Genomic DNA, 72089 nt, shown 5'->3' with positions numbered 1-72089 from the left:
GTCAGAGGCCTGGCCAAGGCATGCCCTTGTGCTTCTGCTATTTGGAAACAATTTACACTCCTTGAAACAAACACAAAAGGTGCTAAGCATTTGTCAACTCTCTTGAAGGAGCTGCTCATTGTTCCTCCGCTTGTTTTTTTTTTCATTAGGTTTTTCTAAGCTTTTTGTATGGCACTTGAAAAGGTTTTGTATGGCACTTATACTTTAGAAATGTTGGCATTCCCTTGAGGCAGAGAAAACAAAGGTACTTCGTAGCTACAATGCAAAGCAACATCGGAGCTGACAAAGATGCACTGTAATGCTGGATCTAGCAGATGCTTGGGAGCATGAAACCAGGCAAAAGGCCGAGGGGGGAGGGAAGATAAGAGTGATCACTATTTCCCTGGAGTCGAAATTATTATGCTATTTTTATACTCCTTTGATATTAAGCCTTGATGCCACATCAGGATCAGATCAATTGATAACTTGTCACAGACAAATGGATCTCTTCACAAATAGTTTTCCTTCGAAGGTGCCACAGCTGAATCTTTCTGTGTAACTCAAATGGGCATTTTATGTATGTATATATAATAAATACCTTGTGCATTTGTATTTTAATCAATGTAACCTTAAATGCGCGTATGATTTTTGGATGACAACTTTTCCTTGGATGTAGATGTTAATGCACCCATTAAATGCCTCTAAAAGAGAGATGAACAGTTTTGCAGTGTTTGGTTTTGTTCTTATGGGGGGAAAGGAGGAGCAAAACTGTGTTGCAGGAATTGAAATCCTTGCTCCGTCCACCTCTCTGGGTAGCTCTGAACAAGTCCCTTAAAAAATAGGGGCCATTTTTTTTCCTAATACATATGACTTGCCTAAGGTTAGTTATGAGACCGGATCATGTTTTTCAATCTGCAAGAACGTATTCACTGTATCCATTGCTTATTTTATATTAAAACATTTGGCTGCTCTACATGGCCATAACAGATGGTTTATAAAAGACAAAATGGGGACTCCTTATATATGAAGCATAAGCATAGAAAAATGGAATATGTAAATATTTAAACCCTAGCCCACTGTCTCCCCATCCTTGGCTGAGTAAGGTGGGTCTCAGTGTCTGCCCCAGGCCAGAAAGCAGAGTGTAGACACCACCATTTCTGTAGTGCCTTCTATCTCTCCGCTAATTTAAAGGCCTTCGCACCCTGGAAACCAAATATTGGAAAGACCACTGCTCCCTATCTAAACCCAGCTTAGGACTACCCCAACAATTTCATCTTGTGACCCCTTCTTTCCACCTGGGGTCTCAGTGGCCTTTTCCCTAGTGGCCCCATCCTTAGGGGATATGTTATCTGCAAAGCTGTTCTAGATCAATGAGCCCTTGGGATTTGATTTTATATGATCAAGCGACAAGAAGAAGAAGAAGAGTTGATTTTTATATGCCAACTTTCTCTACCACTTAAGGAAGAATCAAACCGGCTTACAATCACTTTCCCTTCCCCTCCCCACAACAGACCCTGTGAGGTAGGTGGGGCTGAGAAAGTGTGACCAGCCCAAGGTCACACAGCTGGCTTCATGTGGAGGAGTGGGGAATCAAACCCGGTTCTCCAGATCAGAATCCACCGTTCCAAACCACTGCTCTTAACCACTACACCATGCAAGGATGTAGGGTTATGCTTAAAATAATAAGCACGCTTTGAACAGATAAAGAAAGCAGGACAGAATTTCTTAAATCAGTAATGAGCAGAGCAGATGAGTGAGTTCCCAACCATGAGACAGATGCCAGCGCTGTTGGGAAATTGCTCCAATTCTGCTGAAGGCAGAACTTTACCCACACTGTACAACCACCCTCTTTTTGCAGGAATCGGCCTTCCACACGGAGGGAAGCAAATATGTTCTTAGTACTTACACCCATGGGCATGTTGAAAAGTGTTTTTACTGACATACTGTTACACCCTTACTTCTGTAGTCTTGGCAGTAGAACCAAGCCCTGACCTAACTGTTGGTACCAAAACAGCACAAGGTGCTGACCAAGTGATATGCTAAAACCTGTTTTTTTCCCAACTTGAGGTGTCAGAAAAAAGCTTCCAGTTTCAACAACTGAAGACCACAAATGCACAATGATATATTTGACCAGTAGCAAACTTTTTCTGCCTTGAATGTACCAAGTGATACCCCTCTCCATAAAATGCGTTATTCTAAAAGCCATAAAGGATTACCGTGTTTCCCCGAAAATAAGACACTGTCTTATATTTATTTTTCCTCAAGAAGACACGCTATGGCTTATTTTCAGGGGATGTCTTATTCCGAGGGAATCAGAACTGTCCTCCCTCTCGGCTCCCGTTCTCCCCTTACCACCCCCTTCCGGTCCCGCCCCCAGAGGCCCAGGCGCACTGGTTGCAGGGCCTTTGAAGTGGCCGCGGGAGACTGCATCTGCTCAGCTGGGCTCCTCCTGTCTTCCCCGCCCCCAGAGGCCTGGGCGCGCTGGTTGCAGAGCCTTTGAAGCGGCTGCGGGAGACCGCCTCTGCTGAGCTGGGCTCCTCCTGGTCTTTTCCACCCCAGCCCCGGGCGTGCTGGTTGCCGGGCCTTTGAAGCAGCAGCGGGAGACTGCATCTGCTCAGCTGGGCTCCTCCTGGTCTTCTCCACACCAGCCCCGGGGTGCCTTATTTTCGGGGTATGGCTTATATTAAGCAAATGCTTAGAAATGCTGCTACGGCTTATTTTATGGGTATGTCTTATTTTCGGGGAAACACGGTATGCATCGTAAGTATTTGAAAGATCGGTCAATTAACATATCATCATCATAACAAAGAACCATTGAATACCAATTCAGACCAATATTCTTTTGCCCAAGGATGCCACTAGTGTGACCAGTGAGCTCTCAAGATCCTTCCTGGCTATGCTAATCCTTTTTGCCATAGAGGGGCAGAGGAACTTAGAACATAAGAAAGGCCATGCTGGATCAGACCAAGGTCCAGCAAGTCCAGCAGTCTGTTCACACATGAATAGCCCTCTCCTCCATGAACATGTCCACTCCCCTCTTAAGGCCTTCCATGTTGGCAGCCATCACCACATCCTGGGGCAGGGAGACCCACAATTTAACTATGCTATACAAAGCATGATTTCTACCCTTGAGCTATGTCTTCTCTATTGATGTTGCGTGTTTCTCAATGACACTGTCCCCCTGACATCCCTGGTACAACTGAAAAGAATGATAGTTTTCATAGCACTTTGAACAATGAATGTTAAGCCCTGTGAAATAAGTCACTATTATTCCTGAAAGCAATCACATGAAGCTGCCTTATACTGAATCAGACCCTTGGTCCATCAAAGTCAGTATTAGGGCTGGCTCCAGCAGAACTTGCAAACTCTTTGTCTGAATCAGTTAATGATAAAAACCATACTACCTATGGTGTGATAACTCCTTCCAGAACTGTCGCCATCTCAGCCAGCATTAACTTCATCTTATCAGGCTTTTCATGTTCTTCCTCAGCCGCTTGCCCACAGCTTCCAGGCATTGTCCTGACATGGAAACAGCTGCTCTTGAACACATGAAACTGCCTTATACTGAATCAGACCCTTGGTCTATCAGAGTCAGTATTGTCTACTCAGACCAGCAGCAGCTCTCCAGGGTCTCAGGTAGAGGTCTTTCACATCACCTACATGCCTAGTCCCTTTAACTGGAGATGCTGGGGATTGAACCTGGGATCTTCTGCATGCCAAGCAGATGCTCTACCACTGAGCCACAGCCTATCCCCAAGACCACACAATGAGTCCATTGCAGAATTGGCACTTCAAGTTCCAGGTCTTATGGAGGTAGTTCCACTGAAGGAAGTGGTCTGTGAATTTCCCACTTTAGCTTCATCCTACGTTTCTCATTCAAGCTCTCTTGTTGCATTATTCACAACCCATTTTGAAATACCAATGATATCTACACTGCTGGGGGAAGGGGGGAGGAGAGCCAGAGATCGAGGGGGAATCCTAGGCAGCTCTGCTCAGAAATATGTCCCATTTAATGGTACTTAGGAAACTGTCCGTAAGACAGCAACACCGTGGAAGAATTTAGCCATGGACCTTTTCAGCACGCTCGACTTACTCCTGATTTTCTTGGCAGCTGATCCACAAGCATTGGAATCAGTTTGGGCAAGGTTCTTTCACACATCTGCCCCCACCCCCCGTGCATTTTCATAGTTGTGGAGCCAGTTTATTTTCTTCCGCATGTGCCTTCAGTGATGATGATTTTCAAGGGAGGGTACTGTCGTCATTGGTGGCATCACAGACCCCCCATTTTTTAATAAGACCCCTAAAAATCAATATATCAATGCAGTGTTGTAATGATAGTTTAAGCAGGTTCTCTCAATTTCCAGCTTTCATTTTTTTGAAAAAGGAAGTCTTGTGGAGATATGCCTATTCCCTTATATCTTGGCAAGGGAAAGGGCTAGAGATTTACTTCTTTTTTAATGAAATCTGGAATTCAGAGAACCTGCTTAAACTATCATTACAACACTACATCAATATATTGATATTTTAGGACCTTTAAAAAAAACCTGAAACCACTCATGTTCAGAGTGGAAGGGGAGGAAAGGGAGTAGTTTGATGATGAAGACAATCCAATCATTGAAAAGTAGGCTGGAGGTGGGCGGGAGTGGGTGGGACAAAGAAAAATGACAGAAACCTTACGGATGAGGAAAAAGCCAACTCAAAATTGGCTTCCAGAAAAAGATTGGGGTAGAAGTGGCTTCAAAAGAACCAGAAAAAAGGGAATAACCATAAAAAGTGAAGTGAAAACTAAAGACACAAAAATGCGTGTGGAAATCAGGGGTATAAACCAAAGCCATATTGGACCAGAAGGGTTTTTAAAAAATGCAGAAAAGCCCATGATGATAGCAGCTCTTTGCTCAACAATTTTGGAAAATCTATTTTTATACTCTTTTATGCCACCCTCAAGCAAATAGGCATTGCTGATTCATTATGAATGCCTTCTTAAAGTTTCCTGCCTAGCTTCCCTGCTGGTTGTTGTTTTTAAAGCAGGCTCAAGGATATGAAACAAAAATAGCCCAACCATCAGAAAAGAAACTAGGCTTTTTATTTCAATTACTACTAACAGTAGAATTCATGTACATGCATTGCAGTTGTTTTTTGTAAGGCCCAAGTGTTGATTCACTGGATGTGAATAGCCATATTGTAGAGAAAGTATACAATAATGAGTAAAAAAAAGAGAAAACAATCACTTTACCAGATTAATATTTCATCAGATTAAGCAAAAAATGAATATAAAGGACTGTTTAAACTGAAATGACAAAAATAAAAATAAATGGAAGAACAGGGACCAAAACCTCTCCATGTCATCTCTAGCAGTGATCACCTACACTTAGCTTTATGATAATTTTTCAGAATATCCATCTAAGTAGGAATCCAAATAGATTTAAAGAAAATCCAATGTGCCACACTAGGTTGTTAACATATTGGAAAGGTACAAAATAAGGAACTTGGTTAAATCCATTTTTAGGCTACAAATCTGGGGCCATATTCTTGTCCTCATAAATCAAGGAAATGAATATATACATATTCATTTTTCCCCAAGGTCACCATGTATCCTTCTTAAGATGGGTACTATAGTAAACATTCAACATGTGGCTATTGCTGATAACCACAAGGGAACAATAATGATTTCACATGCATCTGGTAAATATCTAAAATTACAAAGAAAGACCAGTGAAAGTAGACAATTGCTAAATTTCTATAACTTGTCAACACTTCAGTAAAGTAATACTGTAACTGGACGTGTTGAGAACATTCCTTGAAGACTAAAGAGAATTTCTGCAGTTCAGACATTCCTGACACTCCCCCTTCCCAATATCCTGCAAACGTCTACACCTATGCTGAGATCTAAAAATATGATCACCCAAGCCGGAGTCTTAATTGAGTGGGACAATCCATTCACTAAGGAGGGAACGCAATATACACAAGTCCCTTTATGTGAATGAAACTGCTCTTTTTGTTTAATAGAATCGGGCAGCGACAGGGGTTGTGTACCCACATTGGAGGCTCATGCCCACTGAAAGTCATGAGTGAAGCCAATGATGATTAAATGTAGAAGTGGATGTCTGCAACAGAGTTAACACAATCCCCTGAAGGGAAAAGGTCCAACTTTCACACGCTAAATAGGCACAACAAACTATCTCAAAAGTGAGCATGGTTTATTAGAAGAGATTACCTTCTTACAGCAAAAACACCAACAGGTATCTTTAGCTGAACATTACCATTAAAAAATTAATTTCATGTACTTATGTAGCTATACAATTATGTAGCTATACTATTAAACTACACTTGTTTTGTTAAAAGGTAAAGAGTTATCAATGCACTGAGAAGTACACACTGCAACATAACTGGTGTATGTTCCTGCTTTTTGTGGACACCATCTTACCATCAGACCCATCTGTCACTCATGGTCAAAGGGAACCTTGTTCAAACCCTTCACCTACTCTAAATCTCCATTATCAAGCAAAGTTTTATGTAAAGTTGCTTAATACAGATTCAACTACAGCCCGACCAGACAGTATAAAATTATCCTAAATCATCTTAAGCTTAAAACCCATTCCTGAAGAGGGAGGGGCGAAACTCCTTAGGAGCCAGCGTCATCCTGCACCGGAGCAGGTGCCACCTTATCACAGAATAAGGTGTTACCTATGCTGGCGCTGGGGCAAACATGCTGGTGGGGTGCCACCGCCCCCCACCACCAGTGCAGCAATGCCAGCCGGGCTTTCCGCGGCGGTGTGGGAGAGGCATTCCTGGGGGTGGAGCTGCCTCGCTGCTCGCGATGGGGCATTTATCCCCTTTTAACATCTTTAAAATGTTAATGTTTTTAAAAGGGTTTTTTTGTCTCTACGGCAGCTGGGAAGCCTCGGAGAAGGCAGTGCAGCTGTGCCACTCCTGGCCGCCGTGAATCTGCCCCCACTTCAGGATTGGGCTGCTCATCTTACATTATATCACTGCTTAACATTTTCTGTTAAGTGGGGGGGGGGGAAGCAACAAATTTATTTTAAATATAACCGCTAAAAATAAATATATGGCCAAAAGGGTTTCATATTATTTTTCCTATTCCCTTCCTACAACCTTTTCATCGCCCATCTTTAAAAGCAAGGATTAATTTTCCACATAAATACATTACATTTGAAATAAACATTTTCCTATACTATTTTTAAAGTCTTTCAAGATACAGACCACTCTGTTTTGAGTCATTCCAGGTAGTACATTCCAACACTACTAGGCAACGTCAACTAAGTACACACAAACTGTAGGCAGTACCTATTCATCCAGCATCAGTCAGGCAAAAGAATGTCAGACTAGTTTTTTTAAAAAAACAAACATAAAAGTAAAAGGAAAGAAAGGATTTTATTGAAAGAGCTAAAATAGGAAAAATAGAAAGGCAGGAAGACTAAAGAAACAAAGCTAACAGAATAAAGGCACAAATGACACAATTCTTTATCACCCCACAATTTTAATTTATATTTAAAATGTAGGATCACAGAATATAATGGGGGGTGAAGCTTTGATAAATTTGGGAAGGATTTTACCTTGTTTTTCCTGACACGCTGAAGCCACTATGGCAGAGTGTTTCCATGGGCAATGCAGAAATTTCAAGTGTCCCTGTAACAATGTCATAAACACCCACATTTTGAAAATTTACATTATGTGTTTTTCAAATCTTATGGGGGGGAACACTTTAGTATGCGAGTAGCCAAGACTCCAGGAGGTGAGCTTGAAGGTTTCATTCTCAGTAACGCTAATTAATCTCTTCAAGGGCACATCTGGCCAAAGGTAAGTAAAACAACATATCAAGCATTAAACACAACTATAAAAGCAAGCTCCAATTAGACCCTAAGGCAAACTTAAACAGAGGCCTAGAACTCTACATATGTCAACAATAAGAGCCATGATAAAGGCTGAAAAGCCATTATTAGCGTTCTGTGGGGAAAAAAGTCCTGAATTGGAAATATCCTAATTTAGGTTCTGGTTTTTTTTAAAAGGCACTACAAGAATTGGCATATATGGACTGATCCCATAGTGACAACATGAAAAGATTCTGAACCAAAGCAATGTATGTGCCAAAGAAAGTAATCCTCAGCCTCCCCGAAGCAGAAGTAAAAAAGCATAAAGGTTTTAAGTATGAAGTGTACTTTAGTCTTCCACCATACTTCAATTTTTTTTTACATCATTCTTCCCTTTTTCACATCTCAAACACCCACTCACCTCTTCAGTTCGATCACATCATCCAATCAGATGCAAGAGCTTCTCCCAATCCTGGATCCGAGTAACTACAATAATTAGCTTGGGGAAGAAGAGAGGATGATAAAAGCTATCATTGGGTCACGGAGGTACAACTGGCATATATGGTTGCTTTTTAGCATTGGGGGAGGGGAATCTGTTCTGAAACTGGGTATCGTAGAACACAGAATGGTAGAAAATACGACTTCACATGCAGAGAAGTCTCCACTGTGTTATTTTTTTTTTTTTTTTACTTTTGTCCAATTTGAGCATCTGAAAGGCCAATGCACAGTAGTACATGTAGTCATACTTTTGGAAATGCCTTATTTCTTCAGATAACTACCTGCTGGTATGAGCGGGGCATTGCCAATAAGAGGATGATATTGAAGAGATGCAATGGTGGGAGGAAATGCTTAATACTGTCACCATTTGCAAAAACCAGTATTAGCCCAGTTAACCTTTGATGCTTCTGGAATCATACCAGATTAAAAATAAAAACCTGGCCAAATGCCTTGAGCATTAAATAAATACCATGTTGCATAACTATATATACTCACACATAGTTATATCCATACATTGCAAATACTGAAATGAATTCGGAATAACTTATATTCCTTTTGCGAAGTGCTTCCAAGCAATTAAAACGCACACATATACACAAATAAAGTCCCATTTCAATGTTGGCTTGGGTCTACTTCTTCTACTGTTTCCATCTTTTGTGATCAATTAGACTAGACTGGAGCCCAGTTTTCAGCTTCTGAAATGATATGCACAGATAGCATATTTAGTTTCACAGTTGTGATGGCTGGAATCCAAACCAGTGTTTGCAGATGCTCCACTCATGCATGGCAGCTTTTAGGCTCCTCCCTTGTGGATATCGCCCATGAAAACCTCCTCCGAGATGAGAGTTTATGTAAAACAGATCTGACATCTCTGCAGTGTGACCTTGTTTCTTTTTCTGACACTGGCCAGCCATTGCTGAAACCTATTTTTAAAAGCAGTCTGAAGGGAATAATACCAGGGGAACGGCGGCAGATCCTGAATCTTTGCCTACGTTTTCGTAAGGAAGTAGTCAGCAAAACAAACAGTCAGGTGAATGAGCCCAGTGGCTGCACACTGCCGAATAACCACTTTCCTTTCTGTTTGCAAAACACATCATCTGTTCGCCTGAAAAGCTGTGAAAGAGCGTGGAAAGGCGCAGTCGCTAGGCTTAGCAAAACTATTCAGGAGCGGCTTAGGATATGACCTGGAGATGAGCCAGGTTAACTTTTTTTCAGGAAAAGGGTTGTTCTGAGGGCAGGATTCTACGGACTGAAAGAGGCAAGAAGGGAAAAGGCTCTTGGAGAACACAGAGTAACTGAGGGGTTTTTTTCCATCAAATTTTAATAGAATAGGTACATAAAGGGGCCTAAGAAGGCCATCACAAAAAGACCAGATGTGAACCCCCAAAGGGAGGCTGCTGTAGGCTTCACTTCAAAGCTTGGACATTTCGGAATCTCTAGTCCAGTAGACCCACAGGTTGCTGTTTGATATATATTTAAAGTGTTGTATATTAAACATACAAGGTAGCAGCTCGCTTCACACTGTAGCACAAGGTGCACGGTTGAACCCTCGCACAGTTTGTAGGCTAGAGCTACGCCTACTTAGGCTAACACACCATACACCGACTTAACATTAAACTAAAAACGAAATTATTCTATTCAAGATAAATGTCTTTGCATTCTCCTAGTGGCAGGAACCCATTTAGATCTTATAAGACACATGAATATAGTGATAAAATGGTCACGGATAATACTAATTCAAACATAAGTCACAAGCAAAACATGAACCAGCTATTTCCTGCAGGTGCAACGCACCCAGGGATCTCGCATGCAGAAGCCCAATTGCAATGAATGAGTCATGCTTCGGAGCAATTCCCATTGTTTCAAGAGGCCCACAAAGGAGCACATAGATAAACTGTACCCTGTTTCCATTAACAATGCATGACTTCCGTTAAAACACATCCAATGGGTAAGGGAACAATGAAGGTAAGGGGAAGGAAAAAAATTAACAGGGAAATAGGTGCTCTCTAAGCAGAGGTGGAAAAACAGAGCCACCCGAACCGATACAGGACAGCAGCTGGACCTAACCAAACTGAGCTCCCGTCTCACTTGTCAACAGTGAAAACTGTGTAGAAGAGCAATTCCTGAATTAGCTGAACATGGTTCAGATTATTGGATACATCTACAAGTACAATGCTTGGCAGGAGCATTTACTGTATACCAACACCCTACTTCTTGCAACACATAGTGTCACACAAGTAGTGAAAAATGTTTTCCTATTTAAAAGGTGCTTGGACATTCTTTTCAGGCAGCATTTTTCCATTATTTTCTTGATAAGATCTCACTCTATCATTTGAGGAGGAAAAGATAAGCCAATATTATTTTTTAAATCAACATACTGTACACATTATAAAGACCTGAGGGTTTTTTTGCCCACCTATGAGGATTTTGGGTTTAAATTCTACAGCTTTTAAATAAGGGATAAAATGCTGCCCAAAAGTCTAATTATCTTTGCACATTTGTGCGTGTGTTTTCAAAGATAGATCTATACATCAAAATAGTTCTCATAGTTAAAGATACAATTTGTATCAACAGTAAAAGGTACTTTCTGGTTCTATGGGATCGTCAAGCAGCATCTATGAACCCAGTTTTCATCAGCACCAACAATGTAAACACAGGAATCATCACACAGTGTTGATCTGCCGGGAAATCCTAGTGTTGTAAGTGGTTGATTATGACACCTAAGTAAAACTGTCACTGACTGAGAGATCTACTACTAATATACCTACACAAAAGTACATTTTAAAAGAGATAGTAGAACCCATGACTTAAAACCAGAAATATCCCTTACAAATACTAGAAGAGACCGTTCTGTCTGCTTCTAAAACTACAGTGCTTGTGGCAAGAATCAGGCCTACGTAATACAACAGGCCAGAAAACCTAACTGTTGAGAACTTCTAATGGTATTTTACAAAAAAAGAGAATGGATCGTTCTCAGCTATAATACTATTACTACAGTGCAGTTATTAAAATGTTGCATATCTTCAACACAACATGAAACCTTCCACAGGCCAGCCTTGTTAAATAGCAGGAAAAAAAATACACAGTATCTTATATACAAAAATTGCATTGAGAACAATTTGTTTCATTTAAAAAAAGGTACTCTTTATGAAAAACGCATTGTATCCAGTTTACCTGTGCATCAGTTGGAGGAGCAAGAGACATCTAAAACAAATCTCAATTTCACTGCCATTTCCGATGACTGGAAGTACACAATAGCGGGAAAAGGCTATAACCTACACAGCACAAGTTTGTAGGAGCTCAGCATCTTCAAAGCCTGCGCAAAAAAGGCTTTTGCCTTCTACATAATAATAAATTAGGGATGGCAGGCTCTCCTACTGATTGCATCTGCTTGCACCAAAATCAACAGTAATCACCAAATTATTTCAATTAAAAAAACACAAATGAAAAGTGCCATACTATAAAGTACTAATATATTGTTACCGATTTCAACATTAAAAGTGGTAACTCACACATATGGTTTAAAAAATAAAGTCAGTGCTATAGAAGACCTTTGTTTTCTATAAATAAAATAATTATAACACAAAAAACAAAATCACACAAATAAAATAAAAATAACTTAATTGCAATAAAAATAGTTCATAATAAGCTTAGCTTGAAAACTGTTTTCTGGGTGCATTAAAATCCTCTATTTTCCACAGGTTTTTTAAAGTTTTGCACTTGAAGGACAAAAACACCCATTAACTTAATACACACATAAACTTTTGAAAGTGCTGCATATAAAACCCCCCCACTGTACCAAAGATTCTTTATCAGAGACCACAAACATAATAATATATTAAACTGGAAAGATCTTCCAGTCATTACATTTCTTCTAAAAAAATCAAGTTAGCATTTAAAAAAAACCTGTCACTTCCAATGCATGGGGTTGTATATACAGATTCCATAGCTCAGTATTTCACTAGGGGTGTGCACCATTTTTTTTCTTGGTTTTTTTGGTTTTGGGTTTAATAGACTCAAAAAATTTCAGAAAATTCGGAAAAAGGGGAATTCCCATACCGATATGAGTTTTCCCTTAGCTTTTTTTGAATATCCAAAAATTTTCAGGTCCATTCAACCCTATGGGAAAATTCTGCAGGGCTCCTATCTTAGTCAACAGGAAAACTTTGTGGGGCCCTGGGGGGCATTTTTTAAGGTAGAGGCACCAAATTTGCAGCATGGTTGCTGGTGCCTCTCCTTACAGGAACCCCTGAGTTTGGTGAAGATTGGGTCGGGGGTCCAATTTATGGGCTCCCAAATTCTTTGCCATTGTTTCCAATGGAGTATGGATGGGACACCCTCTTTGGGGGCCCATACAATTGGACTCCCTGACCCAATCTTGGGGGTTCTTGTAAGGAGAGTCACCTGCGGCTATGCTGCAAATTTGGTGGCTCTCCCACAAAAAACCGCCCCCAGAGGCCTCCAAAGATAATAGACCTGAAGAGTCTGGAAAAAAACCAGCTTTTTTTCGGCTTTGCCTTTTTGGCTCCATTAAAATTGTGCCTCTTTTTTCTGGTTTGGCATACTCGAATGCACACCCCTATATTTCACATAAATGGATTACTAGACAACCTCCTTGCTGAGAAGGAGATCACATATGCTATTGTAGCAAACCTCCCTCAGCATTACAGCTGAGACTGAACTAATAGACACCTTAAAGATGCATCATCATAATCACATCATCAATAACCTAGCTGGGATTTTTCCACTAAAATGGCTGCAGCCAGTTGCTGAGCATCCGTCATGTGAGGATTCCTTTTCATAACAATTCTGACAAGGTCCGGAGGAAAGATGTTGCACAGGTTTACATAAACTTTCTCTCGGCTGTCCTGATACCTTGGAGGATCCTGTGGCATCCCACAGTAAGGTATCCGCCAAGGCAGATCATGCTGCTCAGGTAAACTCTGGAAGGCGAACTGCTCGTAACATGGCTGGGAAGGGTTACTGGGCAAAGAGTAAGTCTGACGATAGCCATAAGCATCAATCCCATAGCCTTGCCTGTCCAAACTACCCAGTCCATCTTGTCCAGAGTAAGGCTTTCTTTGTCTTAACGGAGAATTATCATACAAACGAGAGTCAGATATGCTGTCTATTCTTGTGGACCCAAGGGATCTTCCTAGATGTACGTTCTTAGAATGCTGGGAGCTCTGAGGTGCGGGATAGTCACTAGGACAACTTGAGCGAGCAGCAAGACCAGGATGCTGAAGGTGTACGGCCATGTACGGAAGTGGAGGTTTGTGATGATGCTTTGGTTCTTCATGACTGTAACTTTGCACTCTTGTTAACGTATCATGGTAACCTTGCAGGAACGGCTGAGAGTTAAGGTGACTATGGGGGTGTACATGTTGGCACTTTAAATTCTCTTCCAGCTGAGGGTCAGGAGAGCTCACATAGGACCGATCGTTGTAGCCGATATAAGAATCACTACTGCCGCAGCTCATGCTTCCTTCGCTACTACAATCAGAAGCTACGGAACTAATTCTGTAATCTGTGTCCAAAGAGAAACGCCTTTCAGGACTTCGTGGGCCAGAGATAGCCAGGTTTGAATATGCATTTAGCATTGAATAGTAGCCTACATCCACAGGAGACTCACATTTGGGATACTGCTCATAAGGCATTGGCGTTCCATGATTTTTGGTTGCCATCATCACTGGAGGGTACTGTCCCTGTGGTCTTTGATCCTGAGGTGGGAAATGAACTCCAGATGGAAGGCCGTTGCTTAAAGGTGCAGTACTTTGGGGTTTTGCAGCAGCAGAATTCGGAATACTAACTAAAGAAGGTACAGACCTGGTTTCCAACTTGTTTTTGGTGGGAAGCTTTTCCTCCAAGTCTTGATAGACTTGAGTTCTTATACTAGGATCTGATTGCCTCTTTGGAGCAGCTCGTTTGTGATCTGAAGTGCTATCAATCTTAGTGCTACAAGGAACACTGTTGCTTTTCACCAGCCCTCCTTCACTAGCAGCTTTGGTAGCTGTGTTCCTAGACATGGCACGAAGTTCATCAGCTACCGACCTCTGAGGCTGATTCCCTCTTTCCGGATGGTAGTATTTGCACTTGTGTCCATAAGTGCATTTCTTCCCTGAGAAAGGTGGTGTTCGGAGATTTTAAGCAAGGAGAAAAAAAGAAAGGAGAAGATTTCATTTCCACAGTAATGTTAAGCTCTATCAGGGAAGGGAATTATATAAAAAAGCGAGCATCACGCAGCTTTTGAAAAACAGTACATACAAGTTCATGGCAGCACCATGAGGCCATATGTTAGTTAGCTAACTATTATTTTGATTTTAACCTGCCCTAGAAATCACTATTTGCCCCAACCACTATGTGAGGTAGGGCCACTATTGTTCCCATGTTCAAGATGAGAAACAAGCTATAAATCACACTTTGGCCATTTATACTTGGTAATTAGCAGCACATTTCAGGCTGAAGTGCCCCGAATATTTTTTTTGAGTTTTTCACGCTGAACCGTCATTCAGGAAGTGACTGCGAAGCTGGCGCATACCTGCTTCGCATTTCTTAAGAGCCCCCTTAATGTGGCCTTTTGTGTTTGCTCCGCCCCCACCTCGAAGAATCCCCTCAAGGAAGCATGCAAAATCACAGCCGTACGTTAGCTATGCAAACAGAGGTTGCTAATGGAAGGAACAAAGGAGCAGGCGAGCGGGGGGGTAGTGGAATTTCTCCTTTTGTGTCGGGACCATGAATAGGCATTTTAAAGGTCACATTTTTAAAAAGAGCTTTGAGCGAGCATCAAGCTTTGAGCCTACATAAATAGCCTTTGTGATAAGAATAAGTCAGAAAATTCCTCAGACATGCATACTTCCACCCCCCCCCCCCGCCAATCCGATGCTGTGCCGAGATTAAGGATTTGTTGGTTTAGAACTAAGCGCAATGTGTCATGACATCTGAACTGGGCTCCGGGTTACGAACCAGTGTTTTAAAACATGGTTTGTTAGCAAGAAACAACTTGCAATTTGATAAAGCAAACAATCTGAGGTTTATCAAAGATTTCCCAGTTTGGAACTTCGGCTCTGTGCACAAGGGGGGAGGAAGGAGTGCATAAGCCCAAGTACTTCAGCTTGTTATCCATTGTGACAGCAGGATTTGGCTACAGTGTCTTGCATAAGGCTACCAACAGCAACTTTGCCTGAGCAAGAGATCTAATAGTAGACATTGTGTTCACTGGGCTACTCTGCGACTGTAATTTTTACAGGACAAACTAATAAGCAACCAATCCCCATATTGAAAAAATGTAGCTAGTGTATACATAAATAAAATTACCATATGGACATGGTTGCTTCTTATGCTCTGGTACAACAGGTTTCTTCCTTAGAAAATTATCCAGACTTGGGCCATGGCGGCCAAGAGGATCATCAGGAGGCATGAACCTATATAACATATAGTAAAAGAATTAAATAATTGAAAAAGACACGCTGCTTTCCTGCATTCTCCTTCCTAATATGTGAATCGCCAGCTTGCATCACCATTTCTTGAAAGATATGAACGTTTCCCTTCCCTAATCTTCCAGACAAATTCCATACATTATCCTCCCCTAGGCTAGTAAACTAAACATATTTCGTAGCAAATATTGATTTAAACCTGGGGATGTATGAGATACCAAGTTAAAATACTATGGGGAAATGTCTATGAATATCACTGCAATTGTAGCTTAGTTTGCACACCAACCTTTGCAAACCAGGGTTCCAATCTGGATGGTGGAGGATTGCACACAGATTCCTCAACTTCACCAATCACATTAAACAAAATGTGCTATGAACACTCCTTGTGGAAACCCCAGATACATGATAACCCCATTTGTGCAATCTTCCCCCTCCATTTTCAGGTGGAAGAATAGCATTAATTGGGCCTTCATGTAGAAAGTACACCCCATATATTGCTTCAGGTTCATGGTGGAAGAAACAGGTATGACCTCCTCCACCATGTAAAAACTCGCTGAATACACAAGTGTTTAAACCCATGGCTATCACGTGCCCTTCACCTTTCAGCAGGTCTATCCACAGGCATCTCCCCATTATTTTTCAATAAGAGCCTTGCTCCCAGTTATTGTTCAGTAAGAGATGAAAATCATTGTCACTTACTTGTCATTGACAAATGAGTACATCAGCAGCCGTTCATCAATGAACTTCTTCCATTCTGGCTTTTCGTTAGCGAGATCCCTGTAGTTATCGTTAGATACAATGATACCATCTGACTCAAAGGCTAATTTCACTATGAACCTGTCGTCATAGCACACCACCCTTCTCCCCTGAACACGGCGGGATGGGGTGAACACCAGAATTTTCTCCTTTTCTAATTTACGCAAGATTTCTTGGTCTAGAAGCATTAAGAGAGAGAGAAAAGTGCAAACTGCTAATGAGACTGTTAACCCATTATCCAGTCTACCGAGCTGTTATATGGTAGCAGGTCAAGACATTTAGCAGGACAGACTATGATGACTTGGCTTAATCACTGCAGTTATGATTCCGTTCAGAAGCAGATGGCTAATGTTCAGCAATAAATTAAAAACAGATACACTGCCCCAGACTCTGCAAACATGCTTACGATAAAACCAGGTATTATTGCAATTAATTCCACTAATTCATACTAAGTAAGTGTTCTTCCTAGAATGGACAAATCAGTATGGACAAAAATTTTCTTTTCCCTATTTATTAGAATACAGTTGATCATTAAGAATATAGTTATACTTTTACATCAACAGTTGAAGGAAACAGTGTTTTGCAAGGCTTCCCTCCTCTCACCAGACACAACCTTTCCAGGCAGCTGTAGCCAAGAACATACTACAGAGGTCCATCCAGAACACTGAGTTTGAAAGAGTAAGACGAAGGCTAGTACCAGATACGTTGTTTAAATCTTAGTTCTTTGTATGATCTGCATGTTCTTTCCTTGCCATTTGGATGCCTTAACAATATTTCTTCATAAATGTGGAATTTGGAAAATAAAATCCCACTAGAATATTAACTTCTTGCAAAATTAATCATTTCCAGTCTTAATTTTGATCACTGAAATAAGATGATCGAGGAGGAGGAGAAGAAAAAGATGTTCAAACTTTGGTAGTCACACTCAGCATGACACAGAGAGATCTAGGAATGGATCTCCCTGATTTGGATCAGGGCCACAGCACAGGGGAAGGGTTTTCTAACCCCCCCTTCCCAGTGACTTCAAACACTTTCCACCTAACTTCTATTTGTTCTGCTGGAGAAAATGTACAGGCACCCATATAAGAAAATGGAACAGGGGGGAGGGAGGTCAAAATCTCCCTTCTGCTTCGCAGCCTCCACCCAAATTGAGGCCTCTCATGACTGCTGTTGCTTATTCTTAATAAGACACCCAGGCACAGATCTTCCAACATCACATTTAGTTTGACCCTGACTTAGACAAAGCTTCTTGTACAGGGCCTTCAATATTTATGAGGCAACTTCTGAGAAATCTGCAATCATGTATAAATGTATTGACATTTCCCCCCTCAAATAATCAGTAATTCTTATTATAAATATTCATCAACACATATCTGTTCTGTGACTGTAAACTATTTTGGCATAATGTTCATTGCTGAAGGCACAGCAAGTACAGAATGAGTAGCTAAATGGCCATCTGCTTCACCTAGTGTCCATATTACAACTACATTCTATTGCAAAACCTTTGAGCAGTATCTTGGCTTATGTACACCCAGCATATTTTACTAATGGCAGTATACACGCTGATGTTATTTTTTTTAGATTCATGGTGATATAACACAAGAACATTTACTTAGATTGTCAGAAGACCTACTGGGAATATGGAAATGCAGGTAGTTTCTCCTCTTTAATATGACCATAACATGTTCTGATGTCTTCAAGACCTCACTTCAGATCATTCATCAGCAATGCAACTTACTTTCTATTCCAGTTTTCGCACTTTTGTTGCAAATGAACCAACTCTCAAAGTGGCCAAACGTTTTTCCCAGTGCATTACACGAATACCACATGTGCTTATTGAAGACAGCCACCTATGTTGGATGTGAACCAACGGCTGCTAGTCAGAAGTGGAACTAGCTAATATAGCAGTCTACAATGGGATTCCAACCTTTATAAATACTTCAGATGATGTCTTTGCCTCTCACAAATATACTGATGCTATCAGAGGCTTATGGAAACTGGAAAATATTATATCTGATTATGGAAGAACATTCTAAAAATACTTTAATTTTTTTGCAAGGTCAATATATTCCAATTAAACTGATTTCTTAAAATATGCCCTTTTCTATAATACACAAATAAATTCATATTTATCTTATTTTCTGTTAATCAGCAGGCTTTGTAGCCTCACTGCGGAAAAGAATCCTTTGCAATTTTGTTAACAAGACATGACTAAGTTTGAATATTTAATCAGAAACTGTGTGTGTATATATAAAGGTTACAAAGTAAGAACTGCTGTGTTTGATCAGACTGAAAAACCATTTAGTCTAGATTTTGAGTAGCCAGCCAGACACCTGAGGAAAGCTAACAGACCAATTAACAGAGGAAAAGATCTACCTTCCATAGATTTACCTGGTGTTGAGAAGAATAATATCCATGAAGATCAACTCCTACCCTTCGCTTTGGCAAAAAGCTTTGACCCTTAGTACGTGGTAGCCTAGCAGAAGCTACTCTGGAACAAACAATGTGGAGAGAACACCCTGAACACTGGCTGGGATCCAAAGGGCTTGCTGTGGAAGGTGCTTCAGCAAACCCAAGGGATTTCTCCCACCTCCCAATACCCACCAGTTTCCCCCTCTAAATGTAGCCAGTTGTTCCACATCCCATGCAGCTCCGGAGGTGCCCTGACCTTGAAAAATGTCTTTGTGGGGACAAAGGGAGGCACAAGGGGCTGCAGTGGGAAGAATGTGTCAAGATAGCATCATTGCCTCCAATCTGTGTACATTCTGGCTAATAAGACATTTGTATAGCCAGTCGGTACAAGAATTTCTAGGCACATCACACATTCTTGCAATGGAGTAGTTGAAGGCGGAACGGAGTATACCTGTAATAAGAGCATCTGGTCGTGACTGTTCTTTTCTCCATGCTGGCACAAACACCGTGACACCTTTGTGGCCTCTTTCCAAAAACCAGTCCACTGCCAGTTTTATCCCCCGACAAGAGAATACTTCTTTGTTTCCGTGGCTGAAACAGACATACCGAAAACACTTATCTGCTGAATTAGAACCATCATTTTCTCACATGAGCATGAATGAATTATACCAGCTATGCTAGGAGTTATACCAGCTACGCTAGGAGTAATATTACACTAGGTAACTCCAAAGAATCATCGAAAGCTATATATCAAAATAAGTGTGTAGCAACCTAAAGTGTCTAAGTTATCTTGTATGGTACATCCGCTGAACAAACCAGCAACTGGCTTTTTCATTTAAAGAAATCTCTGGAAAAATGTTTTTTTCCTTCTACAGGTTTTTGCATTTTGTAACAGTAAGTGGCTGAAGTATGTTTCTCGATTTATCAATCATCAGCGTAACTTTATATATACAAATGCTCAGGCTTTGACTCATTGATAACAACAGGAAGAAAGCTGAAATTCGGTAGACAGCTAATCCAAGACAGCCTGACTACTATAAATATTTGAAAATGGGACATGTTGACCACTCTCATTTGAAACTTCAGATGTGAAACCTACTTCATAATAGCAGCTAGCATTGCGACAGAAAAAAAACCAAGCATCATATATGACTTGATGCAGTAATGTGGGATATGGTGATGAAATGCAAGCTACATTTAGTATTATTTGATTTTATTTTATTTACATCCTGCCTTTCTCCCCAATGGGGACCCAAAGCAGCTTACCCTTTTCTCCTCCCATCTGTTTTATTCTCACAACAACTCTGTGAGGTAGGTTAGACTGAGAAGGTGTGACTGGCTCAAGGTCACTCAGCAAGCTTCCAGGGCAGGGTGGGGATTCGAACTTGGATTTCCCAGGCCCTAGTCTGACACTTTAACCCCTACACCACACTGGCTTTCAATTTAAGTTTAGTATAAACTTATATTGGCTGTTTTGCACTATTGGCATACATTTGCAATACTCAAATATCCCAGCAAAGGAATTCTTTTATTGAACAAAGTTGAAGGCGGAATTATTTAGTCCTTGGTATGTAGTTCCCAGTGAAACCAAGTACGTTTTTGCAAGATGTTTGAAAATTAAATGAAGATCTGTTGTCCTTTAACAGCACAAAGCCCACACGCGCTCTTTCCAGGCTGTATGTTGGTTGTGTGTCTATTTTATTTTCCAAGGGGTCAAGATGTGAGAAAATCTTTTCAATCGTAAAAATGTAACCCAAAATTTTTATAGTATTTACTTAGCCTTGAGAATCACACTATGGTTGCCCAGGTAATATTGCCTTTTACCAACTAGTTTTGCCAAAAAGACAGATGTGGCAGTATTGCAGAATAACAATAATGATGCAGGAAGGCCCTGATAAAACCTCCAAAAGGGCTTTTTCCAAGCAGGGGAGAATAAGCATGTTCAAGCAAGGGTTGTACATAGCAACATTTATCTTTGAAAAGTTTAAGCAACAAATAATGCAACAGAATACCTACACATACTTCTGACAGATGACTCATATGTTCCAAAGCCATTCCTTTGATATCCATGTAGTTATTACAATTTCAAAGTATTTTTAATAGAACTTAAAAAACGGCATGCTTACCAGGACATCTGTCCTTGAAAAGTAAATGTAAGGGACGTCCCTGTGTACAATCATGAAGCAGAGAACAAGAATGGGCAAATGTGACTGTACAGGGAGGTAACAATATATTTAGGAACTGCTAAGCATGGAACCTTGAGCAGTCTCTGTGTATACCATCAGTGTAGGTGTACCACAGTGGGAAAGCAGACTGCCAACCACAGAGAGGAACCTGGATCTGTGAAAGAGGGTGGGAAAAGCTAAAAAAAATTCCCATTCTTAAACAATTCTTGAGAACAGCCCAGTCATACTGATGAGAGTGGACTGTAACTTCCTGCTTATGACAAGTTTTCTTCCATTGGGTGAAAAATATGTGGATGGTTTAAGACACCCTTCTCAACCTGTGCAGTGCCTATCAATAAGTAGAAAGGTCTTCCAACAGGCTTGCTTGGTACCAAGATGAAAGGTGGGATAGAAATGTCTTGATAAATTAAATAAATAAGATGGTCCTGCTATTGGAAGATGGTGTAGCACAGCGGCTAAGAGAATGGGCCGTGATCTAGGAAACTGCCAGTTAAAATTTAACCTCCTACCACAAGCTCATAGTGGGGCCTTAGCCTAGCCAGTCTCTCCCACACTTGCCCCCTACCTAGGAATAACAACAGCTTACACAGGGGTGTCGAACTCAAATGTTATGAGGGCCAGATAGGACATAAAGTCACTTGGTTGGGCCAGGCCTGCCTTGCCAGCCCAGATTGAGAGGGGGGGGGGGGTTGGCTGCCTTGGCTGGCTCGCGGGCCGGATAAGAGCTCTCAAGGGGCCAGATCCGGTCCTCGGACCTTATGTTTGACATCCCTAGTTTACACAATATTGTAAGATTACAAAAGGATGGCTGAACTGAACTGCAAAATCACTACACAAATGTTCAATATTACAAGTAGGGGACCTGTGAGGACTCACCAGGTGGGGGGGGGGGGAATCTCATCCCCTTTCTGGTCCTTCTCCCCATGCTATCTCCTCCACTTTCTTCCTTTCCTCCTCCTCACAGTTCCTACAGCATTTCTCTTTCCCTTGCTTCCTTCCTTCCCTCTTGCCTACCATTCTCAGTTTTCTCCCCATCTGCCACTTTACCTCCAGCCCTTCATCCCCCTCTTGCAACTTGTTCCTGCTTCTTTCCCTACTGCCAGCCCCCTTTCTGACACTTTTGCTTCATGTAGCTCTTCGCCCTTTCCCTCCATTCTCCTTGTCTTTCCTGCCTGTCCACTCCACCTTTCTTTCTAGCTCACCTCCAATAACTAAGTGAAGCTGTAGCACCCATTTTGAATTAGCTAGGCAATCAGTTGACTAGGCAGCCCAAAATGGCTGTTGAGAGGAAATCTCACAAATTTTTGGTGTTTGTTTTCAACACCCCCCCATTTCCATATTACTCTGCAAATCCATGGGCTCCCCCAAACTTGCAGAAACATCTCCCCCATCTGTCCCTGGCCCAACTGTGTGGAGTTTTTGATCCATACTGTTGGGCCGAGTTCAGAATTAGATACAAATTACCCTCCTTTTACTGTTTATTAGCCTTTTCATATACTGCTGCCATTATAGCTTCATTCTGTTTGTAACCAAGTATGTACTTGTCTGTGCTTTGAAAAGACACGCAGGCACACAAATGGAGGCAGCTGCCCACCCTTTTCACCAAAGCAAAGACAGAAAAGTAGAAGGCAATATGTTTTGCTAGCTTGGACAAAAAAGCACATGTTGCTTCTTGTCCTCTTGATCAATCTGCGGTTCCACCAGTAGGCGAAGGGGCATTCGATCATGGTGCTTGCCTTTCTGGAATCTGAAGCTTGTTAGACAGAAAAGGGAAGAGAGGAACAACGAAGGAATGTTTGTTTGAAGCATGATGTCCCCTTCTAGCCCAGCTGCTTGCATGAGAGAGTGTAATGAGGGGGGCTGATCATAGCAGCCCCACCCACATGAACTACCTGCACTAGAGCTAGGGGATCAGGCACTGCCAAATTTTTGACAAGGTCTGCTGGTAAAACACCATACACACTGGGAGAAAACACTGTCCAAAAGAGACGGTGAAAAGTATTGGTGCTAATTGTGAAATAGAGTGCATCAGCAAAAATAAGGTCAGGGGAACAGGAGACAGGCCTACTTAGCACCGTTATGCGTGGGTGGACGGCAGAAGAAGAAGAAACTTTTTTAAAAATAGTTAAATAGGTTAAATAGATTAGGATAAATAGATTATGCGTGCAAGCAGCTAATAGCAAGGCTGCCTCGCAGAAAGAAGGAAAGGGATTTGGGGAGCTGATTAAAAAGGGAATGTATCGAACAAGGAACCATTTGCTTCTGTGGAGATCTTTGGATGGCAATGTTAGTTCATGGTACATGTGTGTTAAGTGTAAAGGAGAAGAAAGCACACACATGACAAAGGAAGGCAGAAAACCCTTGCAATGCAGCATTTTGCAGCTGGTAGCAATCGGGGAAACAAATTGGGAAAATCTTAAGCAGCTAACTGGATAGCATGGGAAAGGCAATTAATTGAAAAAGTTACTAATGTTGTATTGTTTTAAAACTATTGAAACCTGTTCATTATTAGATGACAATACTATTTAAGTTAGTGGGGTCTGAAAAGATGGAGAAAGCCTGGGGAAAAGGGTGGGATATCAATCCATAAACAAACAAACAAACAAATAAAAAGTAATACGGGATACAATAACCCATATGCGGTGCCATCTGTATGTAATACCCACACTAACCTGATTTTATTTCTTCTTTCAAGTTTAACAACACGCCAGTTTGAGAGATCAAGTGCCTATTTTTGACATAGTTTAGTGTTGTTTTTAAATCCTGGGGCTACTTTATTCAATTTTAGACCGACATCTTCTGTCTAGTTCTGGGTTCCCTTTGGTGCCATTTGATGGGCCAAGGTGATGAACTCTTGTTCTCAGACGTGAATCCTCAGGGATGCAAAGGCAGTAGATAGGCCCAAAGTCCTATAGGCATGGCAAGCACCATTTAAAAAAAGGAATGAAGCTATATACAATCCTTTGTCCACATCAAAATGGAAAATTAAATCAAAGCATTTCAAAAGCAATTGTGCTGTAAATTGAGAATAATATACCGTATTTTTCGCTCCGTAGCACGCACCTGACCATAACATGCCCCCCCCCCAGCTGGCCGTCGGGGCGGGGAAAGCCGGCTCACGCTGGACGGCTCTGTCGCCCCGCCCGGCTGGGCGCACTGGAACAGGGCGCACAGAGCCGGCTCGCGTCGTTCCAGCGCGCCCAGCCGGCTCTGTGCGCACATTCGCTCCATAACACGCACAGACATTTCCCCTCACTTTTGAGGAGGAAAAAAGTGTGTGTTATGGAGCGAAAAATACTATACCTTTGGAAACGGAAACTCTCCCCTACCCCCAGAAATGTCTGAGTTCATGCCATTTAAAATCAACTCAGAAAAGGGAACATAGCAAGTCTACTATTAATACTTCTAGTGATGAATTCTAAATCTTTTTAGGATTTGTTTTACGATTTGGGCAAAAGGAAGGTAACACTATTTCCTGATCCCTATGGAATTTAGAATTAATCTTTGGGCAAAAGGATGGGTCTGGTCTCAGAACCACCTTATCCTTATGAAAGGTGCACAAGCCCGGTCTGATGGAAAGGGCGCCCAATTCCGAAACCCTGCGAGCGGAAGGTACCGCCGTCAAAAACAGGGTTTTCATCCTCAGCAATTTGATTTCAGTCTGGTGTAATGGCTCAAATGGAGATTTAGTTAGGGCGGTCAGCATGGTGTGTAAACTCCACGTAGGGAACCTATGGGAGACTGGAGGAGAAGCTAGTGTAGCGCCCTTTAGGAAGGCCTGTATGTGAGGATGTTTGGTAACAGGATGACCAGAGACTCTGGGAACTATAGTGGCTATGGCCGCTAGCTGTCTTCGAAGGGTAGAAGGTTTTAAACCCTGTCTGCGACCTTCCTGGAGGAAGGAAAAGATGTCGATGACTCGAGGTTTCAGAGGGCAGATATGTTTACAACGACTCCATCTGACAAACGCCTTCTAGGAGGTGTTGTATATGCGAATGGTGGAAGGTCTTCTGGCCGCCAATATGGTTTCAGTAATTTTGGCCGGGTAGCCCATGTCTATGAACCTGTCCCTTTCAATGCTCAGGCGGTCAGCTTGTACCAACCTGGGCTGGGATGTAGGATTGGGCCCTGATGGAGGAGGTTGTGTCTGGCCGGGAGTCTCCAGGGATCTTGACAGGAAAGCTCTACTAGTGTTGAGAACCACGGGCGACATGGCCAGAATGCCGCTACCAAGATGACCGAGGCCTTCAGGAGTCGAATCCGTCGCAGCACTCGTGGTATTAGTGGTAGCGGAGGGAATGCGTAAAGCAGGTTGTCGGGCCAAGGAGCTACCAAGGCGTCTATCTGTTCCGCTCCACGCTGTTGGTACCGCTTCGGTGAGATCTACTGAACAGAGATAGTCTCCCGGTCTCAGTGCTTCTGAAATCAGCTTCAGCGTCTCCATTCTGAACCGTTTGTATTGTACAGATTTGTTTAGGAACTTTAGATCGAGGATGGCTCGCCAACTCCCATCTCTTTTTGGAACAGTAAAGAAAACTGAGTAAATTCCCGACTAGCGTTCCTGGAGAGGGACTTGTTCCACGGCCCGGATGTCCAGTAGATGTTATACCGCTGACAGGGTTCTCAGCTGTTTCTCTTTGTTCCTGAAGCGTGGAGAAGGGACCATGCGATCTGGAGGAATTCTGGTAAATTCTATTAGGTAACCTAGTGAGATAATTTGGAGTACCCAGGGATCTGGTTGGGAGGCCACCCACTGGTTTAGAAATAGGTTGAGCCTGCCCCCCACAGGCTGACTGTTTTTGTTGTCGGGGGGACAAGTCCACCCGATTGGATTGGAAATTTGTGAAGTGAGGGGACTTTGAAAATCGTCCTCCTCGGCAAAAGGACCCACGATTAGAGGTCCACTGGTTTCTTTTATTGTCCGGTCAGTACCGGGACAAGGAGCGGTAGGAACGAAAGGGAGTCTGGTTAGAGAAGCCCTTAGTATCCCGTTTCATCACCTTGGGTAAAGCTTTCTTTTTATCCTTGGTTTCCACCAATATGGATTCCAAGGTATCCCCGAAAAGTTTATTACCCTGATAGGGATAACCCATGAGAACTATCTTAGATCTGTGCTCCATCTGCCAAGGCCGGATTCACATCACTCTTCTAGCAGAGACGGTTGTGGCCCTGGCCCTGGCAGAAAAGGACATTGTGTCCAGGGTGGAGTCCGCTAAGAAGAACACAGCCTTAAGTATTCTGGAGACACCTTCTAAAGCGTTCCTATTGTCCTCTGGAATAAGTTGGGCCAGCTTCCTGGTCCACACGATGGCCGCTCTAAAAACCAGAGCTGACAAGATGGACATGCTGATGGCCATGGCAGAGGCTTCTTGTGACCTTTTGCAAGCCAAGTCCACTTTCCGGTCAATTGTGTCCTTTATCATGACCTAGCCTTCTTCGGTAGCTAAGTCTGCTGAATGTAAGTTGGTGGCCGGTGATTCCACCCCAGGTGCGCTAAGCAGGGTGGTGGTGTCATGTGGCAAATTATACAACTTTTTGGAGGTCTGAGGGAAGCTCTTTCATGCGAGGAGCTTTGCCCATTCAGCCTTAATCAGACCTGTAAAGTAATCCGGCACAGGAATAGTTCTAGAGGGCAAGACATGCATACGGAAGAATTCCCTCGAGCCCCTCAGCTTTTCTGAAGAGCCAGCGGTAGAACCCTCTGAAAGATCAAGGGCTGCTAGAGTCTTAGTTAGTAGGGATGGAAAATCATCTATATTAAAAATTCTATTTTGTTTATTTTCTACAACAATATCCTCCCCTTTGGAGGAAAACTTGCCCTCTTCTCTTCCCCCCCCCCATCGGCGGTGGAGAAGGGGGAGGTATCAGGCTCTTGTAACCATGGATTGTTTGGCTGGGCTTTCTTGGCTGCCTTGTTAAGGAATTTAGAGCCCTCTGGCCCCAGGTTCCTGGTTTCCGAACCTCGCCTGTCCCCTTTAAGAGCGAGCCCTGATATGAGGGAGTCGGGGATGCCGCCTGAATGGCTCTTAAACCTTCTGAAAAGGTGTCTTGCACCAAGTCAGAGAGCTCCGCCTTCAGAAATTCCATTCCCCCCCTCCCTGCCAAGGAAGGAGGAAAGAATATGTTACCCCCGGAAAGCTGGTGGCTGACTCCCGAGGAAATGGAGTGGCCCCTGAAGGAGTTGGAGCGGTCACTGCCGCTGTTTGCTCCGGGCCGAAAACAACCTCCTGGGTGCCTGTTGGGAACGGAGCGGACTCGGCCGCTGTGTGTCTCTGGATGCCTGGCAAGAACGAAGCGGCTGCGCTGTGTGTCCCTGGGCACCGACTGTCGCTGCCACCTCTGCGTGCTGCCCTGGCTCGCGCAGCCGCACGGTGGGTTTTAATGCCTTTGTGGTTCTGCTAGAGCAGGCGGCGGCAAGAAGGTGCTTCACCGCCTTGCCGTGCGCCGACCTGGCTCTCTTTCTCTTGCCGGAGGAACCGCTCCCTTTCTTAGATTTGCTCTTTAAGCAGGCTGCCTTGCTGCAGGAAGGGAGGTTTTGCTCTGAGGCAGCCGCTAACAGGGAGGGATCCAGATTGGCCAGGACGATGTATTGGTCGGGCCGATCCTCCGCCATTTTTTCTTGGCGGGAAAAAATCCTCTCAGGAGAGAAGATAGAAAAAGAAGACAGAGGACTAGAAAAACCGGACAAATAGAGTAGGTTGAGATAGAAACGATAAATTTAGGTTAGATCTCACAGAAAATGTGAGAAATTCAGTAGAAGAAAACCTTTCCTAATATCTCGATTTAGAGAGCTGTGAAAAACCGCTCTCCCGATTGCCAAGCAGGAAAGAACTGAGCAGCAGGGGGCGTTCCCTCAGGAGACAGGAAGTGAAAGTCTTTTGGATTCCTACCTCCTGAAGTAAGCGACGCACAGCAACACCCACTCGTCAGATGCCCTTCTCTCTCAGAGCGAGAAAGACCAGGAAAGGAGAAAACCTGTATCTAAATTGTTTGGGGGAAAAATAGAATTACAGCTCAAGAAGTTCTGCTCTGAAATTTAAATCGCAATTTAACGTGATTCAGCGATAGAGCACACAATTCGCATGTGGAAGGTTCTACATTTAATCTCTGGCACCTCCAGTTAAAGATTCTGGGTTAACTGGTGAGGGAAAAACTCTTTCCTCTAGAGAGAGATCCTGCAGAACCACTGTCAATTGACAATACTGAGCAAGATGGTACAATGGCCCAAACTGGTATAAGTTGATTGACTATGATCATAGGTTCTGATTACATAATTTCTTCTGTTTATTGGCCATAAGGTGCTCCTCTGGGAGGAACTAAAACAAACAGCGTAAGCCAACAGTCAGATTAATGCAAGTTCCAAGACACACACACACACACACACACCACACTGGCTTTTTCATCCGTTTGAAGCAGATTTGTTATTTTTGGAAGAATTATCAGATAGTCATATATTGGATAGTGGAAAGCAAATCCATTATCTGCACCCTGGAGAAGCCTAATCATTACTCCATCTGTCTTGGTAAAGAGTCATAATTAATTTTAAATGGATTTTATTCAGATGTGGAGCTTTCTGGCTTTCCAATTTATTCCACAACTTTTTTGTGTGTATTTTACTTTTTTTTTCTTTTAAGATGATAGTGCGTCGTAATTCTGATTTAAAATACTTAATATTAACATCGGTTAAATTTATTTAATGATTAACAAGACTTATAGAACCATAACAATTCTTCTGGAAAGTATGGAGCCAAAGAAACCTGGAAAGGAGAATACAGCACCTGACAGAAAGACCTTTTTTTCGAGGGGGGTAAAGGCCACAATTTGACTGTTTTCCCCATTAATGTTGATTGCACTATTCCACTGGCTTTGAGAACTGTCGGGTTCCTTTACTGAGATCACACTTAACTGAAAAAAGTGTACTGTTGTTTGAAGTCATGCCTGCTAGTTAAGTAAAAATGCTACTTTCAAATTTAACTTTAAAATAGGCTTGCTTTGGGACATATTATCACTAATTTAGGCTATGTTTGTCCCCATGATTTGTGGCTGTGATATGTGGCAAAGGGCAAATTTATAGATAATACCCCTTAGTGGTCTTCTGACTGCATGGAATCAGACATACTGTATAGTGAGCTAAGAAAAATGTCACATGGATCCCAGAGTCCATACTTATGCCATCACTAGCTTCTTGGAAATGGGAACACATCATGGTGTGTAACTGGATGTACTTCTAAAGACAAGCTCAGCATGGTTCAGCTGATTCAGTATTCAGTTGGGATATGTAAAACCAGGGATGGTGAACGCCTGATCCCATTAAAGGTGGTGGGGTGGGGGAAGGGTTTGCAATTAACCCCAGTAGGATTTCAAGCTAATACCTTCATCCCTAAACGATCGTTATATGATCCCTATAGGATCTGCATTACTAAGTTCAAGTCAATGTGAACTAGAAGAGCTATGGGTCGAAAACCAGATATTATCAAGGAATAATCACAAAGACTATTCCTGTAGCCAAAAGAAATAAAAAGCCTCGATGGATGACTGAGGAAACTCTTAAAATTGCTAATGATAGGCAAGAAGCAAAAGTAAAAGGGGATAGAAATAGAACTAGAAGTTTAAATGCAGCATTTCAGTGATTTGCACGGAGAGACAAAACGAGAACTATCAGAATAACCAGTGTAAAGAAACAGAAGACAACAACAAAAAAGGGAGAATAAGAGACCCGCAAGGTCCACGAAATCACAGGGAAATTCAACATGGAAATACATTAATTGAACAGAACAGTGTAAACAAAAGATGGAATCAACTGAAGAACTACACAGAGGCGATGAAAGGATTCCTTCTAAGAATAAACTTTTGAAAAAGAAACTGCAGTTTTAGAAAGTGAAGTGAAAGCTGCACTGAAAGAAACTGGGAGAAACAAATCACCAGGAGTAGACTGGAGATCAGTCGAGCCATTCAAGCCACAGACACAGTCTATTAAAACCGTAACTAGAATACGCTAACAAATATTGGGGGGGGGGAACCAATGCCCCCCAGACTGGAAACACTCAATCTGCATTCCAATTCTGAAAAAAGGAGATGACAAAGATTGCATCAACTACTGGACTATCACATTAATTTCTCATGCAAGTAAATTGATGTTCAAGATCTTAAACAAAGTATGTTACTATATATGAAACGAGAAATACCAGATGTTCAAGCTGGATCCAGAAAAGGAAGCGGCAACAGAGATCATACTGCAAATTTACATTGGTTACTGGAACATACAAGATAATTATATGGAAGCCACTTGACAGAACTTCACTCACACACACAGACACACACACAGACACAATCATTACACAGATTACTACAAAAATTGGGTGATCAGTGCCAAGCATCAAATATATAGTTAAATAAAACTGCCTTATATGAAGATAAACATATTATTTCGTTTAAGGTATTTGAGCAGGTTAAATAAAATGAGAAACAGAGCAGATTAAAATACTAACTTTTTACTAGTTTAACTGGTTGATGGGAAATTAAAAAAAAAAACACTTTAAGCTTCATGCAGTTCTCCAGATCAAAAAGAGGAATGGTGCCCCTACCCACCAGGTCTTGATAAACAGCTTATGCATACGCAGGTTCCAGGTTTTGATGGGCCATCAGCAGAGAGTGCTCAGGGACTCCCTCCTATGCCCACCACCAGGAGCCCACTCACACCTCCCCTCCTGATCCCACCCACATACCCCCGCACCAGCCTGTGCATCCTTCCCCTGCCTTCTCATGACCCTTCCATAGCCACCTGCATGGCCTTTCTTCAAAAATACTGGAAGGAGTGTGCTGCTGGGAGTGCCGCTGCTGGGACCATCACTATCTGCACACTCTTCCCTGGCAGTGCTGGGCAGCCCAGGTAGCCAGGAGTACAGGAGGGTGAGCGCTTGCGAGCAAGCAGACGAGAGAAAGTTGTGCAGGCAGGTGGCAGAGTCGATGTGCGGACGGAGACCGGTGGCAGTGGGCCCTGTCAGAACCCCTGGATGTGCTGATGCTGGCCCTGTGCATATGGACAAATACATGAGCTGCAGCACACATTTGAAATGACCACCATGCACAGTTCAAAGCAGGCTTTAAAGGCCCCAAAGCCCTGCTCCAGAGGAACTTAGAAAAGGTAAAGGTCATGCAAGCACCAGGTCATTCCTGACCCATGGGGTGACGTCACATCCCAACATTTACTAGGCAGACTATGTTTACGGGGTGGTTTGCCATTGCCTTCCCTGCCCCAGCAAGCTGGGTAATCATTTTACCGACCTCGAAAGGATGGAAGGCTGAGTCAACCTTGAGCCAGCTACTTTACTTTCATATAAATGGCTCTTTCCACATGTAGATGGAGCATTCTTCAGCACCAAAGCTCTCACAGCTGGTGACCCAAGCTGCTGCTGCTGAGTTTCCAAAGCTGCTTATCTTGTTGGCTGCAGCTGTCAAACATGTTGAGAAAGCCCTGGCCTGTATCAGGTTCCCTTCCATATGCGTAAACAGCTCCTGCGGGTTTGCAGCCCCAACTTCATTGCATTTATACACTGCACTACAGTAAGTACTGCTAAATATAACTATGTTTTATGCTAACTATTGAAAAATGTACATTAACAAACCTTTAACAAAGGTATCAATTATTGTGGTTCAGTGGTTTCACACTCAAAAGGTCGTAGGTTCAATCCATGTTAAAGGAAAGGCCATTTTCTGTCCAGATGGACGAATGGCCTGATCTAATATAAGGCCGCTCCATACGTTAACGAGACACATTTTATGAGTGATGAACTGGGCTCTCATCCACAAAAGATCATACCATGTTAAATGTGTTAGTTCTTTAGATTACATTTTTGGTCTCAAGAGGCAGCATTGGAGAGAAAAGGAAGACACTCCTTACGAGGGAACGCTTTGCAAAATGGCATATTGGCTGCATATATCTCCAAAAGTGCCCTCTAGTTCAGTTTGGCATGTTTCAAAAATCTAATCCTTATGGCCTACTGGAAAATGAATATTGTCTTTACATGTCAAAGTATACTATTTTAATATTTTATCATTTCTTGGAGGAAAAAACTATTGAAACCTGTTCATTATTAGATGACAATACTATTTAAGTTAGTGGGATCTGAAAAGATGGAGAAAGCCTGGGAAAAGGGGCAGGATATCAATCAATCAATCAATAAATGTAATACAGGATACAATAACCTATATTCGGCGCAACCTGTATGTAATACCCGCACTAACCTGATTTTATTTCTTCTTTGAAGTTTAACAACACGCCAGTTTGACAACACGCAGTCACCCAAAAGGCACAACTGTTTAGTCTGCCAAAGTTGTCTTATCGGGAGAGGGGAGAGCAATTTTGAAAGATAGTGCCATTCATCTTGAATTTTTAAATAACCATTTAATTAGCCCATGAAAACTGTGATGCATTGTAAAGGATCTCTTAGCGGGAGCTATCTTGCAAGTTACATCCACTTTCTTCTAGTTGGGTCCTGTTTCCAACCCAACAAACATCAGAGCAGGCTTATAAATAGCCAGTTGCCTACTCATCTACAGAGAGCTAGAATTTCCTTTCACTCATCAGGCAGAGAAACTTTGGTAAATCATGGTGAAAAAAATGAAGACAGTACTTTTAAAAATTCTGTCAGTTTGCTTCAAATGACTAACACAGGTACACAATTGCACTAGTAAACCCTTCTGTGGGCTAGTAACTTTTGAGGGCTTATTGGCAAGGTTGCATTAAAGCATCATTGGAAATATAAATTATTGCTTTCAAAGCTTGAAAGCCCTATGAAAACAAGTGAACTTTTTTCGTGTAATATGCAATTAAGAGAATAATCCTTCAACCAGTCTATAAACTGCTTAGGCTAGCAACTAAGTCCAATGCTGGCACAACTCAGAGACAAGCTGGCAAAGCACCTGACCCACGCCATGCCAGTATAAACCCAGCAGAAGCCAGTACGGACCAGAAATATGCAACACTTGGGGTATGTAGTTTAGTCAGCGTTCTAAACACACACAGCCCCAAATCTCACCCCTGGTGGTGGTGCAAAATTGCTCCAACAAAAACTCTTGGCATAAGAATAAACATTTTCACTAACTCAATGAGAGTCCCCCTACCTGCCTCCACAGGCGTAGTACATCTTAGGACACTGACAGTGCAATCCTAATCCCAGCGTGGTGTAGAAGTTAACAGTGGTAGTTTGGAGCAGTGGACTCTGATCTGGAGGACAGGGTTTGATTCCCCACTCCTCCACATGAGCGGTGGACACTAACCTGGTCAATCGGGTTGGCTTCCTCACTCCTACACATAAAGCCTGCTGGGTGACCTTGGCTTAGTCACAGCTGTCTTACCTCTGCCCCACCTACCTTACAGGGTGTCTGTTGTGGGAAAGGGAAGGGAAGGTGATTGTAAATCGGTTTGATTCTTCCTTAGGTGGAAGTGAAAGTCAGCATATAAAAACCAACTCTTCTTCTTAAACAGTTACACTCTTTTACTTCAATTGAAGTAAATGGACTTACCGTGCATTCCTGAGCTGCGCTGGCAGCCAGGACAAAAGGCCTCTGGAGGCCGGTAAAGGGCCGCGCTGGCACAAGGGCCCACAGCGCCAGCGTCCGGGCAGCGTACGCCAGCGTTTGTGGCCCCAACACTGGCGTGAAGGCCCAGACGCCGTCCGCTGCTGTGGCAGCGCCGGACCAGGACGCCAACGGAGCCTTCCGCCAGTGCCTGGACACCGGCAAAGGCAGCGTTCCGGGAGGCGGCCTGAGGGCAGAGCCACCGTTAGGCAGCCTCCTAAGCCGTAACAGCTTGGGAATGCCCCCTTTTTTTGTTGAGATACGCCACCTTCAGGTTGTATGGATTTTTGGTGCTGGGCGGAGGTTTCGGAGGGGCTGAAACCTCCTTAGGAGGCAGCACAGCTGCATTGCCTCCTAAACCCAGCGCAGGCATACCCCTCAGGAATGCACGGTTAGAATGGTGTACCTTTGCTTAGGATTGCACTGTGATGGTACACGGCAGGAAGCTAATCGCTCCGGCCCTCACATTATGCACACAACACTGAGGTGACTTTCATGACTACAACTTTCTACAAAGGGAACTTTGTACAAAAAGAGAGCACTGAGCACAACCAGCCAAGCTTAGGGACAAATACGGTTACGGCAACATATTGCTAACAGTGTTCAGAATCCTACTAGGTACTCCCCTCAGCACACAAGAACCTCCACTCCTCTAACTGAAAATGCAAAGAAAATAAATTCTAGACAGGTAAGCAAGGGAGGAAGGATCTTGTGCCTCAAACTTTGACTGTTTCAAATGTCTCCCACAATGTAACTTAATGCCTTCTGGCTCAACAGTGCTTCCTCCCTCACAGTTGCTAGCTCTCTCTCTCTCTCTCTCACAGGTCCAGTGTAAGTATGCAGCTGGCAGAACATCAGCATGATGTCATACTGGTGTAGTCCCACATGGCAAGTAGGGGTAACAAGGGACACCACGTTTCAGGACCTCAGAACAGCAATACTCTGAGAAAGAGCTCAGAACTCGGAGCAGATATATTTGAGGACAACTGCTGCCCCCTCTAACTATTGCGAATGCTGGTCTAACACTCATGACCACTTTTGCCTTGCAAGATCAGACACCCCCCCCCACAACAAGTACAACAGAAATTACAGATGCAGTCCCAACACAGCTCCCTACAAGAGATGGATAAGTATCGGACCAAGAACTACATTTATCTGGCCCACCAGGTGACTCCTACTGTGTAGGAACTCCCTAGACTAGAGGAAGACTAAGAGGTACAAGAAACCAAAAGAGTACCTAGGTGGTGCCAGTCCCTCAAATTTAAGCAGAGTACTGGACCCCACATGCTGCCTTTTGCTGCTATCAGAAATATCATTCATTACTATTCTTGTGTTTCTTTCTGCTCAGCAGAGAAGAAGAGTTGGTCCTGGGCATTATCAGCAGATTTCATTTGTTCCCATTATTTGCCTTGTTATTGATTATTTGTTATAAACCACATCAAGTCTCTGTAAGAAAAGGGATGTCATGGGATGTCATGAAACTAGGGAAGTCAGCTTTTAGTTGTCTGCTGTAATTTCTAATCTTCTCAGGACTTCATTTTGAAGTGTATTTGTCTTCCTTGAAGAAAGCAGAGATGAAAAACGAGAAGAGTTGGTTTTTATATGCCGACTTTCTCTACAACTTAAGGGAGACTCAAACTGGCTTACAATCACCTCCCCTTCCTCTCCCCACAGCAGACACCTTGTGAGGTAGATGGGGCTGAGAGTTCTGAGAGAACTGTAACTAGCCCAAGGTCACCCAGCTGGCTTCATGTGGAGGGGTATGGAATCCAACTCGATTCACCAGATTAGAGTCTGTTTGCTCATGTGGAGCAGTGGGGAATCAAACCTGGTTCTCCAGATTACAGTCTACCGCTCTTAACCACCACACCACACTGACTACTGTGTACTGTGTTTCCGATGTTCCATTCTGTTCCATTCTATGAGTGAGTGGGAGCAGTTGATGTTAAGGAGGCATGCACAGATTGGCTGCTTCCACACACGGCTGTCACAAGGGCACTGATGTGCTGGGTGTGAATGATTCCTGGATGTGAATGTTGTTGCTATGGTCTCAATGCAGTTGCTATGCTCTTAGTTCCTTGATGTTTGTTTCTGCCATTTCTTTTCTCTACTGAGAGTGCACACAGTTGCCAAACAGCAACGCTGGCACCATGCTAATATCAGTGATGCAGCGGCATCTGGAGATTAGGACGGAGGGATAAGTAACCTTCTACCTGTAAACTAAGGCCTGATGTTCAAGTTATTCTGGTGCTATGAGAGCAGCACTGTTCCATCTTGCACTGCCAACAGTAAGGTGAGAAGAGGCAAACTGTGTGGAAGAGAGTCCATAGTATGGCTCCACCCCATGCCAGTACAGTTAGGTAAGAGCCCCGTGTTGCAGAGTGGTAAGCTGCAGTACTGCAGTCCAAGCTCTGCTCATGACCTGAGTTCAATCCCGACGGAAGTCGGTTTTGGGTAGCTGGCTCAAGGTTGACACAGCCTTCCATCCTTCCGAGGTCAGTAAAATGAGTATCTAGCTTGCTGGGGGTAAAATGTAGATGACTGGGGAAGGCAGTGGCAAACCACCCCATAAACATAGTCTGCCTAGTATACGTTGGGATGTGATGTCACCCCATGGGACAGGAATGACCCAGTGCTTGCACAGGGGACTACTTTTACTTTTACCTTTATACAGTTAGTGAAGCTTCGCTTCTTTGTTAGAAAGTTATATAAAAGGTTTGAAAATAACAATACAGCCTCCTAAATTGTCCATAAAATATGAATATCTCCTTTTCGGATCCAAGACAAACACATTGCACAATGCAAACCAAATGATGAAACTTTGTACAAAGTATGAATGAGGGTAATGAAATCACAAGGTGTTTCATATATAAGATTAGCCAAAGTAATAATAGCGGATATTCTGTAACACTAAAGGTACCTCAGAGTAAATAAAATATCAGAAGTGATGCACAAATCAAACTTTGTCAGTTGAAACAAACGTGCTCCCACCCCAAGAATGGCTGAAAGAAATTCACCATAACAGTACTCGATTGTAAAATGCTGGCCAAGATGTTCTGTATTAGATCGACAGGGACAATACTGATTTTGTATCTCACAAAACTGCCACTGAGTTCCAATCCGTTTCGAATCTGAAAAGAACTCCAGTCCTTCTACCTCAGAGTAATCTTGTCCTAGACTCCAGACTGCGTGGAAAGTTTTAAACACAAAGTTTAAACACAAAGCACAGTCTGAACTTCCCAAATGTCCAGGCAAAACCATGGTTTTAGAGCAACTTTCCCCCAATATTTTCAAGTTCTGTGGTACAGCTACCTCCAGAAGTGGGAAACTAGCTTTAACTATGATTTTTCAGTTCGGATTTCATGCCAAATCATGTTTAGTACAAACCATGACTTACAAATCAACATCCAAGTTGCCTCCATCCTTAAGGCCTATACAACAATAGCATCAGAAAAATGTTAGGAGTCTGGGAGTGAGGTTGGATCCTACCCTTAGGACCACCCCTACTTAGTGGGGTGGTCAAGAGCACATTTCAGACTCCTAGTTGGATTCTGGCCGATCTGACACCCTGATCCATACCACGCTAACTTTAAGGGTGTATATGGATGGCCCAGGCTAGCCTGATCTCGTCAGATCTCAGAAGCTAAGCAGGGTCAGCCCTGGTTAGTACGGTATTTGGATGGGAGACCACCAAGGAATACCAGGGTTGCTGTGCAGAGGAAGGCACTGGCAAACCACCTCTGTTAGTCTCTTGCCATGAAAAACCCCCAAAAGGGGTCGCCATAAGTCGGCTGTGACTTGATGGCACTTAACACACACACACACACACACACACACACACACACACACACACACGTGTGTAAAGTACCATGAAATCGCAGCCGACTTACAGCAACCCAGTAGGGTTTTCAAGGCAAGAGACTAACAGAGATGGTTTGCCATTGCCTTCCTTTAATTTTAAGGGTCTCCTTTTTGGGTCTACCTGGTAGCTTCAGCAAGTACAGGATGCTGCAACTCACTGGAACATGCGTATTATGCCTATTTGGCACGGTCATCTGTTTCCAGACTCACTTCAAGGCCTTGGTTATTATTACTCAAACAGCCTTTCACATACAGCTTGCAAGACTGCCCCTCTCGGTATGCTCCTGCGCAGCAACTGCATTTCTCTAATAAAGGCCTGCTTCAGGTCCCAATCTGTAGGCAAATCTGATTGAGCCAGAGTTTTATTTGTGTGGAGCTGGTAGTATGGAATGGCCTTCCACAGCATATTAGGAAGGCCTGTTGCTAGAATTCTGGCACCACTCTACAGCAGATTTTAAAATGCCTTTTTTAAGCCACAAATTTTCCCGGATGGATATACTAAATGATTGTGGATTATATATTTTACAGTAGTTTATTGGTTTTGATTTTGCTGTGTTTTATATAACATTGTATCCAGCTGCAAGTTCCTTTAAATATATGCACTAATTGCTGGAAACCTCCTTTGGACTCTTTTGTAAACCACTGATTTATAGAACAGTTCCTTTTTATTTGTAGTACGCATTGTGATATTTCAAGGTAGTACGGTTTTGAACAATAAAAAACCACTTTGAATAAATTAAAAAAAAATCTTTCATTTACCATTCAAACTGTAATTAAATAACTTGAAAAAATTAAAGGCACTACAAAAAAAACCCTTATCTAACCAGTTAAGTTCCAAATCCCAGCTTGAGAACAGAAAGATCTTACAACGGCACTGAAAGATTCTTGGGCTATAATGCATTTCCAAATGGGTCAACTTCTGTAGTTGAGATGGAACCACGAATAACCGCCTCTCTTTGCTGCCCTTCCACCTGGCAAGGAGCACATTGCATCAGAGTACTGGGTACTTGAAAGCTTCCAGGGAAAATCCCAAAGTGCTGTTAGATCCAATGTGAATTTGGTAAACTTACATTGGAGAATATTTTCCCTCCTGTCTCAGCGGGTGGTAAAACTGGAGCAGCAAAAAGCACATAATGCATTGGGGATTTCTAACAGAATAATTAAAAGTTGTGAGGTTTCCTCGGAATGACTGACTGAATATATTCATTCTCTCTCACACTTGTGTGTGTGTGTGAGAGAGAGAGAGAACAATTACAGAGAACAGCACATAGCTGAAAGTGAAGGATCCCTTCATGAGTTCTAGAAAGGGAATGCAAACCATCTACTAATGCTTAAGCATCTTTCTAAGGGTCAGTTGCTATACTCATCCCCCAGACACTGTGAAGTTCCTATACTAAGATATGGCTGGCCTTGTGCTTTCTCAGTGTTTATAATGTTAGCCAATGAGGTACTTATAAAGTCTCCTTGTTGTGAATGTTTTTAGAAACTCTTGGTAGTTTAGGAGACAGTATTTTTATAGCCAAGAACATAGACTATTATTATTATCATCATCATTATTTCAAATGTGCACGGGAGTCATCTCCTATAATAAACTGAGGATTTGTTTTTAGCGATTCCCTTAAGTGGCCTGTAAAGTTGGGAATATGTTTATCATTCAATACGTTTTGTGTGCATGTGTAATAGTGTGCTTGGCATCAAACCTTTAGTCACTGTTACAGCACTGAGGTTGACAGGATTTAATAAAATCTCTCAATCACCGTCTATTTTCAATGGTTCTATCCTTGGAATTTTTGTAACTAGTTCCACTGTGTAACTTCTTGAAGTAGGGCATAGTTTGATTGATTCAGCAATATACGTACATGCTTACTATTCAGTATTTGGTTGTTAGGCAAGTGGATCATGTGACAATTATGTACGAGTCATACAAGAGTACATACATAAAATCTGATTACCAATTAAATTCCCAGTATATAAGGAACACCATTCTTTTGTAACATACCTCATTGCCACGTTGCTGCCATCAATAACTATAGGTCTCAGGTTATCACCATCCACTGGCACATCCTCTGGAAGGGGAGAGTCGGACCTCTGAGATTCCACAGAGGACGTTTCCCGCATTATGCTAGTATTAATGTTACTTACGCTCTGATCCGTCTCAGTTTTATTTCCAAGTTTGACAAGTTCTCCCAGTATATCATTGATTAAAGCATCAGTACCAAGCTTATTCAGTACAAGCTGAACCTGTTCTTCAGAATAACCTAACTTAAGTGCAAACTCCAGTTTGGTTTGATATTCTTTTACCACATCAGGGTTTTTTTTAATTTCTTTAGATACTAAACGAGTTTCTTCTAGCTTAAGATCTTGCAAGATTTCATTGCGTTTTAGTATATGGGGTTCCAGGCAAGGAGATCTACACAGTTGTCTGTGAGTCTTAGGTAACGGGTGTGATTCTGTTCCAGTAGTAGTTGGTTGCTCTGATTCATTATCAGAATTTGTGCTCTCCTCAGAATCACAACTGGAGCTCCCAGTTTCTTCAGAAGTTTCCTTGTTTGCATCCTCCTTCCTAGAGTTAATTTTATCCATTGTTGGTTTCTCTACCATTGACCAAGGTGCAATTGCACTTATCTGTGTCTCAGCACTGTCCTCATAGAGGTGGCCTAGGTCATGCCCCAAGTGATCCTTCAAGCCCATGAAGCTGCTGCATGTACTTGACTCCACTTTGTTGGTTTTCTTGTATTCCTGAATATAAAATATTCTGCGTTCCTGAAGAAATAATAAAAGTTGGGACCAGTTAGACATTTGTTTTGTTTAGAACTGCAATTGCAATTTCCACAGGATGTCATTCATTTGCTTTCCTAAGGGTGGGTGCAAAATAAGGTTTTGTTTTGTGTGGGTTTTAAATCACTCCCATGGTGAAATCTATAAGGAATTCACCCGAATGAAAGGAGTTTGTCAAGCTTCAAAAATTAGCTTTGCCAAATTACTGCTAGCTTCTGACCCTTGGATAGGTTTTCAACCAGATGTCAAGGCCTCAAGCCAATAAAGCCTTTTAGCATTTCAGCAACAGGGTAGCTCATTTAATGGCCATGCACATGTAATCTAATCATAAGGACAAGGACTTGTACAAAATAATGGGCCATATGTCTTGAAAGATGGAATTAAATTTATGAAAAGCTTATACTATTACAATATGCCAGAAGCTTCCAAATGCCTATTCATCACTGATTATGAATAGGCATCTTGAATGCTTTTCAGACTAATAAGGATGGAAGAGACTAGAGCTGCGATCCTTAAAATCATTTTTGTGGAAGTCCCACTGAATAGACTTGAGCAGGATACAGAGTAGACCTGCTAAGGATTGCTCTCTAGATGTCATCCTGACCTGAGGAAATGAAGTTCACACAGTGATGCATAACATATATTTGTTATTAAAACTGCAAATACATTATGTATTTTTATAATAATTGTTCCAATAGTTTATAAATTGTAACCATTTCCTTCTCATATGTAAAAATATCATGAATTTTAAAGATTTGTACAATATCTAATACTTTTAAAAATGTATTCTGATAATTGTTCTATCATCCTATGGCTGATATTTATCTAGGATATAACTCTATTAGTTACAATAACCAGACTGCTTATCAAGTCTTAATTACCAAGGAGTCTTTAAAATATACTGCTTAGTACAGCTGAATTAATAAACATTAATTCAGACCACAGTGTTCTGAGAAGACCTTAAAGACCGACCCAAGAATACCTGCTGTTCGCATAGCTCCAGATGTGTCCAACAAGGAACTAAGCCACAGAAAAATGAAGCACATTATTTATTTAGATTTTTATCCCGTCCTCAACCCCCAGCCAAGGCCAGGCTCAGGGCGGCTAAAGATTTATAATCCATTATTCTCATTTTGTTATTTTAGACAAGAACTTTTACAAAGACCGAATAATTGACATTTTCAGAAAAGTAACAGTCTTACATCTTTAAATGGTGGTTAATTAAAAAAAAAACCTTATCAGCAAGATTAGACGTGCAACATTTCATGCCTCCCAAAATATAAACTAAACTTTTTCAGCAAGCAAGGCACATTTTGGTATTGTTAGTTCTGTGGCTGCAAAGGCTGCCACCCACCAAGAACTGTCTGCTGATAACGCAAATTTTTATTCATTTCAGGGGGGCGGGTGATTCACACAAAGTTTTAACTGTGTGCAGCCTACATATTCCCACCTAAACTACCTCAAAGTATTTGACATCCTTGCACTGGACATAAAACTCAGATAGGATCAGTGTATCTGTAGAGTGGTTTTTAAAAAGATACTAAGGACACATAGGCCAGCTGGATATATAGTTGCTGGAGGGGGAAAAACAGGATATATGTATCTAAAATAAACATAATAACATGAATCGGTGATTTTTTTGGTAAAAGGTTAAAAGATATTTGTCTCAATCCATAAAGGACAATAAACACAAAGAAAATAAACTTTGGCATAACAACTGTCTTTCTGTGGTTGAGGTCCCATACGCTGCTTGCGGGGGGAAATCTCTCTGTATCCAGCACTTCGGTATGGGTAGAATAGACATTGATTGCCACATGCTGATTACCTGGAAGGTCTTATTCCAGGCACTCTCTCCCACCCTCTTTTCTCAACAGGTGACCAGCACTGTCACAGCTGACGATGGCTACCATCTGTTTAGCATACAAGAACCCCACCCACGGTAACGTTAGTCAGCCCTCTGCCCCACATGAGGGCATGTGGACTGGGACCAACAGGTATCAATAGAAATCTATTCTCCATTCAAAACACAGGTTTAGATCATGACCAGCCAACAAAGGGTTCTAAATGCATCATGGAAAACCTTATACCGTATTCACTTGAAAAACATGTATGTGAATATAACATGACCCCCCCTTTTTTCCTTGACTGTACACCTGGGAAATAAACAATACCCTAGTCTTCCTTTTGGGTAAATACATCAGTATGTATTGCTCATCTTATCCAGTAGAGATTCAGGATGAATAACAGAAAATTTAATAAAGAGGTTTGGTGCAAAATATCACACAATCTAGGCAAAGTAAAGCTCTTGGGAGCAGGAAGGAGGAGAAGTGTTCAAACAAAAATATCCATTTTACAGAGCAAGTTTTAGGTGAACAAGGAGCCTAATTATTTTCCATCCTCTTATTTAATCTTATTCCTAATACTTTGCTGTCTCTTCTTGTCTCATGGCTTTCTATACAATCTTTTTTGCCCAGGTTTTAAAAGTTAGTTCTTGAAAGTTACATTTCATTACACTCTACTGCACATGTCAACCAAACTTTTTCATCCTGCACCTTACAGTTGGAATGTGAAGTCCCGAACAGCCATTTGTTTAATCTAGTTTAGTCTATTAGTTTCTTATAATTCCAAGGAGCATTTAAAGGATGTATAGTGTTTAAAAGGATTTATTGCTGCAATACTGCCTCTTAAGAGGATATCAGTGTGATAACAGAATAAAAATCAACGGTTTGACTTGATAAAAACAACTATCTCCAAGTTCACGCAAATAATGCCTCAGTCGAAACAAAGCAAATTCAGGAAGTGAAGCTGGGACAACACAGAGATTTACTAACTATGGCGATTCACTCATTGCCACTAACAAATCACAACAGTATCCTAATAAAAGAATAGTTCAAACCTACTCTTTGGCTGCCTTCATAAAACTAGCACCGAAAAAGTATCTTAAACAAGAAAAAACCTATGGAAAGCTATGTTGCTTAGCAACCAGCTTTTTGGTTGCTAGGATGCACTCCTTTAACAAGCCATCATGAATGCTAGCACAGCGTAAGAATAATTTGGTAGGAACAAAGGCTATGAAAAAAGACGGGGACTTAAGTACGTCTGGTATACCCTTGGAGAACAATGCAGCTGCCAAACCAATCTGGAAGCTCCAACATCATTGTTCCATAAACCCTGCAATCTGCTCTGACTAGAGGAAGTATATTTAATGCGCAACACTTTTAAGCTGGCCTGAAAAGTTTAGGACGGCTCATGCATTGCAATAGTAATACAGTGAGATAATGGGCCACTCACCAAATCCATGCACTGTGAAATGCTGCCTTGGCACTCAACATTACACTACCTGGAAGCAACTGCCGTTGATACAGTAGGATGAACTTTTGTATTTATAAACAGGGGATATGTGTTTTTTGTTTGGCCTATGTACAAGAGGCAAGAGATACAGACCAGGAAAGAAACGTATGTACAAAATAGGCAAGAGATGAAGACCAGGAAAGGTAAATTTACAGTGGCAAAAGTTGCTATTGCTAGAAATGTTTAATGTATAGAAACCTTGTCAGAATGAGTCACTAATTATTTAGTGAAAAAATACATAGCACTTACCAAAGCAGCAATTGTAAGTTGCAGTTTCAGATGGACATGACAAGAGAGATTTTTGTAATTAATGTTTAAATTATAAGCAACAGAAAAATTTAATATAGCACAATTTCACACTACATTTTACAAAATGCTTACTTTCTGACCTTGAATTTATTGACTTGGAAATAAACCTCACTAATTACGGTGGAATTCACTTTAAAGCATCCTTAAGATCAGAGCCTAAGCTTTTCTGAATATTAAAAAGAAGAGATAAAACAGGCTTTCAAAACGAGGCAGACAAAGCAACAGGTTCAAGCACAAAACTTTATTAAGGCAGCAACACTAGGAATCTCATTCATATATTTTAAACGAAAAGTTTTGTTGAAGTACAAGAGATCACGTTCATTTTAAACATGTACAATTTAAAAGGGAATACGTGGCAAGAGGTCTAAATGGCCAAGACATTGTAACAACACAAATCAAAATAATGAATATGTAATAAAATATCTACTGCAAGAGTTTTTTTAATGTATTTAATTACCATTGTATTTCAGAGAGTGCTGCAGACAACAGCCCTCACTCTAACAAAGGAAGGATGTCCCGTTGAACAGATTGGTTAATGCTCTGGGGCAACAGATGTCTACTGGAACTGCAGGAGACCAGCAACTGGTGGCCTGCCCATCTTCTGAAAACTTTCAATAGACTTATGCATATGTTCACACAATAGGGCATGTGGCAGAAATGCAAACCTCTTTTTAACCCTTTCACGTGCCCCTCTACTCACATAGGAAGGTCTTTTTCTTTTATGGAGAATTAACTCAAAAGGATAAAAATGTTCTTCCACCATACAGCTGAACTCAAAATACAAAACAGACTGAAAAAAGCAAATTGTGAACTCTAGAAGACTACCACAATAAATCATATATGCATGCAAGATGCAGGTCTGAAGTCACAAAAATACTACTGATGTTAATGGTGAAGTTGACTTTGAATTTAATGAGGCTGCACCCTTTGACTCCATCGTAGGTTACAAAGACAACTGAAGTTTAGTTATATCACAAGAGCTGTCCCTTATATACAAAATATACTAACATTTTTTCTAGCAGTGCACCAATTCATCATATCAAAATAGGGTTGAATTTCCAAGGCCAGTTGCCAATTGAATCTTAACTTGTCAAAGGCTATAAAAATCCAGTTGTAATAAAAAGTTCTTGTTGACCATCAGCCATTGCCAGGTTTCTGGCAACCCACCATTTCTAATTTTCTTATGTTTGTTCACTGATATATCAGATGTAAAGGGCACATTTTAAAAGGATTTTTGAGGTTTCAGCTTTTAACAACCTTGGCACATTTTTGGCTTTTTTAAATGTGGAATGCAGATGAACATCCTGATGGCTCAGGAAAAAAAAAATTACCAGCCTTGGCAAAGGCAAGTATAAATACTTACGTTAACTGGAAAGCACACTGATGTTGGTTTCTTGTAGCAGTCCCAGGAGCAACTCCTTAACACGATTTCAGCTGCAAACTTCCAGGCAGACAAGCAGAACAATGAGTGGTTGACCAGATGGAATGGCAACGTCTTTGCTTAACCTATTACCGAGGAGAGCAGCAGCCAATTGCAGGCCAGGAAAGGCTCACAATTAGTTGGCCGGGCAGATGCAAGGCAACCTCCCCACCCTGCCGTCAGGTTTGTAGGTTTCTAAGAGAAGCAAGTTGATGTCATTCTCAGGGTCTGCCCCAGGCAGCATGTGTATTAACGAGGGGTGTGCAGCAACAATAGGCCATACAAAAGAGACTAGCAGGCAGCTGCTGTATGAGAGCCGGAGTCATTAGGGAGCAGGCTGCCAACAAGAAACACCTGGCCTGGGCAGACTTCAGCTTTCCCTCATTGTTTCTAATTCGTGAAACAAAGAAAGGGAATTATTTTTAAGTAGTAAAAGTTGCAAGGTTCTACTAAAAAGAACTAGGGGGTGTGGGGGGGAAACCTCACAGCTTATTCTCTCACAAAAGACGTTTCACTTTTATTTGAGGGCAGGAGGGGAGGGGAGAGAGAGAGGCATCAAGATGGGAATAGTGGCATAATTATACCTGTGTTCTTCTCCGTCTGCAAAAAAGTGAAATCAAATTGAGGGCATTAAAAAGCGGGACAGGGAATTGCTTCCCAAAAGTGTTTGATTTCTCGAAGCGTTTGTTTGTTTTCATAAAAGGCTACCAAATCTGTGTTCATGCATGGCATTGTGTATCAGAGCAAGTGCATTTGAGTATCAATGGAACTGGGAAGTGGCAGATGACAACTGGGGTGGGGGGAAATACCACTTTAGCAATCTCATTATTGGGAGGTTTATAACAGCTTTGAGGGTGGGGGGTCAAGAAATGTTCACAGAGAAAAAAATTGTGATAATGCTATACCGAGTCTGCTTATTCTATTTCATCCTGTTTAATACGTTTGTGAGAGACTCAATGTTTTGGTAGATATATTATTAATCTCAAAATCTACCTTGTATTCATGCTGTTTTAACATTTTAGTCATATGCAGCTAGAAGGATAAAATCAGCCTGTACAGTCAATTCAACCATGCACTTTTTACAGGTGTAAGACTACCACCAATGAGTGTTCTATTCTAACAAAGCCTACATTTTTTTCACAAGAGCTTCCATTGCATTGGAATGAAGAACGCTGAAAAATATTGAACAACTTTTTGGCAATGTTCTACAGACAGATAAAAAATGCTAAAAAAAACCCTATAGAAATAACCATTGCCTATTCATAGGCACAAAAGATCTACTGGAAAATACTGAATAAGATCTCAATGGAGTAGAGAAAATGAATGATTTACTGTAAGGTGTAGCTTACTATAATCTGTTAAATTTTGGGTTTCAAAATAAAAACAAATATTGCTCATGCAATTTAATGCACCATACTGGAACATATATTTTCTAGATGTCCATATTTACAAAAATTAAATCAGTGGCAGAAGTCTACTGCATATACATTGCTTCGCTTCTGGGGGGTGGCAGCAGGCGATTTTACAAAGATGGGAATAAATCATGCATTAAAAAGTCTCAAAAAGTACTCATAAAGAACCCACCCATGTCCTCAGACCAGCGGGACTATGCTGAGGTTTTTAATCACAAACAGGAGGAGTCTCCTCCCTTACTTCAGCCACCGCAAGCACAAAGAAAAAGAGAAAACGACCCAAGACCACAGCAGGAAGCCTGATCTCCAGTACTGGATTAAGCTTCTTTGCAAACAGCAAATGAAGGCAGTGATCTGAAAAAGCTAATCAGTCCCTGCTGCGGTATTTAGACTACCTCAGTTACTGGTATTGGATAACGTTAAGCGTATTAAAACAGCTGTAGGTGAAATAAGGAAGCCCTGTCTGGTTTTTCCCAGTTGCTAGCAGCATCCTGCAATCTACCCAACATTACTTGGGTAGTCTAGTTGTTGCTAGGTAGTTGCAGAACTGTTTATTTTGGTAGGGAGGCCAAAGGACAAGACTAACTTTAACCATAAAAAAGTGAACCGAGGATCTCTAAGATGTTAAGTATTCAATTGCATCCTAGTTTAGGAGACTAGCCGGATGTTTCTCTGTGCACTGAACATAAAGTTATTACCTGCAGAAATCGCCCCCTGATGAAAACTTACAATCAGCACTTTGGCTGATTGTACAATCAGCACTACATCCATATTTGATCTTCACTCTCTGCTTGTTGTATCTGACAAAGTGGGCTCTCGCTCTCCCCAAAAGACTTAATGCCACGAAAAATATGTTCATCTTTCAGATGTTTGCACTATAGTTACTTCTAAAAATGATCTGTAGATCTTAGCAAAAGGAATGACCATAGGTACATTTAGTTTAAGTTACCGGAAAGAGAAGTCATGCAAAATCTGATAATAATAAAAAGGGGCTTTTTCCCCTCAAAAGGTGCTTAAGTGACGGGCTGCAAACTGCTTGGCTCGAGAACACTCAAGCATACCAGTGGGATTAAGTGACGGGCAAGATTCCCATAAGCTCATCCTGTAATTAGTTTTTCTTGGCTTTCTCGAAGAACAACTGGGAAAAGAGTGGGGTTGTTCTAAAAACTCTGAGAAAGCTTTGAAAATCTAAGCCTAGGGGAGCTTATCCCTAAGGCTCCTGATAGTGCTCCTTCCCCCAAACAAACCACCTCGTGGAGGTGAACTAGCAATAGCAGAAGCCATGTGCCCTTAATGACTGGAAAATCTCAAGCATGCCAAGAATGTCCTTGGTATCCATGGGAAATGTAGTTTTTGGACCTCTTGGTCCAATTAATTGAAGTAGGCAGCTTAATAAATTATGAATCTTATGCATCCCAGAGCCAGTGGCATTAAAATCTTCTTCCTTCCCTTTCCATATGCTACAAGGATACATCTGTGTGGGATCAGGGCAACTATTGTTGTGTGGGAACTGTGTCTACAAATACCCCACGTTAATGTGATTCTTTACGAAGAGTGTCTATAAAGGTAAAGGTAGTCCCCTGTGCAAGCACCGGGTCATTACTGACCCATGGGGTAATGTCACTTCACAGCCTTTACTAGGCAGACTATCAGCGCATTCCTGAGATGTGGTGTGTAGGGAACGGTGGGGAAGAGGTGCTGCCGCACCACCTCTAAAGTCGTTTCCCACACGCCGAAACACAAAACGAAGCCTTTTAGAGCCTAATGGCAGCTCCTCTCCCCAGCCTGCCCCGGGAATGCCTTTCAGGATGCCGAAACGCCTCCTGGGACACCGGTGTGAGCCATTGGTGTCCCGGGGTGGCGCTGCCACGGGGGTGCCTAACAACCGGCGTCCAGGCCTCCATGCCAGTGCTGGGCCAGCATAAGTTGCCCGGGCACTGGCGCAGGGGGCCCTTACGCTGGTGCAGCGCCTTCCTGGCCTCTACAGCGCATTCCTGAGCCCTCAAGGCTCAGGAATGCGCTGTATGTTTACGGGGTGGTTTGCCATTGCTTTTCCCCAGTCACCTATGTGTGTGTAAAGTGCCTTCAAGTCGCAGCCAACTTATGGCGACCCCTTTTGGGGGTTTTATGGCAAGAGACCAACAGAGGTGGTTTGCCGGTGCCTTCCTCTGCACAGCAACCCTGGTATTCCTTGGTGGTCTCCCATCCAAATACTAACCAGGGCTGACCCTGCTTAGCTTCTGAGATCTGACGAGATCAGGTTAGCCTGGGCCATAGCAGGCCTTTATTTTTCCTGTCAAGTTTTTCTGTGTTCTCTTCCAAAAAAGGGATTTATTATCGCTGGTTAAGAGAAAAATTAAAGACATTAGCTGGACTTTGTAAATGCTGATGGAGTTCAATTGATTGATTTCCTCTTATCTGAAAGAAATGGGTGTAACTAGAAACCAGCATTGCATCTAACACACAATGCAAGCTAACATACAATGAAGGGTTGACCAGGACTCACTATAACATTCTGAGACGTTTCCTTTCTCCTTGTAAACATTTTTTTTTTAAAAAATATAGCCTGAGGAAGAATTCTGGTGAAATCAAAAGATCACAGCACTATTATATATCATTTAGTTGGTCCCAATAAAATGTAGTATGTGAAATGTGTTCTGGGGTTGTTGTTTTTTATTTTACTTATGGACGGGCAAAGCTGCTGATAATTTTTTTTATTTTTCAGCCAACACACTGCTATAATTATTTCTGCTTTTGTCTGGATGGATTTTACATTGATTCTCTTTCATTTGGTTCATTACAGAGCAGAGACATGCATTCAGAGGACTCACTGCTTCACCCTGGGGCAGAGGAAAAGGAAGATGAGCAGGATGTTATCAACACATTTACAGCGCAATCCTAAAGAGAGTTATATCCCTCTAACACCAATGACCATACACTATGACACTGAACGACTTCTAACAGTGGGTTTCATGGAAAGACATGGTAGAACCTTGAGCAACCCCATAGGTCAGCTCCCATGGAGAAGAACATGTCTAAGCACCAACACCACCTTCTACAAACTTCTTTGCAGGAAAGAGAAAAACTTCAGCTTCTGATAAGCTGTCTAGAAGGATACCATGGGTTGATTAGCTCAGAAGTCACCGAGAGGCCCAAGTGTCATACCTTCTCTGTCTTTCTTCCAATAAAAGTAATATATCAGGGCAACCTCTGTCCTGGATCCCAGAAGGAAGCCAGATTGAAATGGATGCAGATGCTCAGCATCATCCAACAGTATCTAGAACTGACCAGATGCCACCCCCTTGAGCATCATTCTTGCCCCCAAATGGCAGATTGGACACTCAGCTATAATTATTTTGGTCAATAAATCTAATGATGGTTTCTTAAGGAGAGGCCTGACAACCACCCCTTTTCAAGGGAGCCTGCTTACACCCTTCCCTCCCTGAGCAATATAATTCCCCACCAAACAAATCCACTTTACAACCACAGAGTACCACTCTTATCATTTAGGTGCATCTTGGCAGCTTTCTCCGAATCATTTGCTTAAAAAAAATTCCTAGAAAAAACTGGATATTGGCCAAGATTATTTTTTAAATGTCAGGGCAATTTTATTCATTTATGCGCATGCTATTGGACAAGCATTCATTTTAGGTTTGCCCCAGTACACTAGATTTCCTACTAAAAACAACAACAACAAAGAAATCTTAGCAGGAACAATGTAGCGGGTTCTTGTCACGTTAGTAACAGGGTCTAATGGTATTACCAGAAAATACACAGGGTGGATGAACAAAGAAAGCTCTAGTTCTGCACCGAAGCCTTCAGATTCAGCAAACTGAGCAGTCTAGCCATCGTCACCCACTGCTATATTTAAAACACAATGCTGAAATTTAAGAGGTTATTACAGGTCTTTGAAAAGCAGTCTGCGTAGCTGTTCCACACCCCTCAGCATTGCTCAGCCTTAAGGGACCAGACATTCTCCAGTCCAAGTCTCAGCAAAACAATGAGACTGGAAATCAAGAGTTCACTGCTGAGTTATCTCTGGGCATAATTCTACAGGTCTCAACAGACGCTGCAGTATTTGGTGAAGCTTTATTTACCATGTCAGGGGGGGGACCCAACAGAATTGTTTTTCCATGTTAAAAAGTGAAATATTTTAATTGTAAACCATTTTGAAAGCCAAACTAGCCAAAAAGTGAGGTATAAAATACTGCCAAACAAACTTTTTTTCAGATCCCTGGAAAGCAGATACTTTACATTTGCTCATTTCAGTTCACTGACCATTTTCTAACTTGCCTTTCTTCCAAAGGGACTCAAAGTAAATTCTGATATTAATTTAAAAACCCAAGCATAATAAAGACAATAACTAAAACAGCAGATAGCACAGATCGCTAATATACCATTCCACACACACCCTAGTCTATTATACCTCCCTTTTCCTAGCTGTGCCTCACTAGTGCTAAAAGGGGATATTAATATACCATGGACACATGTATTACTGGATTGGTCCAAACTTCGTCTGGCATAACAGTAGGTAAGTGGTAGGTGACCTCAAGTATATCATCTTGCTTGGCATGCAGGACTGGTTCTCTGCCCAAACAACCAAGGCAAGCCCTGAAGCATTGGAAGTGCCACAGAGACTGGCGCCATAGGAGAAAGTGACTGCCAATGGCTTATGCCTGCTTATTGCATCCCAGATCTCTGCTTCAATCAGCTGGGTCCAATTAGAACTCTTGAGGTGCTAGCAATGCCACTGGGAATCACTTTCCTCTGCTCAATTACAGCCTTTGCCTCTCCCACGGTTTCCTTTTCTGGCACATCAACAGTTTTACAAGTAGACGTTGGGCACTGAGTCAAAAAGATAGCCTACCTTGGTGCTAGCTCTTCAAGTGTGGCTAGTCAGATGCCCAGCAATCTATAAAATAAAACGTATGCCGACGATGGCCATTCACTGTTGCTTGTCCCTGGCATGTATTACTCAAAAGTAATTTGACTATGATTTTTTAGCCTTTTTATAGCCACTGTACTAAAAGCCATTGTTGGAACCTGCTCTTCCTAAATGGCTGGTACACATGAACACATGAAGCTGCCTTATACTGAATCAGACCCTTGGTCCATCAACGTCAGTATTGTCTACTCAGACCGGCAGCGGCTCTCTGGGGTCTCAGGCAGAGGTCTTTCACATCACCTACTTGCCTAATTCCTTTAACTGGAGATGCCGGGGATTGAACATGGGACCTTCTGCATGCCAAACAGATGCTCTACCACTAAGCCACAGCCCCTGGAGGACACTGAATGTGAGCCAATCAGACATGAATAACTACTGTGTTTGTCTGAAACATATGACATGGAAGTCTCCACTAAAAAGGCTTGCATAATCATAGTAGAATCCACTCTGCCCCCCCCCCCAAAAGGTACCAATAGAGATTACATGCTTTCAACACATATTCAGGTACACTGTAGTTACAACATGGATGTTCTAATGCTGGATAGCAAACTATTTAGAAACAGGCTGCAGTTCTTCAAAGGGCAGATATGTGGAAGTATTCACAAAGTGTATACACCACACCCATCCCACCCTGCCCCATCCCCACATGCACGCATTTAATCCCAAAGGAAGCACATCTAGAAACCCACTCGTAATCAGTGACCATCCTTGCCCCACAGGGCCACCTGAAAGAACTGCAGAGAACATGAGGAAGGAATTAGGACACTTTCTCCGCCTTTGTACTGCAGATAGGAAAGGGGTAACTCCTCTTCTTTCTGGCTGCTTTTCAGAAGCTGCTCCTGGCTAAAGACCACCATGAAGGCCGAGAAAACCCTTCCCTGCTGCCAAAATGTAGAGAACTCAGGAGAAAGGAAGTATGGTCTCTCTCTTGTCTGTCTGAGAGTGGTGGAGTCAATGGCGATTACAAAAAACGGGGAACTGTTAAGCTCAACAAATTTTTCTAGATCCTTGCCCGGAGGCTACACTAGCAGACCTGGGACACCAGGATAACAAGCCCACAATGTCAGCTTGTGACCCTGTGCCAGGACAGCAGCTGGCACATTCCAGCAATCGTGTGTGTTAAGTGCCGTCAAGTCGCTTCCGACTCATGGCGACCCTATGAATGAAAGTCCTCCAAAATGTCCTATCTTTGACAGCCCTGCTCAGATCCTACAAATTGAAGGCCGTGGCTTCCTTTATTGAGTCAATCCATTTCTTGTTGGGTCTTCCTCTTTTCCTGCTGCCCTCAATTTTTCCTAGCATGACTGTCTTTTCCAGTGACCAAAATACGACAGCCTAAGTTTAGTCATTTTAGCTTCTAGGGTCAGTTCAGGCTTGATTTGAACTATAACCCACTGATTTGTTTTTTTGGCCATCCACGGAATCCGCAACACTCTCCTCCAACACCACATTTCAAAGGAATCTATTTTCTTCCTATCAGCTTTCTTCACTGTCCAGCTTTCACACCCATACATAGTAATAGGGAATACGATGGCATGAATTAATCTAGTCTTGGTGGCCAGTGACACATCCTTACACTTCAGAATATTTTCTAGCTCCTTCATGGCTGCCCTTCCCAGTCTCAATCTCCTTCTGATTTCTTGGCTGCAGTCTCCCTTTTGGTTGATGGTGGAGCCAAGGAATAGAAAGTCTTCAACAATTTCAATTTCCTCATTGTCAACCTTAAAGTTGTGTAATTCTCCTGTAGTCATTACTTTTGTTTTCTTGATGTTCAGCTGTAGTCCTGCTTTGGTACTTTCTCTTTTAACTTTTAGCAGTAGTTGTTTCAAATTTTCACTATTTTCTGCCAATAATGTAGTGTCATCAGCATATCTCAAATTATTAATGTTCCTCCTTCCAATTTTCACCCCACCTTCATCTAAATCTAATCCTGCTTTCCTAATTATATGTTCTGCATATAGATTGAAGAGATAGGGAGATAAAATACATCCTTGCCTGACACCTTTGCCAATTGGAAACCATTCCGTTTCTCCATATTCTGTTTTAACTGTGGCCTCTTGTCCAGAGTACAGGTTGCGCATTAAAACAATCAAATGTAGTGGCACACCCATTTCCTTTAAAACCAGCCATAGCTTTTCATGATCCACACAGTCAAAAGCTTTGCTGTAATCTATGAAACACAAGCTGATTTTCTTCTGAAATTCTCTCGTATGCTCCAGTAACCAGCGTATATTTGCAATATGATCTGTAGTGCCTCTTCCTTTTCTGAGACCAGCTTGAACATCAGGCATTTCTCATTCCATATATGGTAACAGCCTTTGCTGTAAGATTTTGAGCATCACTTTACTTGCATGAGAAATTAAAGCGATGGTCCGATAGTTGCTGCAATCTTTGATGTCTCCTTTCTTGGGAATTGGAATGTAAATGGATCGTTTCCAGTCTGTGGGCCATTGTTTTGTTTTCCATATCTGTTGGCATATTCTTGTCAAGATTTTGATGGACTCTGTTTCTGTGGCTTGGAATAGCTCTATTGATATCCCATCTGCTCCTGGTGATTTGTTTCTCCCGATTGCTCTCAATGCAGCTTTCACTTCACTTTCTAAAACTGTAGGTTCTTCTTCAAAAGATTCTTCTTGGAAAGAATCTTTTATCCTTTCATCTCTTTTGTATAGTTCTTCAGCATATTGTTCCCACCTTTTCTTTATTTTGTCCTGTTCAGTTAATTCCATGCTGATCTTTCAGCATGCCTAACCTTGCTTTAAACTTCCCTTTGATTTCTTGGATCTTGTAGAACAGATCTCTTGTTCTTCCTTTTTTGTTGTTCTCTTCTATTTCTTTACACTGGTTATTATAATACGTCTCTTTGTATCTACATGCCAGTCGCTGGAACGTTGCACTTAGACTTTTGATTCTATTTCTGTCACCTTCTACTTTTGCTTCTTGTCTATCTCTGGCAATTTTAAGAGTTTCCTCAGACATCCATCGAGGTTTTTCTTTTCTTTTGGCTACAGGAATAGTCTTTGCACATTCTTCCTTGGTAATATCTCTAGTTACCACCCATAGTTCTTCAGGTTTACATTCACTTGAACTCAGTAATGCAAATCTGTTCCTTACATGGTCTTTAAACTCTTCCGGAATATTGCTTCGATTGTATTTCGGTGCTATGAATGTTTTGGTATTTTTCTTAAGCTTTATCTGGATTTTCAATATTAACAATTCATGATCTGTACCGCAGTCGGCTCCTGGTCTTGTTTTGGCTGAGAGAATAGAGCTTCTCCATCTTCTGCTTCCAATTATATAATCTATTTGATTTCTATACTGGCTGTCTGGTGATGTCCATGTATACAATCGTCTATTTGGTTGCCTGAAACATGTGTTTGCAATTAACAGATTGTTGTCTTCGCAGAATTCTATGAGGCGTTCTCCTGCTTCATTCTGTGCTCCTAGCCCAAATCTGCCAACAACATTAGATTCTGCTTTGTTTCCTACTTTTGCGTTCCAATCACCTATGATTATCAGCATATCTTGTTTAGGTGTCTGATCAATTTCTTCCTCATCAGCATCTGTAGTTGGGATATAAACTTGAATGATACTTATGTTGATAGGCTGATTGATATTATTCGGTCAGACTTTGCATTATAGCTCCTGACTGCCTTTGCTACATTTTGCCTCACTATTAAAGCAACTCCGTTTCTTCTCTTTTTGTCATTCCCTGAATAAAACACTTTGTAATTTTCTGATTGAAAATGTCCAATCCAGTCCACTTTAATTCACTTACTCCCAGGACTGAAATGTCCATACGTCCCATTTCTTGTTTAACTATTTCAAGCTTACCCTGATTCATGCTCCTCACATTCCATGTTCCTATTGTATGTGTCAAACAGCTTCGGACTTTCCTTTTGCATCTATTCATGTCAACCACTGAACGTCCTTTCGGCTTTAGTCCAATCGCATCATTAAGAACAGCACTACTCGTACTTATCCTCTGCTCTACCCCAGTAGCAGATTGAGTGCCATCCGACCTGGGGGTCCCATCTTCCAGCACTATATCTTTTTTCATTTTGGATTGTCTCATCATAGGGTTTTCAAGGTAAAGGTTGGTCAGAAGTGGTTTACCAGTGCCGCCTTCTGCACAGTACTAACCAGGGTTAGCCATTGGGCACTGCCATTGTCTACGAAAGATCTTCCGCCAGTGTCACCTTCCACTACTGCTGCTGCCCAGTAGCTAACCTTCAGGGATTCCTCTGCCCCCATCCCCATTGGAACTGCCTGTTCTCTTCTGCGGATGTGGCCATTGATCCCTTAAGGGGGTGGATGCATCTTCGTCTGGTGTCTCAGCTGTGACCATTCCGTCTTGAGTGACTCTGCTAGGAGTTTAGTCTCTTGATAGAGTCTAGACCCCTTACGGTATTGCTCTCAGCTTCCCTGACACACACAAACCCCCTCACCACGATAAGGTGTGCATCCAGAAGGGGGTCCAGCAATCATAGGACTGGGTCAATGAACCTCAACTGATTTATATATAAATATACCCGTGCTGAATGGCTTCTAGATAATACCCTTACGTTTAACCGTTTATGATTAATTTATACCTGCAGAAATCAAAATCTCACTCTCAGCTGGAAATATCTGCCAGTTGCTACTCAGACATCCAATACGTGTGGTTTTTGTGCACAGTAGCCTAAAGCACTACCAGTTTATTAGGCAAGCACATTTTAGCCTAGATAAAATCATCACGCAACTATCTTCTTTAAAATAAAATGAGTATTGAAATTCTGCAGGAAGAGTCAGCCAATGCAAATGAAGGCAGGCAAGAACCTGTTTGTCTAGAAAAGAAAGAACTAATGACAATAAATTTCAATAATTCCGAAATAAAATAATCCAGTAACTGGCTCTACAAACCCAGCACAATCGATGTTCAAATCTTATTCAATCTTAGATAGCCAGAGCAGACTGCCTGAGGAGACGCTTAGGACTCCTCCTCTCCCCAGGCCTCCTGTCCCCTTTTAGTATTGTACAGAGAACTGGATTTTCAATGACCTCAACAGGCCCTGGGGACAAAACTACACCTTGTGATTCATCCTTTGGTGAAGGAAAAGTGCACATAGTTTTTATTCACACACACCCCCAGAAAGCTCAACCTTGCAAAAGTCAGGGTTGCACAGACATTATAACTACCTGGATATTTAAAATAACTAGTTAAAAAAAAAATCTTGAAATCCTACTTTTTCTTTTAAAGTTTCTAGCCCTCTTTCTAGCTGGGAGAACCACAAAACATAGCTGAATATGTATATAAGCCTCAAGCAAGAAATATATATGCCTTATGTGTTGCCACCTTCTTCCCTGGTCATCGAGCCTCTGAGAGGAAAAATGTTTGAACCAAAGGTCTTTGTTTGATCCTGAATTAGTTGTAAATCCATGTTTCAGTTGCTGCACTTAGCAAACATGCTAGCTTAAGAAATACATGAACTCCAAAATGAGAGCTATGAGTTCTCAAGGCTACTGGGTTAAATTTGAAGTTCAGTCTACCAAACCTAGCTTCAAGCACACTATCCACTGGTCAGCACCTGTTTCTACCATACAATTGTAGCATTTATTTTGTTACAAATAGAAAATACAGCACTGGTGGTAAGATCTCTGTTTGATGACTAAGCCCTGACCCCTCATTTCATGCTTATGAGCCATCCCTAGAGTTCCAATGAAGTAGTCCACCCACTCAGAACAGGCAACCATTGAAGAACACCTCCAAGTAAATCCCCTTCAGTTACTATATAAAAAATATCCAGTGACCCCCACCTAACCAACATTTATTTGTACTCCCAAGTAGAAAATTTCTTTCACATAAGTTCAGATGTAAGCTGAATTTGTAAAGCTTTCTGATGTCTAGAAAAATTCAAATACAACCCTGGTTCAAGAGAAATGAAAGGCTGCAGAAATTCACGCTTTCCCCTTACATATATGCCCCCCTGCAGTTCTAATCCCTAATAGGACTATAAATGAGACATTACAGAAAAAGCCCCTTTGTTAAAATTTACTATATGCATACTAAATAAGCTTCTAACACAAAGAATAGACCCTCTACAAAAGTTCAGTCAGTTCATTCAGATACCCTAACCTTGACTGCCTGTCACAAAATGAAATATGATAATTTTCTATTAATTAGGATGATAGGCTTGAACAAATCCATTGCAGATATGGACATGAACCCCAAACCCAAAAGGTCCCAGTTCAGATATAAAACATCTCTTGAAGATGGTTATTTATTTTTATAACTTATTAACACATTTATTTCACCACACACACACATTTACATTGTCTAGCTTCTTCTGGGAAGGAAGAAGGTGAGAGGCAGGTGAGGAAGCAGTTTCTTCCTCCTCCCCAGGAAATAAATATTCATACATACACCTGTGCTGTGAGAATGCCGTAAGCAGTAATCCTAGGTACACCTACTTGAGAGTAAAGCCTAATAAACCCAATGGCATGTGCCCAATCACCCACACTTCCAAGAGGCAGGCTTTTCCCACTTCTGACTCCAGCCCACTGAAAATGCTGTTCATGGGGACCAGCAGACTCTTCGGAACAGCATCAGAGGAAAGTTTTGAGTCTGCGATGGCAGAGGAGAGCCAGCGGAAAGCACTGCCCCCTGTTCCAAAGTCTTAAATCCTGTTAGGTCTCCAGAACTGCATGGGTTCCACAACTGGGACTTATTTCCAAAATGCACATGCAGGGCTGGGCTATGGGGGGCCACAAAACAACTGGAGGAATAACAATAGTGTAGAAGTAGTTACATTTATGCCATCGTATTCCCTATTACTATATATGGGTGTGAAAGATGGACAATGAAGAAAGCTGATAGGAAGAAAGTAGATTCCTTTGAAATGTGGCGTTGGAGGAGAGTGTTACAGATACCGTGAACTGCCAAAAAGCAAACAAACAAATCAGTGGGTTATAGATCAAATCAAGCCTGAACTGCCCCTAGAAACTAAAATGACTAAACTGAGCCTACTGTACTTTGGTCTCATTATGAGAAGAGTCACAGGAAAATACAATCATGCTAGGGAAAGTTGAAGGCAGCAGGAAAAGAGGAAGACCCAACAAGAGATGGATTGACTCTATGAAGGAAGCCACAGCCCTCAGTTTGCAAGACCTGAGCAAGGCTGTTAAAGGTATGACGTTTTGGAGGACATTGATTCATAGGGTCACCATGAGTAGGAAGAAACTTGACGGCACTTCACACACACACACACAAGTAGAAATGTACAATTCTGAATTCCTTCACAAATGGAGCATCTGAGAACAACTCAGGGAGGAGGGGAATATAAGTACGATGACAGGGACAGCGATCAGTTTAGTACTAACTAGAGAATATCACCTAGTCTGTAAAATGATACATGTTTTCTGTAGGATCTTCATTTCACACTTCACTAGCACGTACTTTTACAGTTATTTTAAAAGGAACATTGACAGTCAATATTTACTGATGAATAAAAGGCATTCTGCTTATGTTCAAATGTATACATTGATTCTTTCAGATTCTAAGGTAGCAGAAGGAAGGCTGCCAATTATTCAAAATAATCAGACTGGGGACTCATTTTTCTTCTCCCACCCCCACTCCAAACTTCTATTGAAGAAATTTCTTCAGGCACACAGAAGCAGCAATCTAAAATAATATAAATTTCATTCAGATTTTCCACTTAGTGCTGTAATATCACTGCTAACATTAAGGGTGAGAGAAGGCAAGTAAGAAAGAATGAAAGCAGTAAAAGAGAAAAGGTTGCGGAAAAGGAAATACAAGAACGAAAGGGTAAACTAACTCGGAACAAGCTCCAGCCTGAGCCATCTCTCAGCTCCCCTTCTGTTATCTCTTGAAAGGCAACTGGAAGGAAACCTGTAAGGAAAAAAGCTAGAGATTTTACAAAATCAAAGTCAGGATAATGCTGCTGCAGTCTTCTTGTTTGTGGGCTTCCTAGAGGCACCTGGTTGGCCACTGTGTGAACAGACTGCTGGACTTGATGGACCCTGGTCTGATCCAGCCCGGCCTTTCTTATGCTCTTAAAGCTGAAAATTCAGAAAGGGAGCATGGCCTATTACCTGTGGGACAGGGGTGATACCAATGTAGCTATAGGTCTGGTGTCTGCAACTCTCACCAACCTGTGTCTCATCTCTGCACCAGCCAGGCTTCAACCCAGCAGCCAGGGGTGTCTAGTTGGCCACTGTGTGAAATAAGACGAAGGACTAGATTGACCACAAGCTTGATCCAGCAAGCATGGCTGCTCTTATATTCAGTAGAATAATTTCTGTTATATCACTTCAAGGCAAAGTTCCCTCTATTTTTTTTTTTTTTTTTTGTAAATTTTATTTGTATTAATGAAGGGGTACAGGAAAAAAAAGGGAAGGGATAAGGCATCATAGTATAAAAACAATACACTGTTTGAAAAAAAAATGAGTTCAGATACATGTGAGACTTTCTCTGTGTTAATAAAAGAAAAAAAAGATGTTGCAAAACCTCATTATATTATTCTACTTATACTAATATTCTGTTATATAAGAGTCTAATGTTACTCACAATCCTTTATAACAAATTAAATGTATTTAAACATCACATTTCTTTCAATTAGCTAGAATTCATGTAATTGTAGAATGTCACCCACTTTTCTTCAAATTGCTCTGTGGATTCATTAGTTTTTTGGTTTGTCTCGAAAGTCATCTTGGCCATACAGGCATATTCCAATAGTTTTTCTTTCCAGTCTTCTATATCAGGTATTATAGTTTGTTTCCAAGTTCTTGCAAGAACCGTTCTAGCTGCTGTCGTAGCATATTTAAAGACGTCATGAAATTCCAACGGTAGGTTAGGGGGCACTATACTGAGAAGATAGGATTTTGGATCAATTGTTAACTTAATATTGAACATTGTCTGTAGTTCTTGATGAATTCTTTTCCAATATGTTTGTAACTTTGGGCATGTCCACCAGACATGAAAGTATGAACCATCAGTATCTTGGCATTTCCAACAGGCACCTCTTTTTCCAGGAGTAGTCATCTGAGAAAGCATGTTGGGAGTCAGATACCATCTATAGAATGTTTTATACCAATTTTCTTTCACTTCTTGGGAGACGGTATATTTCATTTCAGAAGTGCAAAGTTTTCCCCATAAGTCCATATTAATCATTTCTCCAAAGTTTTGCATCCATTTTATCATGTTGATTTTCACTTGTTCTTCTTCTGTTTCGTATTTCAGTAGAAGCTTATAAATTTTTCCTAGTAGGTGTAAATCGTTTTTAGAGATTATCTGCTCAAATTCTGTTAATTCACAAAATGGTTGAGGATGAAGACAGTCTTTTTGTATATTAGATCTCAGTTGTAAATAAGTTAACCAATTCAGTTTTTGGAAGTTTTCTTGAAGATTGGTCAAAGTCTTGATTTCTCCTGTAGACTCGATCATTTGATTATAAGTAAAATGAACACCCGGTTTTAGTTTAACATTGTCATGATAAGCTTCAACTGGTGACATTATAGATGGTGGAGAAGGATTTACAAGATGAAAAGAAAAGAAAAGAGGAGGATTAGCATTACCCAACCTTAAATTATATTATCATGCCGCTTGCCTGACTTGGACTGCAGAATGGATAAAATACCCAATATCCAGACATCTCATTTTGGAACGAGCGGACCTTGGACAAGGTTTTCATAAAGTTTTGTGGGATACATCGACAAGAATTCAAAAAGATAAAGTACCAGAAGATTCTGATGCAAAGTTCCCTCTAGATGTTCAAAGCCCGTATCTTGCTAGACGTTCCTCTCCCATTGCGGATCTTTTTTTTCTTGTACTGTGAGTAATACCAAAAACATGTACATTCAAGTGATTTCAGGTTTCAGCCCTTAAGTGACTATATTCATCTTAACGTACAGTTCTAGTACTATTCAGGGGGAGGGAGGATCACTGACAGATATGCGTGCTGATCTCTTTCTCCATGAAGAGTGTGTTTTGCCCATACAAAGAATTATGCTATCAGGATGTTCATTACACATTTCGACATACGTACATTTTATTCCTTTCTATCTGCCAACTCAAGCTTGCCTTTCAAGAAGGTTCACACTTGTCAGCTGCCTGGCAATGACAGACTAGTGTAATGTATTTGAAATTCTTGCCTGGAAACTGGAAATGGCAGACAGCTAACACATATAAACTCTCTCTCTCACACACACACACACACATATATAACTTGTTGAGAGATGACATTGAAGTACTACGTTCCACCATCGACATAAGGTCGGTGGGTTAATCTTAGTGAAAGTTTTTTTCTTATTAAAAATCAAAGTGATTTCCCCCCTACTCCTTTTGTAGTTACCTACGTGTTTCTAAGTGCTTTTCAGCAGTGGTAAGATAGTACAATTTAACAGCTTGGAGAAGTGCTAAATAAATGGCAAAAAGAGTAGATCTTATCAAAATTTTAAAAATACTCCCTTGTTTTGCAGACACGTAAACTTTAAACACACATAAGCTCTGGCGCATTAGAGTCTGAATGACAACTTTCAACAAAAAATGGGTTAAACTTTCAACAGACCTTAAGAGTGACCCACTTCCTGTCGCATATTATTGCCTTTTATAAAGTCTCTTCTTTTTCTGCCAATGTTTCTGTAATCTAAGCAAGTCTTATTTCCTCAGGGGTTGACCTAGTAAAAGTTAGAATACCATCAAGTCACCTAATTGTGAGCAACAGGTTGTACAAATACCCTTATTAATAATTCCAGAGGAGCAGCCATGTTAGTCTGGTGCTACTGGCCTCTTGTTTAACCTCTATGTTAAGAAAGAATCATGGTTCGTGTTGATCATGATTTATGCCAATACATAGCAAACATGATTAGCAGCAGAAAAGCTACAAAGGGGGAAATTATTCCAGAGAGAGAAGTTAATGTTCAAGATTTCTAGCATTCAAACCGTGTTTTGTTAAAAGTAAGTTTTACATCTGCCCCAGATTTATTATTGCCTTGTTCAATAATAAAGCAGATGTACAGCAGTCTAATTTTTTTGGCAATAAATGATTTTTGTAGTCATCTATTCAGATTTCTATTCTACTTATTAGTCTAGCCATTAGAATTATTTATCACCACAAACTTGAATTTATACAATGATTTCAAACACAGCAACAGAAATACCAGCAGGAGGTAAGATGTCCCAACTTTTCTTCCATAAATGTACCCCAAATACTGAAATCAAGGTTCAACCACAAATGCAAAAATTAAAAACTGTGTTGCTACAGAGGAATGAACAGGAAATGGCACAGATGATGTTTCTTCGATAAAACCGATCATATAATCTCACATTCAGGGCCAATTGCAGGCATTACAATTTTCTATAGGTAGATCAGTCTCCATGTATTATTCATTTACTTAGTACACTTATTCTGCCAAAGTATACTGCAATTTAAAATAATGGCTTACAATCTAAGAGTCACAAAAGAAAAGACAGAGTGGAAAAGGAAAAGCAGCAAATTCAGGTAGCAGCTCTTATATTTACTGTCAGAGATTCTTGGTTTTAAAGTGGAATCTGAAATTATTCTGTATATCTGCTGTGTTGATTATATTATGTTTTAATGGATGCTAGCCGTTCCGAGCCCAGCTTCAGCTGGGATAGAGAGCAGGATATAAGTCCCCAAAAATGTAAATAAATAAATATTTTACATAAAGACCAGGTGTAAGAACCACACCAGGAGGCAGCTTGACAAGGGGTGGAGTCAAACGGTAACTGGTCTTAGTCAAGCCAGTAAAAAGCTAGTTTTGCCTGAAGTATGGCACGAGTGCTTGTTTCACCCCAAGTACACCAATTAGGCAGCTATTACTTGTATCAGCTGGTCACAACAGCTTATTTGTCACACACAAAGACAATAAAAAAACTGTTTGAATGACATGGACTAGGTCGGCCACAGCAATATTTCCAAGTAGTTCTCAGCTGCTATAGTAATCTGGAGCTTCTTGCAACACAACCTATAAAACTCTCACATTAAAAGTCCAAGGTAAAGCCTCACATCTTAGTGTCACTACTGAGACTGCCTAAACCCAGAAAGGGACGAGTGAATGCCCTCCTTCCTGCACTGGTAGTTTAAAAAAATTTTTTTTTAAAATAACCCCCAGGCATTGTAGTACAATTTTACCCTTCACAAATAGATCTTATAATATAAATAGGGTTTAACAAGAAGGGGCAAAAAATCAAGCTAACCAAAATGTATTAAAAAACTCAAACTTATGCTACACCGGGCTCCCAATGGGGTGACTGTGGGAATTATGGTGCCTGCCAAGTGTTTTTAGGAAGTGGGCAGGGTAGGGCTTTTGCCCAGCAAGGCTTCTGATTGACTGCTGGAGATTGGCTGTGAAGTTTTTTAAAACGTTGCTTTGGTAGCAGCTGCCACCACAGCACAAGGATTTTCACTGCGTTACTGAAGTTAAGCTGTGGCAATCACTCTGTGGCTGGCCCCCGCCTCCTGTAGCAGCCATTTTGTTGCTGCACCCATCATGCCGTGTCAGAATTCCAAATTCCAATTCCAGGCTCGAAATGGTTTGGGACTGCGGTGCTACACCATTAAAACTTTTTAAAAATTTTTTATTGAAGAACAACAATAACAATAACCAATAACAGCAACTAAAAAAAGCAGGAAAAAAGGGACAATCTTTATAATTTAAAATACAATATATCTTTTATACACAATAAAATAACAACAGGATTCCTATGCTACAGCTTATTTGTCTTCATATTCATCGTTCTGTCCTGAGCACAAGGCATTCCCCTTTCTTGCCCTTATTTATAAAATTCTCTATTCTTTTTATAGTTTGTGACCATAACTCATCTAAACTTATTGTATCTCTATTTTTCTGAAATGTTGTTAACTTAATTAAAACATATATTTCTTTAACTTTAACCAGCCATTCCTCTATATTTGGAGTCGATTTTTGTTTCCAATGTCTGGCAAAGGTTGTTCTGGCAGCAGTTATCATATGTAACCCCATACAAAGTTTGTCTTTAGGTAGATTAGGTACCAGATTTAACAGGAATATCTCAGGTTTACATGGGATATCCATCTCCATTCCAACAGCTAAGCATTTCGCTATTTCAGACCAAAATGATATAGCTCTCTCACATTTCCACCACGTGTATAAAATCTGCTTGTTTTCTATCACAGTACCAACAGATGTCATTTTCTGATTTACAGATTTTACTTAGTCTAAGTGGGTACTATTAAAACTTATACCACAGAGATGATACTCTTTTTTAATTTTCTCTGCTGGACCTTCTGAAAGTCCCTCACAGCCATTTTATTTATTTAGGTTATTTCTAGCCCACCTTAGGAGCCCTGTGGTGCAGAGTGTTAAGCTGCAGTACTGCAGTCAAAAGCTCTGCTCATGACCTGAGTTCGATCCCGACAGAAGTCGGTTTCAGGTAGCCAGCTCAAGGTTGACTCAGCCTTCCATCCTTCCGAGGTCGGTCAAATGAGTACCCAGCTTGCTGGGGGTAAAGGGAAGACGACTGGGGAAGGCACTGGCAAACCACCCCGCAAACAAAGTCTGCCTTGGAAACGTCGGGATGTGACGTCACCCCATGGGTCAGGAATGACCCGGTGCTTGCACAGGGGACCTTTACCTTTACCTTAGCCCACCTTTCCCGCTAAAACTCAAGGCAGATTAAATAGTATAAGTACAACCAACAGTTTGGGACATCCAATGAACAGTGCAATAAGGTTTTGGACTACAGAAATCTGAAAACAAACAAATCTAAAACAGGGCTGAAACAAACCTGAAACAAAGCATAAGCACTGGTTGTCTGGCTTTCTGTGGTAGTGCTTTTCTGGGTGCTGCTGCAGATCTCCTGAGGTTACTGTGCTCCTTTCACACAGCTGTTCTCCCCCCCAAAAAAAACCCTCCTCAGATATCTTTCTTCTCCCTTTCTCCTCAGAGCTCAATCCTTCCCTTCCTAGAAATCTCTCACCATTTCATTTCCTCTTTTCTTCCCCTCACAAAGCCTACTGGGCCAAATCCATAGGGACCATCGGAAAAGCCCAACCCCTGTCCAACGAACATATTTCTATCACTGTGAGAAGGGTTATAAGAAAGCCTGGTGACTTACCAGATGCTAGGAGGCTACCACAGCTAGCGAACTTCAAAGAAAGGTAGGGATTTGAACCTGGATTTTCCCTGCCATAGTCAGACAAGCGCTGTGTGAATGTGCTGCCCTCCCCTATCTTCGCTTCCAACCCACATGCATCACTTTCACTTCACTTTCAGCTGCCATCAGTGCTGTGCTTCTATTGGCCAAGGGAGACAAAGATGAGCCCTGTAACTTGCACATGTATTCATTCACTCACTCTCAGCAGAGTAAGAGAGATGGTGAGTGCTAAGACCAGAGACCACCATAGTTCCTAATTTTATTTTCACGGCTGGGGAAATACCTTTGTGGCTGCTGGGATGCGCCACTATTTTTCCCCCCTCCTGACAGAAGAGCTTACTCAGAGTGGCATCAGGGGTCAGGTAGACAGAAATGGGAAAAGAGGACAGTAGAAGACGCAAAAAAGTCCAAGTAACTAGAATGGAAGATAGATATACTGAGTCACCCAAATCAGAATTACAACTACCTATCTACAAGGCTGCTTGACATAAAGATGAAACTAGGTTTTTCTGCAATGGAACTGGGAACTACTACTATTGACATTTTAGAGAGCTGCCACAAAAAAAACAAATCAAGAACATTACTTTGACTTACAAAGAAGAAGAGAACTATAATGTTCCCCCAAGCCCCTAAATTCTACTGTGTTCTGAGCTTGCAGCATAATTTGTTTGTGTGGATCTATCTCCTGAATAATACAACAATCAAACAATATCAACATTTTTGCTACGTCAACAGAAATCCCCTCCATCAACTACTATTTATTTAAAGGTTCTCAGCCTTATAAATAATCCAGTTACATGCTACAGTTAGAAAAGCAGCCAGAAAATAACTCTATCCTTCTAAATCATACTAAAGGTCCATTTTGTTCAGTATCCCATTTTCCATGGTGGCCAGTCAGATGCTTCTGAGAAGCCCGCAAGAAATAAGGTATTAACCTTCCACTGTTCTTTTTGTCTCCCTCCTGTGTACCTAGGGCGTCGTCATTGAACTACCATGGCTAACAGGTCACTGATACACCTATCTTCCATAAAATTGGCTAATGACGATAGAGATCATCATGTACAGTTGCTGGAAAGGTGATCTAATTTTTATTTTCTACTCAAAGGCTAATGAAGATAAAATATGAATATGTTTTTGGTGAAATTATGTGCGGCACTGTTTCCTACGTCCCTTTTTTACGATTATTGCCTATCTATTCCTCTTTAATTGCTGTGCTTGAAGGCTTTCCTAACATCATCTACAGAACTACTTTTCCATTGATTGTGAAGTTAAAAGTAACTTCTCAACAGGAATTAGAAAATGCTCCCAGAACAATTAATTTCATGTTTGCAAGCAGTTGGATAGATTTATTTATTCCATTAAAATTATATGCTGCCTTTCTGCTTTAAAACAAGCCCTCACAATACAAAAAAGTAAGCAATAGTAAGTAGCAGTTAAAAACATTAAAAAATCAGACAGAGGAACAGAGAAGTAGACGGGAGCACTAAACAAAATTATACACCAATTGCTACACATTCTTGCTAACTCAGGGGTTTGAACCACTTAGATCACCACTTAGATCACCACAAAGATACTGGGTTTTCCCCTCCACCAGCAATGCGATAATATATTTACATATTAATCAAGCACGTAAGTATTTTTCTATGCCAGCAGGAGCACCTTCCTTCTACAGCTTAAATGTGGTCACAAACTGTACAAGCTCCAGATCAAGCAGGCAGACCACAATACTGGGCTCCGGTAGCTCATTCTCAGGAGGTCCTTCATACTAAATTGTGAAGAACCATCCTGTAAGAACCTATGAGCTGTCAGCCATACTTATTTACTATAGTTCTATACTTCTTCTCATTGCTCAAAGCCATTTGCAGTAATATAATCATCACAATCCTACATAGAATCCTACTGAAATTTACTCAATGGCACTTACTCCCAGAAAATTTTCTTAGAACTGCACTGTATATCCATCCCCCACCCCATGAAGCATCTAAATTTTCATGAAAAAGGAGGCAGTGATACAAAGATGAAATGGTTGATATGCTTTTGCTGAAGCTGAAAGCTGTGCAGTGTATTTTGCACCGAGTTCTGCTGGGGGGGAAAGTGGAAAATTTTACTGCATGTGAAAAGTGCTACAAGGATTCAAAAATTTTAAGAAATACAATCAACTTTATATGTACAATTGCAGGCAATTTGTTGATTTCATTACACAGAAACAGTGAGATTCCTGGACATCAAGTTGCTGATTTTCTTTCAAGTCAAATACCAACCATTCCTTTAGATCAGGGGTCCCCAACCTTTTTGAGCCTGTGGGCACCTTTGGATGGGTGCCATAAAATAGCTCCCGCAGGAGGTGAAGCCAGGCACAAAATGGCTGTCACCGCTTACCTTCAGTCACACAGTGAAGGTCTTTGTGGTTTGGAGGCAGCTGGTGCCAAAGCAACATTTTTTAAAAATCTGCACAGCCAATCATATCTCCAAAGGCTAGTCAAAAACCTTGCTGGGCAAAAGCCCCTTCTGCCCCCCTCCCACTTTCTAAAAACACTTGGCAGGCACCATGATGCCCAGGGGAAACAGCTTTAGATACACCTACCTTGAATCTTTTACTCTATCACTGTGAGGACTTTGTTCAATACACTGATAAAACTCTTTCATACTGTACAATATGTGGATGTTCCCCTTTCATTCATGGGCTTTCTGCTTTCCATCCAGAGAAAATTCCTTGAGCAGAAGCAACCACAGTTTTGTTCTCCAGTGATTGGAAGCAGCTCTCCAAGGGCTCAGGCAAAGGTCATTCCTAGCACCGCAATGAAGATGCTTTTACCTGAACCAGGTGTTTGTTCACTCTGCCACATCACACACATGTGGAAAAACTACTGCTCTTGGGCTAAAAAGTCACTTTCCAAGTAAACAGGGAGCACTCTAAAGACTCCAGGAAAAGATTGCAAGAAATGCAAGAAAGAGAATGAATACAAGACAAAACAATAAACACGAAGCAAGATAGCAACTGGACTTTTTCAACTGGTCAAATTTATTGCAGAACAATCAGGAATAAACATAGCCAACCACCATACTGGCTAAACGCCCAGGAAACCAGCTCTGATGCTGAGCGAATGGGAACAGAGTTTACTTCACGGGGCATGTCAAAGAATGATAAGCTTATCTAGTCTAATATTAAGCTTCCTAAAAGTATTTTACCCTGATCTAAACAGCCAACAGCTGCTCATGCAATCCTGACCGGGGGGGGGGGGGAGATGTGCCACGGGGCTAATTAAGTAGGTAATACATGTCTACTAGGGGGCAAGTATGCTCAGATAGCACAAAAAAGCCTAGATCGATCTCCTATTTAGATTTTCTGCCATCTGCTCATGTTTGCAATGAATCACCCAGCCACTAGACCAGCTGTTTAAAGTAGTTTGATCTGTGCAGACATATACATTAAATCTGGATGTCTTCTTTGCAGATTCAACACAAAGTACCAAGAAGAAGTGTAAAACTCAGTTAGAGAAATAAGAATCCTGCTGCAATAACTATGAAACTACCTGCCAGATCTCAAATCCCAATACAAAATAATATTTTACTAACTCATTTTTAGACGTTTACTGGGCTCTGTTCCTTCTCAATAATAAAATGGGAACAAATGTGATATTTGTCCTTTGAGCTCTGAATGAAGAGAAAAAAATATTTTAGCAATCTGAAAAGTTTTACTTTACAGAAAAAAGTTATAAAAGTGTAACCAGAATATTTTTAAACGATGCTTACAGAACATGAACTTAAAGGATTCAGAACATACAGTACAGCAACAGATAATATATACAATATCTCTTTTACCAAGAATCATATTATTTTGAAAGCAAATAGTCAGAGGCACTGCAGGCAAAATTAATATTTTCGTGAGAAAATATTATAGTTCTAGTCACAAAATCCTTACAAATCTTTAATACAGCAAAAGGTCCTCACCAACATATTAGAAATATGTTTGACAAACCATCTTCCCATTAAAAATCTGTCCAAGCAAGAAATGTCAAAGATCTGGTATCTCAAATATTTCTTTAAAAAATAATTTTGTACGAAGAAGTGTGAAGAAAAAGATTATTAGTCATTATTCACGACAAATAACTTTTGAAAATGACAAAGAGAACACGGTATAATTCACATTAAAAACCCATGATTGAACAACCAATCCTTAGACTCGTGTACTCCCTCCCTTGGTATGTAGCTCAAAAATTAACCCACTTTCATTTTCAATCAAACCATAATTTGTTGTTTTATCTGAACCACAAACTATGGTTTGTTCTCTTCCTTCCAAACTCAACCAAAGGTTGGGGGTGGGGAGAGAAATAGATCCATTCTTTATGGTTTGGATCTAACAACAAATTATGATTTGATACTAGTCAGTAATTTCTAAGCCGCTTGCAAGATTTATTTGGCTTGTTCCCACAATTACAAAGGATTTTCTGAGGAAAGTGCCGTCAAGTCACAGGCAACTTATGGCGACCTCATAGAGTTTTCAAGGCAAGAGACATTCAGAGGTGGTTTACCATTGCCAGCCTCTGCATAGCAACCCTGAACTTCCTTGGTGGTCTCCCATCCAAATACTCTACCTTTTCTTTATTAGAAAAAACTGCTACCAATAGGATGTCACATATTTGTGTTTACAATGGATTTTAACAGATAAGCTATTCACACCTCAAAATAAAACATATTGCTGTATTAGTTTCCAAATAAAGCATTAAAAAAAAAAACCTACCTCCAAGGAGACTGAAATGATCCCTGTAACATTATACTCCTCCTCTTGAAATGGATTAGTGTGATTAACATTCTGCAATCCATGTGGAAAAACTCAAGTGACCATATTTTGTTCCGCTGTTTGGAAACACCCAATTTATTAAACTATTCTACCATTTGATACTACTTTCAGTGGAAAGATGTATCTTAGTTTTCGCAGGGGCATACAGTAAATGTGTCACACTGGCCACAGACCTGGGAAATCCAGGTTCAAATTGTCCTTTAACTATGAAAACTTCGCGGGTGGGTGATTTCACACTTTGATTTTTATTATCCATCAAATCCATTTTTTTCTCACAATATTCACGGAAGTAGGGAAGTATTCAAATCCATTTTTTTCCTCACAATATTCAAGGAAGCAGGGAGGTGTGGAGGAGAACCTTTTCCCAGCTAACGTTTCCTTGCATATGGCAGCTTAACGCCATATTTTGTATTGGGGGTGGGAGGTACCTGTGACTTCACCTATTTCACACGGTGCTTGGTGAGGCTAAACAGCCCAATTTCAATGTCTATTCAGCGGGAAGTGAAGTCCGGCTAAATGCCATGGGGATTATTTCCGCCCAACGGGGCAAACCTTAAACAAACTTGCCAGGGAGTAAATCGCATTGCATTCGTTTGGGCTTTACTTCTGAGTGGTGTTGGAGGAGGGTGTTATGGATTGCGTGGACGGCCAAAAAAACAAATCAGTGGGTTTTAGATCAAATCAAGCCTGAACTGACCCTAGAAGCTAAAATGACTAAACTGAGGTTGTCGTATTTTGGTTACGTCATGAGACGACAAGAGTCACTGGAAAAGACAGTCATGCTAGGAAAAGTTGAGGGCAGCAGGAAAAGAGGAAGACCCAACAAGTGATGGATTGACTCAATAAAGGAAGCCACGGCCCTCAATTTGCAAGATCTGAACAAGGCTATCAAAGATAGGACATTTTGGAGGACTTTCATTCATAGGGTCGCCATGGCCATTTATGCATGGGAGGTTTTGCATCGGATTTGCCACTTTATAGATGCACATTTCCCCCATCCGAATTCCCAAAACTCTGCCTGGGGGCTTAATGTTGAGTTCTGAGGATATCGAAGTGCATCTAAAGAGTGGCAAATCCAAGGCAAAACCTCCCATGCATAAATGGCACATGAGTCGGAAGCGACTCGACGGCACTTAACACAAAAAAAGAGCTGCGAATGTAATAAAAGGAAAACATGAAAATTTGGAGGCGGCTCGAGTGTTCGGAGGCAGATTCCGGGGGGAGGGCGGCTTTCGTTAAAAAGCGTGGAAGCGGATGGGGAAAAGACCAGCAAGTCGACGCGCGTTTTCTTTTTGGCAGTTAGGAGCGGTTGGGGGTGGGGGAGGCTTGCGATGGCCGTTACTGGCCCCCGGCAGATGGTTCCCGCTCACCTTCCATGAATCCCA

At 41.4% G+C, this 72089-nt stretch overlaps 1 protein-coding gene across 1 annotated transcript; it reads right to left on the bottom strand.

The window, feature by feature from the left end:
* Positions 1 to 12851: 12851 nt before the first annotated feature.
* ZC3H12C (zinc finger CCCH-type containing 12C) lies at positions 12852 to 47574 on the bottom strand. The gene is made up of 8 exons (XM_056858883.1): positions 47533 to 47574; positions 45976 to 45991; positions 45335 to 45471; positions 39533 to 40296; positions 19359 to 19498; positions 16439 to 16673; positions 15621 to 15727; positions 12852 to 14424 (listed from the first exon to the last, which is right to left on the bottom strand). Exons 1-8 carry the CDS (start codon positions 47572 to 47574, stop codon positions 13028 to 13030), a joined length of 2838 nt encoding a protein of 945 aa, XP_056714861.1. The 3' UTR covers positions 12852 to 13027.
* Between the last annotated feature and the right edge of the window lie 24515 nt (positions 47575 to 72089).

This window comes from Euleptes europaea, chromosome 12 (genome assembly GCF_029931775.1).
Source record: "Euleptes europaea isolate rEulEur1 chromosome 12, rEulEur1.hap1, whole genome shotgun sequence".
Lineage (NCBI taxonomy): Eukaryota > Metazoa > Chordata > Lepidosauria > Squamata > Sphaerodactylidae > Euleptes > Euleptes europaea.
Note: the sequence above shows the minus strand (reverse complement) of the source record. Positions and strands in the feature narration are given on the sequence as shown.

Coding starts and splice junctions, on each gene's coding strand:
- ZC3H12C (XM_056858883.1), bottom strand. CDS start 47,574: ATGGATGTAGTGCTGATTGTACAATCAGCCAAAGTGCTGATT. Junction 19,499..39,532: donor GGCAGCAACGTGGCAATGAG/GTATGTTACAAA, acceptor TGTCTGTTTCAG/CCACGGAAACAAAGAAGTAT. Junction 16,674..19,358: donor ACCAGATGCTCTTATTACAG/GTATACTCCGTT, acceptor TAATGCTTCTAG/ACCAAGAAATCTTGCGTAAA.